Source organism: Somniosus microcephalus, chromosome 1 (assembly GCF_052327205.1).
Source record: "Somniosus microcephalus isolate GS21.2 chromosome 1, FLI_Smic_1.0, whole genome shotgun sequence".
Lineage (NCBI taxonomy): Eukaryota > Metazoa > Chordata > Chondrichthyes > Squaliformes > Somniosidae > Somniosus > Somniosus microcephalus.
In genome coordinates this window covers 259720000-259792088 of record NC_140987.1, presented here as the reverse complement: position 1 = coordinate 259792088, position 72089 = coordinate 259720000, and positions in this window count along the sequence as shown.

Sequence of the window (72089 nt, the reverse complement as noted above, 5' to 3'; positions counted from 1 at the left end):
GTCTAAAGCCACTCTCCTGCTCATTCCACATATCCTTTAACACCCCACCCTGTGTAATCCCACTCTCCTGCTCACTCCATGGACTCTTGAACATCAAACCCAGTCTAATCCCACTCTCCTGCTCTCTCCGCATAAACCTTAACATCCCACCCTGTCTAATCCCACTCTCCTGCTCACTCCGCGTACCATTTAACATTGAGCCCAGTCTAATCCCACTCTCCTGGTCAATCCAAAGACCCTTTAACATCGAACCCAGTCGAATCCCACTCGCCTGCTCACTCCTCATGCCTTTTAACTTCAAACCCAGTCTAATCCCACTTTCCTGCTCACTGCACATACCCTCTAACAACGAACCCAGTCTAACCCCAATCCACTGCTCACTCCACATACCCTTTATCATCGAACGCATTCCAATCCCACTCTCCTGCTCAATCCTCATACGCTTTATCACCGAACCCAGTCTGATCCCACTCTCCTGCTCACTCCTAATACCTTTTATCACCGAACCCAGTCTAACCCCACTCTCCTGCTCACTCCACATACTCTTTAACATCGAACCCAGTCTGATCCCACTCTCCTGCTCACTCCTAATACCTTTTATCACCGAACCCAGTCTAACCCCACTCTCATGCTCACTTCACAGACTCTTTAACATCAAACCCAGTCTAATCCCACTCTCCTGCTCACTCCACAGACTCTTTAACATCAAACCCAGTCTAATCCCACTCTCCTGCTCATTGCACATACCCTCTAACATCAGACCCAGTCTAATCCCAATCCCCTGCTCACTCCTAATACCTTTTATCACCGAACCCAGTCTGATCCCACTCTCCTGCTCACTCCTAATACCATTTGTCACCGAACCCAGTCTGATCCCACTCTCCTGCTCACTCCTAATAACTTTTATCACCGAACCCAATCTAATCCCACTCTCCCGCTCACTCCTCATACCATTTATCAATGAACCCCGTCTAATCCCACTCTCCTGCTCTCTCCTCATACCCTTTGACACTTAACCCAGTCTAAACCCACTCTCCTGCTCACTCCGCGGACTCTTTAACATCAAACCCAGTCTAATCCCACTCTCCTGCTCTCTCCGCATACAGTTTAACATCGAACCCAGTCTAATCCCACTCTCCTGCTCACTCCGCGTACCATTTAACATCGAACCCAGTCTAATCCCGCTCTCCTGGTCAATCCAAAGACCCTTTACCATCGAACCCAGTCTAATCCCACTCCCCTGCTCACTCCACATAACCTCTAACATCGAACCCAGTCTATTCCCAATCCCCTGCTCACTCCCCATACACTTTATCATCGAACCCAGTCCAATCCCACGCCCCTGCTGACTCCGCATACCCTTTAACACCGAACCCAGTCTAATCCCACTCCACTGCTCACTCCGCATACCCTTTATCAACCCACCCAGTCTAAACCCACTCTCCTGCTCACTCCACAAACCCTTCAACATCCCACCCAGTCTAATCCCACTCTCCTGCTCACTCCTCATAACCTTTAACATCGAACCCAGTCTAATCCCCCTCCCCTGCTCACTCCACATACACTTTAACATCAAACCCAGTCTAATCCCCCTCCCCTGATCACTCCACATACCCTTTAATATCGAACCCAGTCTAATCGCACTCTCCTGCTCATTCCACATACCCTTTAACATCGAATCCAGTCTAATCCCCCTCCCCTGCTCACTCCAGAAACCCTTTAACATCCCACCCAGTCTATTCCCACTCTCCTGCTCACTCTTCCTACACTTTAACACCGACCGCAGTCTAATCCCACTCTCCTGCTCACACCAAATACCCTTAACATGGCACCCAGTCTAATCCCACTCTCCTGGTCACTCCACATACTCTTTCACATTGAACCCAAACTAATCCCACTCTCCTGCTCACTCCACATACGCTTTTACATGGAACCCAATCTAATCCCATTCCCCTGCTCACTCCATATACCCTTTAACATCGAACCCAATCTAATCCCACTCTCCTGCTCACTCCTCATATCCTCTAACATTGAACCCAGTCTAATCCCACTCCCCTGCTCACTCCACATACCCTTTAACATCGAACCCAATCTAATCCCACTCTCCTGCTCACTCCTCATATTCTTTAACATCGAACCCAGTCTAATCCCACTCTCCTGCTCACTACACATACCCTCTAACATCGAACCCAGTCTATTCCCAATCCCCTGCTCACTCCCCATACGCTTTATCATCGAACCCAGTCTAATCCCACGCCCCTGCTGACTCCGCATACCCTTTAACATCAAACCCAGTCTAAGCCCACACCCCTGCTCATTCCATATACTCTTTAGTGATTTTAAGTGATTTGTCCAGTTTTGGGATATTCTTAGTATGCTCTACCGTAAAGACTGTAAAAACCGGAAATCCGACTCTCCTGCTCACACCAATTACCCTTTAGCATCGCATCCAGTCTAATCCCACTCTCCTGGTCACTCCACATACCCTTTAACATTGAACACAGTCTAATCCCACTCTCCTGCTCACTCCACATACTGTTTAACATCGAACCAAGTCTAATCCCACTCTCCTGCTCACTCCTCATATTCTTTATCATCGAACCCAGTCTATTCCCAATCTCCTGCTGACTCCGCATATCCTCTAACATTGAACCCAGTCTAATCCCACTCCCCTGCTCACTCCACATACCCTTTAACATCGAACCAAGTCTAATCCCACTCTCCTGCTCACTCCTCATATTCTTTAACATCAAACCCAGTCTAATCCCACTCTCCTGCTCACTACACATACCCTCTAACATTGAACCCAGTCTATTCCCAATCCCCTGCTAACTCCCCATATGCTTTATCATCGAAACCAGTCTAATACCACTCTCCTGCTGACTCCGCATACCCTTTAACATCGAACCCAGTCTAATCCCAGACCCCTGCTCACTCCACATACTCTTTAACACCGAACCCAGTCTAATCCCACTCCATTGCTCTCTCCGCATACACTTTAAAATCCCACCCAGTCTAATCCCATTTCACTGCTCACTCCGCATACCCTTTAACATCCCACCCAGTCTAAACCCACTCTCCTGCTCACTCCACAAACCCTTCAACATCCCACCCAGTCTAATCCCACTCTCCTGCTCACTCTTCCTACCATTTAACATAGAACCTAGTCTAATCCCACTCTCCTGCTCACTCCTCATACTCTTTAACATCGAACCCAGTTTAATAAGAGCATAAGAACATAAGAATAGGAGCAGGAGTAGGCCAATCGGCCCCTCGAGCCTGCTCCACCATTCAACAAGATCATGGCTGATCTGATCCTAACCTCAAATATACTATCACTCTCCATCCCACCCGAACCCATGTGATCTCCCGGGCGAGGCGAAAAACCAGATTTAAAAAAAACAATGGCCAATTTGGGAGAAAAAATCTGGGAAATTCCTCTCCGACCCATCTAGGCAATCGAAACTCGTCCAGGAGATCACTCTGTCCCTATATTTTCTACAGTACATACCTTCTGTAATGGCGATCTCCACCCCAGCCAGGAACAACAATAAAACCATCTCCTGAAATCTAACAGATTAGAACACAAGAAGTAGGAGCAGAACCAGGCTACACGGCCCCTGGGCCCGCTCCACTACCCACAGGGCCATGACCATTCTGAACCTAGACTCATGTCCAATTTCCTGACCGCTCCCCGTAACCCTTAATTCCTTTTACTTCTAGGAAGCTATCTATTTCTGTTTTAAATTTATTTAATGATGTAGCTTCCACAGCTTTCTGGAGCAGCAAATTCCACAAACCTACCACCCTCTGAGTGAAGAAGTTTCTCCTCATCTCAGTTTTGAAGGAGCAGCCCCTTATTCTAAGATTATGTCCCCTGGTTCTAGTTTCACCCATCATTGGGAACATCCTCACTGCATCCACCCGATCAAGCCCCTTCACAATCTTATATGTTTCAATCAGATCGCCTCTCATTCTTCTGAACTCCAATGAGTAGAGTCCCAATCTACTCAACATCTCATCATATGTCCACCCGCTCATCCCCGGAATTAACCGAGTGAACCTTCTTTGTACTGACTCGAGCGCAAGTATGTCTTTTCTTAATTATGGACACCAAAACTGTATGCAGTATTCCAGGTGCGGTCTCACCAATACCTTGTACAACTGCAGCAATATCTCCCTGTTTTTATATTCTATCCCCCGAGCAATAAAAGCCAACATTCCATTGGCCTTCTTGATCACTTGCTGCACCTGCATACTAACTTTTTGAGTTTCGTGCACCAGGACCCCCAGATCCCTTTATACTACAGTACTTTCCAGTTTCTTGCCATTAAGATAATAACTTGCTCTCTGATTATTCCTGCCAAAGTGCATAACCTCACACTTTCCAGTATTGTATTCCATCTGCCAAAACTCTGCCCACTTACTTAGCTTGTCTATGTCCCTTTGCAGGTTTTTTATGTCCTCCTCACTCACTACTTTCCCTCCCATCTTTGTATCATCTGCAAACTTTGATATGTTACACTCGGTCCCCTCCTCCAAATCGTTAATATAGATTGTAAAGAGTTGGGGACCCAGCACTGACCCCTGCGGAACACCACTAGTTACTGATTGCCAGTCTGAGAATGAACCATTTATCTCAACTTTCTGCTTTCTGTTAGAGAGCCAATCCTCCACCCATGCCAGAATATTACCCCCAATCCCTTGATTTTTTATCTTGAGCAATAATCTTTTGTGTGACACCTTGTCAAATGCCTTTTGGAAGTCTATATACACTACGTCCATTGGTTCCCCTTTATCCACCCTGTATGTTACTTCCTCAAAGAACTCAAGCAAATTTGTCAAACATGACTTCCCCTTCTTGAAACCATGCTGAGTTTGTCCTATTAAATGATGTTTATCCAAATGTCCCATTACTGTCTCCTTAATAATGGACTCTAAAATTTTACCAACCACAGATATTAGGCTAACAGGTCTATAGTTTCCAGCCTTCTGCCGACTACCCTTTTTAAACAAGGGTGTTACATTAGCAGCATTTAAATCTGCCGGGACCTTTGCTGAGTCCAGGGAGTTTTGGAAAATTATTACCAATGCATCCACAATCGCTACCGCCACTACCCGCAAGACCCTAGGATGTAAGTCATCAGGTCCAGGGGATTTATCCGCCTTGAGTCCCATTATTTTACCAAGTACCACTTCCTTAGTGATTTTAATCATATTTAGCTCCTCCCTCCCTAGAGGCCCCTGTTTGTCCAGTGTTGGGATATTCTTAGTATCCTCTACCGTAAAGACTGTAAAGACCGTAAATCCCACTCTCCTGCTCACACCAATTACCCTTTAACATCGCATTCAGTCTAATCCCACTCTCCTGGTCACTCCACATACCCTTTAACATTGAACACAGTCTAATCCCAATTTCCTGCTCACTCCACATACCCTTTAACATCAAACCCAGTCTAATCCCACTCTCCTGCTCACTCCACATACTGATTAACATCGAACCAAGTCTAATCCCACTCTCCTGCTCACTCCTCATATTCTTTATCATCGAACCCAGTCTAATCCCAATCTCCTGCTGACTCCGCATATCCTCTAACATCAAACCCAGTCTAATCCCACTCCCCTGCTCACTCCACATACTCGTTAACATCGAACCCAATCTAATCCCACTCCCCTGCTTACTCCACGTACTCTTTAACATCGAACCCAATAGAATCACACTCTCCCGCTCACTCCACATACCCTTGAACACCCCACCCTGTCTAATCCCAGTCTCCTGCTCACTCCACAGACTCTTTAACATCAAACCCAGTCTAATCCCACTCTCCTGCTCTCTCCGCATACACTTTAACATCCCACCCTGTCTAATGCCACTCTCCTGCTCACTCCGCATACCATTTAACATCGAACCCAGTTTAATCCCACTCTCCTGGTCAATCCAAAGACCCTTTAGCATGAAACCCAGTCTAATCCCACTCTCCTGCTCACGGCGCATACACTTTAACATCGAACCCAGTCTAATCCCACTCGCCTGCTCACTCCACATACACTTAATTATCGATCCCAGTCTAATCCCACTCTCCTGCTCACTCCTCATGCCCTTTAACATCGAACCCAGTCTAATCCCACTCTCCTGCTCACTCCACATACCCTTTAACATCGAATGCATTCCAATCCCACTCTCCTGCTCACTCCACATACCCTTTAACATTCCACCCAGTGTAATCCCACTCCCCTGCTCAATCCACATACAGTTTAACATCGAAACAAGTCTAATCCCACTTTCCTGCTCACTCCATATACCGTTTAACATGGAGCGAGCCTAATCCCACTCTCCTGCTCACTCCACATACCCTCTAACACCGAACCCAGTCTAATCCCAATACCCTGCTCATTCCACATACCCTTTAACACCGAATCCAGTCTAATCCCACTGTCCTGCTGACTCCAGCTACCCTTTAACATCTCACCGAGTCAAATCCCACTCTCCTGCTCACTCCACCTACCCTGTTACATCCTACCCAGTCTAATCCTACTCTCCTGCTCACTACACATACCCTTTAACATCCCACCCAGTCTAATCCCACTCTCCTGCTCACTCCACATACCCTTTAACATCGAATCCAGTCTAATCCCACTCTCCTGCTCACTCCGCATCCCGTTCAACAAACCACCCAGTCTAATCCCGCTCTCCTGCTCACTCCACATACCCTTTAATATCCAACCCAGTCTACTCCCACTCTTCTGCTCACTCCTCATATTCTTTATCATCGAACTCAGTCTAATCCCACTCTCCACTCCCCACTATCGGGCAGCACGGCGGCATAGTGGTTAGCACTGTTGCCTCACAGCGCCAGGGACCCGGGTTCAAATCTGGCCTCGGGTGACTGTCTGTGTGGAGTTTGCACATTCTCCCTGTGTTTGCGTGGGCTTCCTCCGGGTGCTCCGGTTTCCTCCCACATTCCAAAGATGTGCGGGTTAGGTTGATTGGCCATGATAAAAATTTGCCCTTAGCGTTAGGGGGGATTAAATATGTGGGGTTACGGGGTTACGGGGATAGGGCTTGGGTGGGATGGCTGTCGGTGTAGGGACCGGGTGCTAGGGTTTGGATGATCAGCCATGATCTCGTTGAATGGTGGAGCAGGCTCGAATGGCCTACTCCTGCTCCTATCTTCTATGTTTCTATGTTTCCTGCTGACTCCGCATATCCTCCAACATCGAACCCAGACTAATCCCACTCCCCTGCTCACTCCAGAAACTCTTTACCATCGAAACCAGTCTAAACCCACTCTCCTGCTCATTCCACATACCGTTTAACACCCCACCCTGTCTAATCCCACTCTCCTGCTCACTTCACAGACTCTTTAACATCAAACCCAGTCTAATACCACTCTCCTGCTCTCTCCGCGTACACATTAACATCCCACCCTGTCTAATCCCACTCTCCTGCTCACTCCGCATACCATTTAACATCAAACCCAAGCCTAATCCCATTCTCCTGGTCAATCCAAAGACCCTTTACCATCGAACCCAGTCTAATCCCGCTCCCCTGTTCACTCCACATACCATTTAACATCGAGCCCAGCCTAATCCCACTCTCGGGCTCACTCCACATACAATTTAACATTCCACCCAGTCTAATCCCACTCCCCTGCTCAGTCCACATACGGTTTAACATCGAAGCAAGCCTAATCCCACTTTCCTGCTCACTCCATATACCGTTTAAAATGGAGCGAGCCGAATCCCACTCTACTGTTCACTCCACATACCCTCTAACATCGAACACAGTCTAATCCCAATACACTGCTCATTCCACATACCCTTTATCACCGAACCCAGTCTAATCCCACTCTCCTGCTCACTCCAGCTAACCTTTAACATCTCACCGAGTCAAATCCCAATCTCCTGCTCACTCCACCTACCCTGTTACATCCCACCCAGTCTAATCCCACTCTCCTGCTCACTAAACATACCCTTTAACATCTGACCCAGTCTAATCCTGCTCCCCTGCTCACTCCACATACCCTTTAACATCGAATCCAGTCTAATCCCACTCTCCTTCTCACTCTGCACCCCGTTCAACATCCCACCCAGTCTAATCCCACTCTCCTGCACACTCCACATACTCTTTAACATCGAACCCAATCTAATCCCACTTTCCTGCTCACTCCACATACACTTTAACATCCCACCCTGTCTAATCCCACTCTCCGGGTCAATCCAAAGGCCCTTTACCATCGAACCCAGTCTAATCCCACTCTCCTGCTCACGCCGCATACCCTTCAACATCGAACCCAATCTAATCCCACTCGCCTGCTCACCCCGCACACGATTTAACATCACACCCAGTCTAATCCCACTCTCCTGCTCAATCCTCATACCCTTTAACATCGAACCCAGTCAAATCCCACTCTCCTGCTCACTCCACATACACTTCATCATCGAACCCAGTCTAATCCCACTCTCCTGCTCACTCCACACACTCCTTAACATCCCACCCAGTCTAATCCCACTCTCCTGCTCACTCCACACACATTTTAATATCCCACCCAGTCTCATCCCGCTCCCCTGCTCACTCCACATACCCTTTATCACTGAACCCAGTCGAATCCCACTCTCTTGCTCACTCCACATACCCTTTAAAATCGAACCCAGTCTATTCCCACTCTCCTGCTCACTCTACCTCTCCATTAACATTCCACCCAGTCTAATCCCACTCTCCTGTTCACAACACATACACTTTAACATCCCACCCTGTCTAATCCCACTCTCCTGCTCACTCCACAGACTCTTTAACATCGAACCCAGTCTAATCCCACTCTCCTGCTCACTCCACATACCCTTTAATATCCCACCCAGTCTAATCCCACTCTCCTGCTCACTCCTCATATTTTTATCAATGAACCCAGTCTAATCCCAATCTCCTGCTGACTCCGCATATCCTCTAACATCGAACCCAGTCTAATCCCACTCTCCTGCTCACTCCTCATATTTTTATCATTGAACCCAGTCTAATCCCAATCTCCTGCTCACTCCACATACCCTTTAACATCGAACCCAGTCTAATCCCACTCTCCTGCTCACCCCGCACACGATTTAACATCGAACCCAGTCTAATCCCACTCTCCTGCTCACTCCACCTATCCTTTAACATCCCACACAGTCTAATCCCACTATCCTGCTCACTCCACATACATTTTAACATCCCACCCGGTCTAATTCCACTCCCCTGCTCACTCCGCATACTCTTTAACATTGAACCCAATCTAATCCCACTCTCCTGCTCACTCCAGATACCGTTCATTATCGAACCCAGTCTAATCCCACTCTCCAGCTCATTCCTCATGCCGTTTAACATCAAACCCAGTCTCATCCCACTATCCTGCTCTCTCCGCATACACTTTAACATCGAACCCAGTCTAATCCCACTCTCCTGATCACTCCACATACCTTTTAACATTCCACCCAGTCTAATCCCACTCTCCTGATCACTCCACATACCCTTTAACATCGAACCCAATCTAATCCCACTCTCCTGCTGACTCCGCATATCCTCTAACATCGAACCCAGTCTAATCCCACTCTCCTGCTCACTCCACATACACTTTAAAACCGAACCCAGTCTAATCCCACTCTCCTGCTCACTCCACCAAATCTTTAACATCCCACCCAGTCTAATCCCACTATCCTGCTCACTCCATATACATTTTAACATCCCACCCAGTCTAATCCCACTCCCCTGCTCACTCCGCATACTCTTTAACATCGAACCCAGTCTAATCCCACTCTCCTGCTCACTCCACAGACTATTTAACATCCCACCCAGTCTAATCCCGCTCTCCTGCTCACTCCAGATACCATTCATTATCGAACCCAGTCTAATCCCACTCTCCTGCTCACTCCACATACACTTTATCATCGAACCCAGTCTAATCCCCCTCTCCTGCTCACTCCACATACCTTTTAACATTCCACCCAGTCTAATCCCACTCTCTTGCTCACTCCACATACCCTTTAACATCGAACCTAGTCTAATCCCTCTCTCCTGCTCACCCCGTACACGATTTAACATCGAACCCAGTCTAATCCCACTCTCCTGCTCACTCCACCAATCCTTTAACATCCCACCCAGTCTAATCCCACTATCCTGCTCACTCCATATACATTTTAACATCCCACCCAGTCTAATCCCACTCTCCTGCTCACTCCACATAATCTTTAACATCCCACCCAGTCTAATCCCACTCTCCTGCTCACTCCACATAATCTTTAACATCTCACCCAGTCTAATCCCACTCTCCTGCTCACTCCAGATACCGTTCATTATCGAGCCCAGTCTAATCCCACTCTCCTGCTCACTCCACATACACTTTATCATCGAACCCAGTCTAATCCCACTCTCCTGCTCATTCCTCATGCCGTTTAACATCAAACCCAGTCTAATCAGACTCACCCGCTCACTCCACAAACATTTTAACATCGAACCCAATCTAATCCCACTCTCCTGCTCACTCCACATACACGTTTGCATCCCATCCAGTCTAAGCCCACTTTCCTGCTCACTCCACATACATTTTAACATCGCACCCAGTCTAATCCCACTCTCCTGCTCACTCCAGATACCGTTCATTATCGAACCCAGTCTAATCCCACGCTCCTGCCCACTCCATGTACCCTTTAACATCGAAGCCAGTCTAATCCCACTCTCCTGCTCACTCCACGTACACTTTAACATCCCACCCAGTCAAATCCCACACTCCTGCTCACTCCACATACCCTTTAACATCGATCCCAGTCTAATCCCACTCTCCTGCTCACTCCACATACTCTTTAACATCCCACCCAGTCTAATCCCACACTTCTGCTCACTCCACATACCCTTTAACATCGCACCCAGTCTAATACCACTCTCCTGCGCACACCACATACCCTTTAACATTGCACCCAGTTTAATGCCACTCTCCTGCTCAATCTACATACTCTTTAACTTCAAACCCAGTCTAATCCCACTCTCCTGCTCACACCACATACCCTTTAACATCCCCCCCAGTCTAATTCCACTCTCCTGTTCGCTCCGCATACCCTTTAACATCCCACCCAGTCTAATTCCACTCTCCTGTTCGCTCCGCATACCCTTTAACATCCCACCCAGTCTAATCCCACTCTCCTGCTCACTCCACATACACTTTGACATGGAACCCAGTCTAATCCCACTCTCCTGCTCACTCCTCATACTCTTTAACATCGAACCGAGTCTAATCCCAATCTCCTGCTCACTTCGCATACCCTTTAATATTCCACCCAGTCTAATCCCACTCTCCTGCTCACTCCACATACCCTTTAACATCCCACCCCGTCTAATCCCACTCTCCTGCTCACTCCACATACCATTTAACATCGAACCCAGTCTAATCCCACTCTCCTGCTCACTCCAGATACCCTTTAACATCGAACCCAGTCTAATCCCACTCTCCTGCTCACTCCAGATACCCTTTAACATCGAACCCATTCTAATCCCACTCTCCTGCTGACTCCACATACCCTTTAGCATCAAACCCATTCTAATCCCAATCTCCTGCTGACTCCACATACTCTTCAACATCGAACCCAGTCTAATCTGACTCTCCTGCTCACTCTACAAACCGTTTAACATCGAACCCAGTCTAATCCCACTCCCCTGTCCATTCCACTGTAGAAAATACCGTTTTCTTTTTTGGTGTAATGGGGTTATTGTCTCTGGCCAGTCAGAAGTATCTGAGCTGCTCCAGAGCCCCGTGCGGTTTCGAATCGCTCCCCTTTTCTGGTTCTGACCACCGGACTTATTTCAGTCGCAATGTAGACAAAACGAGACTCGTGGTTGGGTGCAAAGTAGACCCGTATTTATTGAAAATATGAATAAATTGAATCTAATGATGAATACAGCACTCTTTTACTTAATGCAGCAAACTTTTGCTTAATACAGCACACTTTTGCTTATTACAGCACACTTTTACTTAATAGGGGAGGAGAAACGGACACATCGAGGGAGAATTGACTAAAATTACAATTTAACAAAATCTCCCTTTAATTCCCACCCGTAATACCTATCTAGGTTGCCTTGTAAAGGGCCAGAAAGTTTTATGCTCACCAGTAAATGCCTGCTCCGTGCCCCTGCGGTCTGTCTTGGATTCTTCACTGCCCTGAAGTAGACATACCCCAGTAATTCAAAAGTAACTGCTGGTATTCCACTTCTTTGGGCAGGCTGTAGAGCTGTTCCCCTTGTAGGCAGGGCACGGAGGCGAGGCGGCAGAGAGAGAGAGAATGGCTTCCTGAGGGGCTATCTTTATACTCCATTGGGAGCCATTGTCTTTGCGCCAAAATCTGGATGTATCTGGGCTATACAAAAGGGACCGAACTGTCCCCATTGACTGTAATGGGTTTGAATGTGTTACCCATTCATTTTAACTGGTTTGCGACCAGTTTGAAATGTCTCACTGAATCTTTAAGTGTTCAGTCAATAGCACTCAAGTGCTTTGTAAGCAATCCATTGTCCTGCGGTCACCGCCCAACCACAACTGATTGACAGCTTTAAGTACTTAAGCCCTTGAGTCAACATTGTCGAGGGCTTGTAAACAAACAATCCTTTGTCCTGTGAGTGAAACTTCCTAAACTGCAGTTGATTGACAGTTTCAAGTACTTCAACATATTCACACAGGCTGGTGTTTTCAAATCCTTTTGTCAGCCAGCGATGGGAGATATTCAGGCAGGCTGCCTTTGTCTTCTGCCACGAGGCCTGACAGCCATTTTGATACCCTGGGTTTTTAAGGTATATTCCACCCAGGTTTTCTTTAATCAAAAAAAATAATCTTCGGGGGCTGTAGAAATTTTCTGAAATTCTTGCGAACCTTACAGTCCCCCATCGGATACTAAAACTTGCTTGTAGTATCCTGTTTAAAGGTGAGCAATAATTTCTGACCCCCACAAAGAACCTTCCCTAATACTTATCTATATCTATCTCTGATCCCCCGACACCTCCATCTCCACTACCCAGAGAGAATCGCAGTACATGGTAGGAATCTATCGATAGAAAAACACGATTAGTTACAATAATTCAAACATGGAGGGGTTCCAATGCCCCTGCACCACTGAATATTTACAATAATTCAAGCATGGAAGGGTCCAATGCCCCTGCACCACTTGTGACATAGCTTTAACACGATACAACATCTTTAATGGGATTACCACCAAGCCAAAACATGTCTGTTAAAAATTCAAATGGAAGAAAATGAGCTTCCTTTTTTTATAATGCAATTGTCTGACACTTTAATAAATGGCAACAATCTTCAGCCATAAATGTATTTCAAACTTTCACAATCTATGGACACAACAATTCATAGGCATATGCAATTTGTTCAATTGACTCTAAACAAGTAGTACAATCTCACAGTTAGGAACTAAATTCACATATTATTTCCTTTGGAGTTGGGACCAGTACATAATACAAAACACAAAATAATTAACAAGCTTTTGTAAACTCTTGATCTTAATCTGGATTTCCAATAACAGTTTAATAACTGTGGGCATCTGCCTCCTGCAGACCCCTCCCTTCGTGGGCTAGGGGTGCTCCCTTCCCCGAGCATCCAAAGACACGATGGTCCTCTGCACCTCCTGAAACTCTGAAAAAGACTTTAAAAAAAATACATCTAGCCAGGTTCCTTGGCTCGGGGGAATGTGATCGGGTCCCGCGACCTCGGCTCACATAGACAACACTCTGGAACAGTACCATACTTAAAACTTATACTCTAATAATTAACACTACCGAATTGCAATATAAAATTAAAATTAACACATTCTAACTTAATCCTCTATACATATTACTTAAACAAAGCTATATACAAGCGCCACCCGTCTCCGGGCAGCCAGCCTAATCCCTGTTTGGACTGTTGCAGGCTACTCCCTGTGGCATGGCTGGACTGGTCCCAACTTCTGGTCCCTCGCAGCTTATAGCTGCTGGTTGGGGACTTCTGTCTTTTGGCTTCTCCCTGACTCGGGAGCCCACCCTTTTCCACTGGAAAGCTGGTGACCATACTTTCTTGGGCTGGGGTACCCGAAGAGACCTCCTAGGGATTGTCACTGGTGGGGCTACCCTGGTGAGCGGACCCTTAGCTCAGGTCACAGTCCTTGCTGGCTGGGGACCTTCTCCTTTGGGTCCCTCCCTTCCTGAACCTGGGCTGGGGACAGGCAATCCCTCGCCACCGGCTGCCGGTGGCTGAGAGTCTTCCCCTTCAGGTCAAAAACCTGGTTCAGGCTCCTCCCCGGAGTCCCATAAGAGAGGGGGAATCGCTCGGGCCAAGTGCTGGGGAACTTCTCCTCTCACACACGCGACTGCGCCTGCGTGTGCAGTCTGTGTGAGTGTACGTGCTGCAGGCTGAGGATTTCTATTCTCAGGTTCAATCCCAGCTGCCTGTTTCCTTGCCTCCGGCTTAAACAACTTGCATTGTTTAGTATAACTAGCAGCCTCCCAGTAACCCTGTTCTGAACTCTTTTCCCTTACCAGGGCGGCCTTAAAGGCGGAATCTTGGGCTTGGACCTGCTTCTGGTCCAGGGCCAAAGCTATCCCCTGTGTGCCTCCCTTGTCCCGGATTGCTGCTACCGGGCCTGCTCTACAGGGGTCCCAGAACTCTCCTTCCCTGTCCCCCTGCATGGCCACCTCTTTGGTCTTGTGGTTACCCTCCCACGTGGTATGGAGGGATCCTAAACCTATGGCCAAAGGTTTTGACCTTTCCCCAGCCTGCTCGTTCCCTGTGGATCCCATTAAGCTAAATGGGACCTTGTTAGACCGGGGTGAATTGGTCAGGTCTTCCGAATGGACCACCATGCTGGAAGCTCCAGTGTCCACTGAATATCTCCCCTGCACCGTCTTCACCCCCATCTTAACATAGGGCCTGCTCCGCTCAGCATTTTCATGGGGACACAGGTCGACAGGCTGTGCTGGTTCTAGTCATTGCTGGGAGTGGGGTGGGGCAGACGGTGTAAAAGCACCGGTGGTGGCTGCTATTCTCTCCTGGCCAGTCAGAAGAGACTGTAGGGACTGTAAAAATGACGCAATCGCAGCGGGAGGGATTTCTGGCCCTGCCTTTTGGGCTGGGGCTGTGGGATCCTTTCCCTTGTTATCCTTCCAGGGATTCTTACAGTCTTTTCTCCAGTGACCATCTTTCCCGCACCCATAACAATTTAACCTAGCCTGGGAGGGATGGTTTCCCTCCTGTTGCCACTCTTTCTTACTCTGGCTCCCAGGTTTAACCTCATGGACTTTTCCCTCGGGTTGGGGTGCCTCAATACACCTCATGTTTCTAAAGGCTACTGTGAGCTGGCGGATCACCGCTTCTTCGGTGGTCTGGGGGTTTCGGGGGTCAACCCAAGCCGCGACCTGGACTTGGATTTGGGGTAGGCTGTTTGTCATAAGACAACGGAGCCAGTGAGTCAATTGGACTGGGTGCAGTGCTGCCCCCCAGGCATTCCCGGGCATGCGCTCCGGTAGACTAGCCACAGTGTGTCTGTGAACGTCTGCGGGGACTCCCCTGGGAGCTGCACCATTCTATCTACCAGGGCAAACGGACTACCATCATTGAGTCCCATGGCCTCCAATATCTCATTCTTCAGATCCTCATAATCCTTCTGCCCCCGTTTGCACTTGCCAGATAGGGCCTGGAGGAGATCACCTCCCAGGGAAAACAGTAGCATTTATGCTTGCTCTGCGTCATCGCAGTCATTAACACAAGCTGCCTGTTCTATCTCCCTGAAGTGCAGTGAGGGGTCTCCCTTTTTAGCGAGCTTGGGATGTGGCTAACCATGTCCCTGAGCTGGTGGGGGCCATACGGCACCACAAACTGATTCTGGATGGCCCCTGGGTCATCTTAATCAATGGGCGGACCGTACCTCCGTTGTCGGAGGGGGTACACTGGTCCTGGTCCCGGTCTATCTTGCGGGGCCTGCGGTACTTCCTCTACCACCTCATCCTCCAACCCCCTTTGCTGCCAGAGCTCTTGAAAGCTCGGAGCTGTGGGTGGCGGTCGTGGGACCTCTGATTCCCTAACCAACCTTGTTTTGGGTGTTGCCTGTGGAACGGTTCTATTTGGGTTGCTGGTAAAGTCCGACTGACCTGTCTTCGGGCTGATAAGGCATATCATCCCCTTTGCCCTCTTTAAAGCCATATTCAAGCTTTCTATCTCTTCCCTACAGGGGCCATGATCGGCTTCCTCAAACCCTTGGTCGCAGGCCAGCTTATACACTGCCTTTACCTCCCTAACCTTTTCCTCCTGCTCTTTTACTTCTTGTATGAGGCGGGCATTCTCCTCCTGCACCCTCATCTCATTGCTCTTGGCCTCTGCAACTAGGCACTTCAGGTACTCTAATTCGTACCTCGTGTGGCTTTTGCCTTCACTAAGCTGGTCCACCAGGTGCTCTATCTTGGCCTGGTATTCTTCAATCTCCATTTCCCTATCCCAACTCTCTGTTCTAACTTCCCTAAGCTTGCGGGAACCTAACCACAAACAGATCAATGGGATAAAAAGAAAACCAATAACTGCTGCTGTCTCCAGACCCAGACCAGTGTCTGCTACATCGCATACTGTTGCTGACGGTCATGCCGTGGTCGCCAATTTGTAGAAAATACCAGGGGTGTTTTTGGTGTAATGGGGTTATTGTCTCTGGCCAGTCAGAAGTATCTGAGCTGCTCCAGAGCCCCGTGCGGTTTCGAATCGCTCCCCTTTTCTGGTTCTGACCGCCGGACTTATTTCAGTAGCGATGTAGACAAAACGAGACTCGTGGTTGGGTGCAAAGAAGATCAGTATTTATTGAAAATAAGAATAAATTGAAAATAATGATGAATACAGCATTCTTTTACTTAGTACAGCACACCTTTGCTTAATACAGCACACTTTTGCTTAATACAGCACACTATTACTTAATAGGGGAAGAGAAACGGACACATCGAGGGAAAATTGACTAAAATTACAATTTAACAAAATCCCCCTTTAATTCCCACCCCTAATACCTATCTAGGTTGCCTTGTAAAGGGCCAGAAAGTTTTATGCTCACCAGTAAACGCCTGCTCTGTGCCCCTGTGGTCTGTCTTGGATTCTTCACCGCCCGAAGTAGAGATACCCCAGTAATTCAAAAGTAACTGCTGGTATTCCACTTCTTTGGGCGGGCTGTTGAGCTGTTCCCCTTGTAGGCAGGGCACGGAGGCGAGGCGGCAGAGAGAGAGAGAATGGCTTCCTGAGGGGCTATCTTTATACTCCATTGGGAGCCGTTGTCTTCACGCCCAAATCTGGATGTATCCATTCATTTTAACTGGTTTGCGACCAGTTTCAAATGTCTCACTGAATCCTTAAGTGTTCAGTCAACAGCACTCAACTGCTTCATAAACAATCCCTTGTCCTACGGTCACCGCCCAACTGCAACTGATTGACAGCTTTAAGTACTTAAGCCCTTGAGTCAACATTGTAGAGGGCTTATAAATAAACAACCCTTTGTCCTGTGCATGAAACCTCCTAAACAGCAGTTGATTGACAGTTTCAAGTACTTCAACATATTCACACAGGCTGGTGTTTTCAAATCCTTTTGTCAGCCAGCGATGGGAGGTATTCAGGCAGGCTGCCTTTGTCTTCTGCCACGAAGCCTGACAGCCATTTTGATACCCTGGGTTTTTAAGGTATATTCCACCCAGGTTTTCTTTAATCAAAAAAAATAATCTTCGGGGGCTGTAGAAATTTTCCGAAATTCTTGCGCACCTTACATCACATACCCTTTAACAACGAACCCAGTCTAATCCCACTCTCCTGCTAATGCCACATACCCTTTAACAACAAACCCAGTCTAATCCCACTCCCCTGCTCACTCCACATAACATTTAACATCGAACCCAGTCTAATCCCACATTCCTGCTCACTCCACATACACTTTGACATCGGACCCAGTCTAATCCCACTCCCCTGCTTACTCCACATACCGTTTAACATCAAATCCAGTCTAATTCCACTCTCCTGCTCACTCCACATACACTTTAACATCCCACCCAGTCTAATCACATTCTCCTGCTCACTCCTCATGCCCTTTAATATCGAACCCAGTCTAATCCGACTCTCCTACTCAGTCCACATACCATTTAACATCAAACCCAGTCTAATCCCACTCTCCTGCTAATGCCACATACCCTTTAACATCGAACCCAGTCTAATCCCACTCCCCTGCTCACTCCACATACACTTTGACATCGAACCCAGTCTAATCCCACTCTCCTGCTGGCTCCTCATACCCTTTAACATCGAACCCAGTCTAATCCGACACCCCTGAGCACTCCACATACACTTTAACTTCGAACCCAGTCTAACCCCACTCCCCTGCTTACTCCGCATGCCCTTTAACATCCCACCCAGTCTAATTCCTCTCCCCTGCACACTCCACATACCCTTTAACATCGGGCCCAGTCTAATCGCACTCTCCTGCTCACTCCACATACACTTTAATATCGAAGCCAGTCTAATTCCACTCTCCTGATCACTCCACACACCGTTCAACATCCCACCTAATCTAATCCCACGCTCCTGCTCACTCCTCATACTATTTAACTTCCCACCCAGTCTAATCCCACTCTCCTGGTCACTCTGCATACCATTTAACTTCCCACCCAGTCTAATCCCATTCTCCTGCTCACTCCACATACCCTTTAACGTCAAACCAAGTCTAATCCCACTCCCCTGCTCACTCCACATACCCTTTAACATCCCACCCAGTCTAATCTCACTCTCCTGCTCACTCTACATACTCTATAACATCAAACCCAGTCTAATCCCATTCCCCTGCTCATTCCACATACCATTTAAAATCATACGCAGTCTAATCCCACTCTCCTGCGAACACCACATACCATTTAACATCGAACCCAGTCTAATCCCAATCTCCTACTCACTCCGCATACCCTTTCACATCCCACCCAGTCTAATCCAACTCTCCTGCTCACTCCACGTACACTTTAACATCGAACCCAGTCTAATCCAACTCTCCTGCTCACTCCACGTACACTTTAACATCGAACCCAGTCTAATCTCACTCTCCTGCTTACTCTACATACTCTATAACATCAAACCCAGTCTAATCCCACTCCCCTGCTCATTCCACATACCATTTAAAATCATATGCAGTCTAATCCCACTCTCCTGCGAACACCACATACTATTTAACATCGAACCCAGTCTAATCCCACTCTCCTGGTCACTCCTCATACCCTTTTACATCCCACCCAGCCTAAGCCAACACTCCTGCTCACTCCACATACCGTATAACAACGAATTCAGTCTAATCCCAATTTCCTGCTCACTCCTCATACACTTTAACACCAAACCCAGTTTAATCCCACTCCCCTGCTGGCTCCTCATACCCTTTAACATCGAACCCAGTCTAATCCCACTCCCCTGCTTACTCCGCATGCCCTTTAACATCGAACTCAGTCTAATTCCATTCTCCTGCTCACTCCTCATACACTTTAACATCGAAACCAGTCTAATCCCACTCTCTTGACCACTCAACATACCTTTTAACATCCCACCCAGTCTAATCCCACTCCCCTGCTGACTCCACATACTGTTTAATATCGAACCCAGTCTAATCCAACTCCCCTGCTCACTCCACATACCCTTTAACATTGAACCCAGTCTACTCCCACTCTCCTGCTCGCTCCACATATCGTTTAACATCGAAGCCAGTCTGATCCCACTCTCCTGCTTGTTCCACATATCGTTTAACGTCGAACCCAGTCTAATCCCACTCTCCTGCTCAGTCCACATATCATTTAACATCGAACCCAGTCTAATCCCACTCTACTGCTCACTCCACATACCGTTTAACATCGAACCCAGTCTAATCCCACTCTCCTGCTCAGTCCAGATGCTCTTTAACATCGAAACCAGTCAGTCCCACTCTCCTGCTCACTCCACATACTCTTTAACATCGAACCCAGTCTAATCCCACTCCCCTGCTCAGTCCACATACCGTTTAAAATCAGACCCATTCTAATCCCCCTCTCCTGCTAACACCACATACCCTGTAAAATCGGACTCAGTCTAATCGCAATCTCCTGCTCTCTCTGCATACCATTTAACATCGCACCCAGTCTAATCCCACTCTCCTGCTCAGTCCTCATACAATTTTACGTCCCATCCAGTCTAATCCCACTCTCCTGCTCACTCCATATACACTTTAATATCGAACCCAGTCTAATCCCACTCTCCTGCTCACTCCATATACACTTTAATATCGAACCCAGTCTAATCTCACTCCACATACTCTTTAACATCCCACCCAGTCCAATCCCACTCTCCTGCTCAGTCCACATACCCTAAAACATCGAACCCAATCTAATCCCATTCTCCTGCTCACTCCTCATAGCATTTAACATCGAACCCAGTCTAATCCCACTCCCCTGCTCACTCCACATACATTTTAACATCGAACTCAGTCTAATCCCACTCTCCTGCTCACTCCACATACCCTTTAACATCAAACCCAGTCTAATCCCACTCTCCTGCTCACTCCACATACCCTTTAACTTCGAACCCAGTCTAATCCCACTATCCTGCTCCCTCCACATACCTTTTGACATCGAACCAATTTAATCCCACTCTCCTGCTCTCTCCACATACTCTTCAACATCGAACCCAGCCTAATCCCACTCTCCTGCACACTCCACATACCCTTTAACAGCGAACCCAGTCCAATCCCACTCTCCTGCTGACTCCTCATACATTTTAACATCGAACCCAGTCTAATCCCACTCTCCTGCTCACTCCACATGCACTTTAACATCGAACCCAGTCTAATCTCACTCTCCTGTGTAATCCACATACAGTTTAACATCAGACCCAGTCTAATCCCACTATCCTGCTTACTCCACATAACCTTTAACATCCCACCCGGTCTAATCCCACTCTCCTGCTAACTCCACATACCCTTTAACATCCCACTCAATCTAATCCCACTCTCCTGCTCACTCCTCATACCCTTTAACATCCCACCCAGTCTAAACCCATTCTCCTGCTCACTCCTCATACCCTTTAACATCGAACTCAGTCTAATCCCACTCTCCTGCTCGCTCCGCATACCGTTTAACATCCCACCCAGTCAAATCTCACTCTCCTGCTCACTCCACATACCCTTTAACATTCCACCCAGTCTAATCCCACTCTCCTGATCACTCCACATACCCTTTAACATTCCACCCAGTCTAGTCCCACTCTCCTGCTCGCTCCGCATACCGTTTAACATTCCACCCAGTCTAATCCCACTATCCTGATCACTCCACATACCCTTTAACATCGAACTCAGTCTAATCCCACTTTCCTGCTCGCTCCGCATACCGTTTAACATCCCACCCAGTCAAATCTCACTCTCCTGCTCACACCACATACTCTTTAACATCCACCCAGTCTAATCCCACTCTCCTGGTTGTTAGATCCGTGATTCTGAGAGTATGCTGTTTTTCAATAACCACACGGATGCTGTAACGTAACAATAAACAGGTATTTACTGGGGGAGGGTATTCTCAAGACTGGGGGCACAGAGGCATGCGCAAGGCTTATAGACAGGTGTGGTCACTGCCAGTACTACAGGATACAGGAGCTGTAAAAGCAGTTCTGTCTTAAAGATTAGTAGTACCCCTAATATTCAAATAACAATTAACACTTTAACATGTACATTAAACAACAATAGTCCATTTATAGATTCAGTCTTTGGGGCGGCTTCCTGACCCTTTCGGGATAGCGCCTTTCCTGATGCTCTTGTTCTTGGTGCAGAGGTGATTCTGACCCATTTTCATCGGGTAGTTCATCGGGTTCCACTGCTGCTGGTTCTGAGGTAGATGCTACCGATATGTCGGGTTCATCCCCAGGTACTCGAGACATGGGGTTGAAGCGTTCCTGTGATGCTAAGAGCTGATCGACGTGGCGTCTCACAATGTTCTCCCCGACATCCACTGTGTAAATTAATGGCCCCTGCCTTGTGCATATCATTCCGGGTTGCCATTTCTCTGCTCGATAGTCACGGGCCAAGACTGGTTGTCCTACATTGAAGCTCCTTGTCGGCTTCTCATTGATGTGCTGGAATTGTTTGTCCTCAACATTTCTTCACACATTTGGTCTGAGCAAGTCCAGACAAGATCTCAACCTTCGGTTAAAGAACATCATGGCCGGGGTCTGGTTGGTAACTGCATGTGTTGCGTTTCGGTAGGCTAATAAGAAATTGTCCATCTTATGCTGTAGTGGAATTTCATCGTCGCACATGGCCTTTATCGCCTTCTTAAAGGTTTGTACGAACCTCTCAGCCAATCCATTTGTGGCTGGATGATACGGGGCGGATGTGTAATGCCTTACCCCATTCCTTCTCATAAATTTTTGAAACTCTTCGGACACAAACTGTGGTCCATTATCAGAGCAAATCTGCTCTGGCAAACCGTTTCAGGCAAATATGGTCCGTAGAACTGCAATCGTTTTCTCTGTAGTGGTTGAGGACATTTTTATCACCTCAGGCCACTTCAAATGAGCATCCACTGCTATTAAGAACATTGAGTCCATGAATGAACCAGCGAAATCAATATGCACCCGTTGCCATGGAGAGGAGGGCCACTCCCATGGGTGTAGAGGGGCATGTGGTGGTGCATTTTGGACCTTCTGGCATCCTAAGCAGCTCCTAGTTAGGTCTTCGAATTGTTGATCGATTCCCGGCCACCACACATATGCCCTAGCAAGGCTTTTAATTTTCACTCCCCCCAGATGACCTTCATGTAGCTCATTTAGCACTCTCTCCCTTAACTTGGGTGGAATCACCACTCTGGATCCACACATCACTGTCCCCTGGCATACTGACAGCTGTTCTCTTCTGGATGAGAATGCTGGCAACAGTGAGTCGCCATGTGTTGGCCATCCCCTCACCGTCAAATCATATACCCGAGACAGCGTCGGATCATTGCGGGTCTCCTTCTCTATATCCGCGTTCGTTACTGGCAATCGTTCAATTATTGACGAATAAAATATCTCGATAGGGTCCACTGCTGGTGCTTCCTCCACAGTAGGCACTGGCAGGTGCGATAGCCCATCAGCGTTCCCATGCTGTTTCGTGCCTTTATATTCTATTTCATATTGATTCACCCCTAGAAACAGGGACCATCTTTGTAACCGTTGTGCAGTCATCACTGGAACGCCCTTCTTAGGATTAAAGATGGAGACAAGTGGTTGGTGGTCAGTCAGCATGGTGAACTTCTGCCCATGCAGAGAGTGGTTGAATTTTTTTACTCCCCATACTAGGCTGAGGGCCTCCCTGTCAATCTGGGCATAGTTGCGCTCGGCTGAGGTTAGTGACCGAGTTGCAAAGGCTACTAGCCTCTCCAACCCGTCTGGGAATTTGTGTGACAGCACCGCTCCAATACCATAGGGTGATGCATAACATGCCAAACGAATTGGTAGTGCTGGGTTGAAATGGGCCAACACCTCTTTTGATGAGATCAATTCTTTACACTTCTGGAAAGCTCATCTACGTTCGTCATCCCACTTCCATGGTACCCCTGTTTGCAGTAGGGTGTTCAGTGGGTGTAATACCGTGGACAAATTTGGTAAGAACTTGAGGTAGTAGTTTACCAGCCTGAGGAACGACCTCAGTTGTGACACATTTTCCGGTGCTGGAGCCTTGACTACTGCCTCAAGGCTCCAGCCTTGAGGCAGTAGTCAAGGCTCCAGCACCCACTCGGAGCAGCGGGAGCAGTGAGGAGGAGCCGGGTACAAATACCGGAGAGAGGCAAGGCCCGAGACCACTCGGAGCAGCGGGAGCAGCGAGGAGGAGCCGGGTACAAATACCGGAGAGAGGCGAGGCGTACCAACTCAGCAGCGGGGAGAGAGGTAAAAAGAAATCAGTGTGTGACGTCATCAGGGAGCAGGTAAGTGATTGGTTGGTGAGTATTTCTCTTTTTTCAACTTAAACTCTGTAGTTTATAGTTACTAGGGTCTTTTCTGGTGTAGCAGGGACTGTTGGTAGACTATACAAGCGCCTTAGAGATATCTTTAATTGGTGATAGTAAATTAATTTAAATTAATTAAAGGGTAAGTCATGCCAGGAGAGCCCGGCCCCGTGATGTGCTCCTCCTGCTCCATGTGGGAATTCAGGGACACTGCCCCTGATGACCACGTGTGCAGGAAATGCATCCATCTGCAGCTACTAGCAGACCGCATTGAGGCGCTGGAGCTGCGGGTGGATGGGTTGTGGAGCATTCACGTTGCTGAGAAGTTCGTGGATAGCACGTTTAGTGAGTTGGTCACACCGCAGGGAAGGGTTGCACAGGAAGAAAGGAAAGGGGTGACCATCAGGCGGAGCAATAGAAGTAGGCAGCTAGTGCAGAAAACCCCTGTGAACATTCCCCTTTCAAACAGGTATACCGATTTGGATACTGTTGAGGGGGATGACTCACCAGGGGAAGGCAGCAGCAGCCAGCTTCCTGGCACTGGGGGTGCTCCTGCTGCCCAGGAAGGGAGGAAAAAGAGTGGGAGAGCAATAGTGGTAAGGGATTCTATAGTAAGGGGAACAGATAGGCGTTTCTGTGGCCGTAGACGTGAATCCAGGATGGTTTGTTGCCTCCCTGGTGCCAGGGTCAAGGATGTCACTGAGCGGCTGCAGGGCATTCTGGAGGGGGAGGGTGAACAGCCAGAGGTCGTGGTCCACATTGGTACCAACGACATAGGTAAAAAGAGGGATGAGGTCCTGCAGCAAGAATTTAGGGAGCTAGGGGCAAGATTAAGGAGCAGGGCCTCAAAGGTTGTAATCTCTGGATTACTCCCGGTGCCATGTGCTAGTGAGTGTAGGAATAGGAGGATAGAACAGATGAATGCGTGGCTAAAGGGATGGTGCAGGAGGGAGGGCTTTAGTTTCCTGGATCACTGGGTCTGCTTCTGGGAAAGGTGGGACTTGTACAAGTCGGACGGTTTACACCTGAACCAGAGGGGAACCAATATCCTTGCGGGGAGGTTTGCTAGCACTGCTGGGGGGGGTTTAAACTAACTCGGCAGGGGGATGGGATACAGAGTGGAGCTATAGTAGGGGGTGATGTACAGCCAAATACAGAGGAAAAAACAAGTCAGCAGGGAAGGCAGAGCAAATATGTGAAGGCAAAAGGGAATATGGCAGGGCTGGAAGGCATTTATTTTAATGCAAGGAGTCTTGCAAATAAGGTGGATGAACTGAAGTTGTTGCTGAACACATGGGAGTACGATATTGTTGCTATCACAGAGACATGGTTGAGGGAGGGTCAGGACTGGCAGCTGAATATTCCGGGGTATAGAATCTTCAGGCGAGACAGAGGGGGGTGTAAAAGGGGGGGGGTGTTGCAATATTAATTAAGGAGTCAATTACTGCTGTAAGGAGGGATGATATATTAGCGGGTTCCTCTAATGAGGCCATATGGGTAGAACTTAAAAACAAAAAGGGGGCAAGCACTTTGCTGGGAGTGTACTATAGGCCCCCAAACAGTCAGGGGGAGATAGAGGAACAGATATAGAAACATAGAAACATAGAGATAGGAACAGGAGTAGGCCATTCGGCCCTTCGAGCCTGCTCCGCCATTCAATGAGATCATGGCTGATCTTCGTCTGAGATCATAGCTGATCTTACCAGTTCAGTACCCCGTCCCCGCCTTTTCTCCGTAACCCTTAATCCCCTTAGCCTTCAGAAATATATCCAATTCTCTCTTGAAAATATTTATTGAATTAGCCTTCACAGCCCTCTGTGGCAGGGAATTCCACAGGCTCACCACTCTTTGAGTGAAGAAATTCTTCCTCATCTCTGTTTTAAATGATTTGCCCGCTATTTTTAGACTGTGGCCCCTGGTTCTGTGCTCCCCGGCCATTGGAAACATTCTCTCTGAATTCAGCCTGTCCAGGCCTGCCATAATTCTATATGTTTCGATGAGATCCCCTCTCAATCTTCTAAACTCCAGTGAGTACAAGCCCAAACTATTTAATCTCTCTTCGTAGGTCATTCCCGCCATTCCAGGTATCAGCCTGGTGAATCGCCGTTGCACTCTTTCCATGGCAAGAACATCCTTCCGCAGATGGGGCGACCAAAACTGTACACAATACTCCAGATGCGGTCTCACCAGCACCTTGTACAGCTGTAGTAAGGTATCCCTATTCCTATACTCGAACCCCTTTGATATGAAGGCCAACATACCATTTGCCTTCTTAATCGCCTGTTGCACCTGCATGCTCTCCTTCAGTGACTGGTGCACAAGAACACCCAGGTCCCTCTGCACTTCCCCATCTCCCAATCTATTGCCATTTAGATAATAATCTACCCTCCTGTTTTTACCCCCAAAGTGGATAACCTCGCATTTATCCACATTATAGTGCATCTGCCACGTATCCGCCCATTCCCCCAACCTGTCCAAATCGCACTGTAGCCTCCTGACATCCTCATCAGAGCCCACCCCTCCTCCTAGTTTAGTGTCGTCAGCGAATTTGGAAATATTGCATCCAATTCCCTGATCCAGATCATTTATATATATTGTGAACAGCTGGGGTCCCAGGACAGATCCTTGCGGCACCCCGCTGGTCACTGCCTGCCACTCCGAAAACGAGCCGTTTATTCCAACTCTCTGTTTTCTATCCGCCAGCCAGTTCTCTATCCACGTTAATACTTTGCCCCCAATCCCATGAGCCTTAATTTTGCATGATAATCTTTTGTGTGGAACCTTATCGAAGGCTTTCTGGAAGTCAAGGTACACCACATCCACTGGCTCTCCCCCATCTATTTTACCAGTTACTTCCTCAAAAAATTCCAGCAGATTAGTCAAACACGATTTACCCTTTGTAAATCCATGTTGACTCTGTCCGATCCTTTCCCCATTTGTCAAGTGCTCCGCTATTTTATCCTTAATAATGGACTTTAGCATTTTGCCCACAACCGATGTAAGGCTTACTGGTCTATAATTCCCTGCTTTCTCTCTACCCCCCTTTTTAAATATTGGGGTAACATTAGCTACCCTCCAATCCACGGGTACTGTTCCCGAGTCAATGGAGTTCCGGAAGATGATCCTTAGAGCATCTGCTATCTCCAGGGCCACCTCCTTAAGTACCCTAGGATGTAGTTTATCAGGCCCCGGGGATTTGTCGGCCTTCAGTCCCCTCAACTTACCCAACACCATATCCCTAGAGATACTAATTTCTGTCAGCTCCTCCCTCTCATTAGTCCCTATGTTTGCCGATATTCCTGGGAGGTTATTTGTGTCCTCCTTTGTGAATACAGAGCCAAAGTATGAGTTTAATTGGTCTGCCATTTCCTTATTCTCCATTATATATTCTCCCGAATCGGACTGCAAGGGACCGACTTGGGATTTTACCAGTCTTTTCCTCCTGATATACCGATAAAAGCTTTTGCAGTCTGTCTTTATGTTTGCTGCAAGTTTACTTTCGTATTCTATTTTCCCCCTCCTGATTAATCCCTTTGTCCTCTTTTGCTGTATCCTGTACTGCCCCCAATCTTCCGGTCTGGTGCTTTTTTTTGCCAGTTGATATGCCCTTTTTTTTGATTTTATGCTGTCCCTAATTTCCCTCGTTATCCACGGTTGAGTCACCTTTTTAGGTTTATTTTTATGCCAAACCGGTATAAACATGTTCTGGAATTCTTCCATTCTATCTTTGAATGCTTGCCATTGTCTATCCACTGTCAATCCCCCCAGAAACACCACCCAATCAATCTTACCCAAGTCCCGTCTCATACCCTCGTAATTCCCTTTATTTAAGTTCTGGACCTTAGTCTCTGATTCAATTTCCTCACTCTCCATCTCGACTGAGAGCTCGATCATATTATGATCGCTCTGACCCAAGGGGCCTCGTACAAGAAGATTGCTGATAAGTCCCTTCTCATTGCACAATACCCAGTCTAAAATGGCCTGATCTCGAGTCGGCTCCTCGACATATTGGTCCAGATAACCGTCCCGAAAACATTCCAGGAATTCCTCCTCCTCAGAATTTTTACTAATTTGGGTAGTCCAATCAATATGTAAATTAAAGTCACCCATGATGACAGCTGTAGGCATGTAGATATGTAGGCAAATCTCAGAAAAGTGTGAAAATAATAGGGTACTAATAGTGGGGGATTTCAACTTCCCCAATATAAATTGGGATAGTCAGAGTGTGAAAGGCTTAGAGGGTGCAGAATTCTTAAAGTGCATCCAGGAGAGCTTTTTGAGCCAATATGTAGAAAGTCCTACAAGAGAGGGGGCGGTACTGGACCTAATTCTAGGGAATGTAGCCGGGCAGGTGGTGGAAGTGGCTGTAGGAGAGCATTTTGGTGATAGTGACCATAATTCGGTGAGATTTAAGGTGGTCATGGAAAAAGACAAAGACGGCCCGGAAATAAGGGTTCTAAATTGGGGGAAGGCCGATTTTAATAAGATAAGGCAGGATCTGGCCAAAGTGGACTGGGAGCAGCTACTTATAGGAAAATCCACATCAAAACAGTGGGAGGCTTTCAGAAGGGAAATAGAGAGAGTACAACACCAACATGTTCCTGTAAAGGTCAAGGGTGGGACCAACAAGCAAAGGGAACCTTGGATGACAAGGGATATACAAAAATGCATTAGGAAAAAAAGGGGGGCTTTTGGCAGTTACAAAAGACAAAAGACGGAGGAAGACCTAGAGGAGTATAAAAGGTGCAGGGGCATACTTAAAAAGGAAATTAGGAGGGCGAGGAGGGGCCATGAAATAACACTGGCGAGCAAAATAAAGGAAAATCCTAAGATGTTTTATAAGTATATTAAGGGCAAGAGGATAACCAGGTAAAGGGTAGGGCCCATTAGGGACCAAAGTGGCAATCTGTGTGTAGAGCCAGATGAAGTAGGTGGGGTTTTAAATGAATTTTTTGCCTCTGTGTTCACTATGGAGAAAGACGATGTAGACATAGAAGTCGGGCAAGGGGACTGTGACATACTTGAACATATTAGCATCGAGAGGGAGGAGGTACTAGCGGTTTTAGCAGGCCAAAAAGTGGATAAATCCCCAGGCCCGGACGAGATGTATCCCAGGCTGTTGTGTGAGGCAAAGGAGGAGATTGCAGGGGCTCTGACACAAATTTTCAGAACCTCTCTGGCCACAGGGGATGTACCAGAGGACTGGAGAACAGCTAACGCAGTACCATTATTTAAGAAGGGTAGCAGGGATAAACCAGGGAATTACAGGCCAGTGAGCCTAACATCTGTGGTAGGGAAATTATTGGAAAAAATTCTGAGGGACAAAATTAGTCTCCACTTGGAGAAGCAAGGATTAATCGGGGATAGTCAGCATGGCTTTGTCAAGGGTAAATCATGTCTGACCAATCTGATTGAATTTTTCGAGGGGGTGACTAGGTGTGTGGATGAGGGAAATGCTGTGGATGTGGTTTACATGGACTTCAGTAAAGCTTTTGACAAAGTCCCGCATAGGAGACTGGTCAAGAAGGTAAGAGCCCATGGGATCCAGGGGGCCTTGGCGCGTTGGATCCTAAACTGGCTGAGTGGCAGGAGGCAGAGGGTGATGGTCGAAGGTTGCTTTTGTGACTGGAAGCCTGTGTCCAGTGGGGTACCTCAGGGATCGGTGCTGGGTCCCTTGCTGTTTGTGATCTACATTAATGATATGGATGAGAATGTAAAAGGTATGATCAGTAAGTTCGCGGATGACACGAAAATTGGTGGGGTGGTAAATTGCGAGGAGGAAAGCCTCAGGCTACAGGACGATATTAACGGGTTGGTCAGTTGGGCGGAAAAGTGGCAAATGGAATTTAACCCGGAAAAGTGCGAGGTGATGCATTTTGGACGGACAAATAAGGCAAGGGAATACACAATGAGTGGTAGGACCCTAGGAAGTACAGAGGGTCAGAGGGACCTTGGTGTACATGTACATAGATCCCTGAAGGCAGCGGAACAGGTAGATAAGGTGGTTAAAAAGGCATATGGGATACTTGCCTTCATTAGCAGAGGCATAGAATGTAAGAGCAGGGAGGTTATGATGGAGCTGTACAAAACGCTGGTGAGGCCACAGCTGGAGTACTGTGTGCAGTTCTGGTTGCCTCACTATAGGAAGAATGTGATTGCTTTGGAGAGGGTGCACAGAAGATTCACCAGGATGTTACCTGGGATGGAGCGCCTCAGCTATGAAGAAAGATTAAACAGGCTGGGGTTGTTTTCCTTGGAGCAAAGGAGGCTGAGGGGGGACCTGATTGAGGTGTACAAAATGATGAGGGGCATAGATAGGGTAGATAAAGAGGAACTTTTCCCCTTAGTAGGGGGGTCAATAACAAGGGGGCATAGATTCAGGGTAAGGGGCAGGAGATTTAGAGGGGATTTGAGGAGGAACTTTTTCACCCAGAGGGTGGTTGGAAGCTGGAACTCACTGCCTGAAAGGGTGGTAGAGGCAGGAACCCTCACAACATTCAAGAAGCATTTGGATGGGCACTTGAAATGCCATTGCATACAAGGCTATGGACCAAATGCTGGAAAATGGGATTAGACTGGACAGGGATTGATGGACGGCGCAGACACGATGGGCCGAAGGGCCTCCTTCTGCGCTGTAAAACTCTATGACTCTATGACTCAATCTTTTCAGGGGACTTATGTAACCCCTCTTCATCGATGACGTGGCCACAAAATGAGATCTGTTTCTGGAAATACTCGCACTTGTGGTGATTAGCTCGTAGCCCATACTCCTTTAATCTGGTGAGCACCTTCTCCAAGTTGGCGAGGTGATCACTGTCATTTTCGCCCGTGAACCAAGATGTCGTCCAAATAACACTGGGTCCCTGGAATACCTTGCAGGACTTGATCCATTGCCCTTTGCCAGATAGCCGGAGCCGAGGCTACCCCGAACACCAGCCGGTTGTATTGATAGAGACCTTTATGAGTGTTAATCATAAGGTATTGTTTCGAAGCCTCTTCTACCTCCATTTGCAAGTACGCCTGGGCTAGATCAATTTTGGTGAAGCGTTTACCTCCAGATAGTGAGGCGAAAATATCCTCAATTCGTGGAAGCGGATATTGTACCATGTGAAGGACTGGGTTCACTGTCACCTTAAAATCCCCACAGATGCGGACCTTCTTTGGTTCCCCAGGCGTATTACTCAACAACCTCTTCATTACAGGAACGATGGGTGTAGCCCACTCGCTCCAGTCCACTTTGGACAGTACTCCTGAACGTTCCAACCCTTCCAGCTCTGCTTCGACAGCTGGTCTGATCGCATAAGGCACTGGTCTGGCCTTAAGAAACTTTGGGCTTGCATTTTCCTCTATTTTAATCGTTGCTGTTATGCCTTTTGGTGTTCCTAGTCCCTCCTGGAACACTTCTTTTGCATCAGTTAGCATTTTTGACAGTCGTCCAGGTGTGACGTCGTCATCCTTTTTGGCCTCAACCTTCAGTGCCTGTATGGAATGCCAATCTAATTGTATCTTCTGGATCCATTCACGTCCTAGCAGTGGTGGTCCTCCATCTGGCAATACATATATATCCATTTTAGGTATTTCCTGGCCTTTATATATCACTTTCACCCTTATTTTTCCTTTGGGGTAGACTTTTTGCCCCGTAAACGTCTTCAAGGCAATCTCTGTAGCTTTCAAGGGTATATAGAGTCATAGAGTCATAGAGTAATACAGCACGGATAGAGGCCCTTCGGCCCATCGTGTCCGCGCCGGCCATCAAGCCCTGTCTAATCTAATCCCATATTCCAGCATTTGGCCCGTAGCCTTGTATGCTATGGCATTTCAAGTGCACATCCAAATGCTTCTTAAATGTTGTGAGGGTTTCTGCCTCCACAACCCTTTCAGGCAGTGAGTTCCAGACTCCAACCACCCTCTGGGTGAAAAAGTTCTTTCTCAAATCCCCTCTAAACCTCCCGCCCTTTACCTTGAATCTATGCCCCCTAGTTATCGACCCCTCTACTAAGGGAAAAAGCTCCTCAGCATCCATCCTATCTATGCCCCTCATAATTTTGTACACCTCAATCATGTCCCCCCTCAGCCTCCTCAGCTCCAAGGAAAACAAACCCAACCTGCCCAGTCTCTCTTCATAGCTGAAGCGCTCCAGCCCTGGTAACATCCTGGTGAACCTCCTCTGCACCCTCTCTAACGCGATCACATCCTTCCTGTAGTGTGGCGACCAGAACTGCACACAATATTCCAGCTGTGGCCTAACCAGTGTTTTATACAGCTCCATCATAACCTCCTTGCTCTTATATTCAATGCCTCGGCTAATGAAGGCAAGTATCCCATATGCCTTTTTTACCACCTTATCCACCTGTTCCGCCGCCTTCAGGGATCTGTGTACTTGCACACCCAGATCCCTCTGACCCTCCGTCTTGCCTAGGGTCTTTCCATTCATTGTGTATTCCTTTGCCTTGTTAGTCCCCCCAAAGTGCATCACCTCGCACTTTTCCGGGTTAAATTCCATTTGCCACTGTTCCGCCCATCTGACCAACCCATCTATATCGTCCTGCAGACTGAGGCTACCCTCCTCGCTATTTACCACCCTACCAATTTTTGTATCATCCGCGAACTTACTGATCATACCCTTTACATTCATATCCAAGTCATTAATGTAGACCACAAACAGCAAGGGACCCAGCACCGATCCCTGTGGTACCCCACTGGCCACAGGCTTCCAGTCACAAAAACAACCTTCGACCATCACCCTCTGCCTTCTGCCACTAAGCCAGTTTTGTATCCAATGTGCCAAGGCACCCTGGATTCCATGGGCTCTTACCTTCTTGACCAGTCTCCTGTGCGGGACTTTATCGAAGGCCTTACTGAAATCCATGTATACCACATCCACTGCGTTACCCTCATCCACACACCTAGTCACCCCCTCAAAAAATTCAATCAAATTAGTCAGACATGATCTTCCCTTGACAAAGCCATGTTGACTATCCCTGATTAATCCTTGCCTCTCCAAGTGGAGACACATTTTGTCCCTCAGGATTTTTTCCAATAATTTTCCTACCACTGATGTTAGGCTCACTGGCCTGTAGTTCCCCGGTTTTTCCCTACTACCCTTCTTGAATAATGGTACTACATTAGCGGTTCTCCAGTCCTCTGGCACATCCCCTGTGGCCAGAGAGGTCCTGAATATATGTGTTAGAGCCCCCGCAATCTCCTCCTTTGCCTCACACAGCAGCCTGGGATACATTTCATCCGGGCCTGGGAATTTATCCATTTTTAGGCCAGCTAAAACCGCCAATACCTCCCCCCGCTCGATGTTAATATGTTCGAGCATATCACAGTCCCCCCGCCCTATTTCTAAGTCTACATCGTCCTTCTCCATAGTGAAAACAGACGCAAAAAATTCATTCAGAACCCCTCCTACATCTTCCGGCTCCACACACAGATTGCCACTTTTGTCCCTAATGGGCCCTATTTTTTCCCTAGTTATCCTCTTACCCTTAATATACTTATAAAACATCTTCGGATTTTCCTTTATTTTGCTTGCCAGTGTTATTTCATGGCCCCTCCTTGATCTCCTAATTTCTTTTTTAAGTATCCCCCTGCACTTTTTGTACTCCTCTAGGGCTTCCTCCGTCTTTAGCCTTTTGTATCTACCAAAAGCCCTCCTTTTTTTCCTAATCCATTCCCGTATATCCCCTGACATCCAAGGTTCCCTGTGGTTTTTGGAACCACCCTTGACCTTTACGGGAACATGTTGCCATTGTATGTTCTCAATCTCCCTTCTGAAAGCCTCCCATTGCTCCGATGCGGATTTTCCTACAAGTAGCTGATCCCAGTCCATTTTGGCCAGATCCTGCCTTATCCTATTAAAATCGGCCTTCCCCCAATTTAGAACCTTTATTTCCGGCCCATCCCTGTCCTTTTCCATGGCCACCTTAAATCTTACCATATTATGGTCACTATCACCAAAGTGCTCACCTACTAGCACTTTTTCCACTTGGCCGGCCACATTCCCGAGAATTAGGTCCAGTACCGCCCCCTCTCTTGTAGGACTTTCTACATGCTGGCTCAAAAAGCTCTCCTGGATGCACTTTAAGAATTCTACACCCTCTGAGCCTTTCACACTCTGACTATCCCAGTTAATATTGGGGAAGTTGAAATCCCCCATTATTATTACCCTATTATTTGCACATTTCTCTGAGATTTGCCTACATATCTGTTCCTCTATCTCCCCCTGACTGTTTGGAGGCCTATAGTACACTCCCAGCAAAGTGCTTGCCCCCTTTTTGTTTTTAAGCTTCACCCATATGGCCTCATTAGAGGACCCTGCTAATATATCATCCCTCCTTACTGCAGTAATTGACTCCTTAATTAATATTGCGACACCCCCTCCTCTTATACCTCCCCCTCTGTCTCGCCTGAAGATTCTGTACCCCGGAATATTGAGCTGCCAGTCTTGCCCTTCCCTCAACCATGTCTCCGTGATAGCAACAATATCATACTCCCATGTGTTTATCAACACCTTCAGTTCATCCACCTTATTCGCAAGACTCCTTGCATTAAAATAGATGCCATCCAGCCTTGCCCTTATATATTTGCCCTGTCTACCAAGCTGACTTGTTTTTTTCTCTATAATTGGCAGCACATCCCCCCCTATTTCAGCTCCCCTCTGTATCCCATCCCCCTGCCAAGTTAGTTTAAACCCCCCCCAACAGTGCTAGCAAACCTCCCCGCAAGGATATTTGTCCCGCTCTGGTTCAGGTGCAACCCGTCCGACTTGTACAAGTCCCACCTTTCCCAGAAGCAGGCCCAGTGATCCAGGAAAGTAAAACCCTCCCCCCTACACCAACACCAATATGTGGAAATAGCCGCTTGTAGTCCCTTTGGTTTATGACTGTTAGGGCTGATCCTGTGTCCAATTCCATTATCACTTGGACTCCGTCTATCTTGAGTGTAACACAGATAGTCTGGTGATCCTCCATTTTGGTTACCTTATGTAGTTTCAGACAACCCAGCTCCTTGCTTCCGGAGTCTGTGTCACTTTTCTGTTCGTCTGAACCACTGTCCATCACCTGGTGTACCTTTTTGTACTTCTCCTGTGGAGATTTCTTACTGTTGGTTTTCTTCCCAGACCTGCAGACTCTTGCTATGTGTCCTGCTTTTCCACACTGTCTACACACTTGGTCCTTGAACCAACAATCCTTCTGGTCATTTGTTGTTCTGCCGCAGCAATAGCACTTCCCTGTTCCATAGGACATTTCATTGGTGCCATATTCTTGCGGTCTCCGTTGTATCTCTGCAGCGCCCCTTGCGGCTGCTTCGTGTGATACTGCCATACTGAAAGCCTTGTCCAGCGTAAGATCCTTTCTGATAGAGGCCGTTTCTGGGTTCCTTCACTTTGTAGCCCACACACAAACTTGTCCCTTAACGTATCTGCTAGTCCCGCTCCAAACTGGCAGTGTTTCGATAGCTTGCGCAGTTCCATTAGGTACTCAGCATTGCTTTCGTCTTTGTGTTGGTTCCTTTTATGGAACTTAAATCGTTCTGCTATCAGCAGCGGTGTGGGGTTTAAGTGGTCCTGTAGGATTTCTACTATGCTTTCGAAGTTCTTGTTCACCGGCTTCTCTGGGGTTATTAGATTTCGCAGTAACCCATAAGTTTTTGCACCCATGGAATTTAACAAAACCAGTGCTTTACTAACATCTGGCACTTCATTCGCCCTGCAGTACACCTCAATACGTTCCACATATGTCGCCTAATCTTCGACTTCATTGTCGAACGTAGAGATACTGCCACTCTTCGGCACCCGTGGGTGTGATTTAACTGTCAAAAACGGCATCTCCCGTGCTTCCCCTTCTTCTCCGCTGGCACAAAATGGCGCCTCCCGCGCTTTCCTTCCTTCCCGCGCTCACCCTTCTTCTCCGCTGCGGCTTCTAAAAATGGCGTCTCCCGCGCTCTTCCTTCTTCTCTGTGGCTCAATGGCGTCTCCCGCGCTCTCCCTTCTTCTCCCCGCGGACACTGTTCAGCCCTTGAGCCGTGCCTGTGCTCTGCGCGTCCTTTTTCTTTTTTCTCGATGTCGCTCGGTCCTGAACCCAGCTGTTGCTTTACCCTCTCTGTCTCCGGTTTGTTTGTTTTTTTTTCTCTCGACGCCGCTCGGTTTTCAACCCCCGGCTGCGCCCTGTGCGCTTCACCCTCTGTCTTACCCCGTCGCCGCTGCTCGGCTTTCTCTCCGCCGTCGGTCGGCTCCAGCCGCCGCTGTCCGGGAAGGGTCTGCGCTGGACCTGTCGTCAGTCTCTTACTGATCGTCGTGGCTGGGGAACCAAGCCCGGCTCTCCACAGCCTCCCCTGCGATGTTCCCTCTCTGCCGGACGACTGGGCGGCTGCTCGTGGTTGACGCCCGTGTTCCTGGCCTCGACTTTTTTTTTTTTTTTGTTACACCGCCCTCCCGGAGAGAATCACAGAATCACAGAATCACAGAAACCCCACAGTGCAGATAGAGGCCATTTTGGCCCATCGAGCCTGCACCGACACATATCCCACCCGATCCCTGTAACCCCTACACCAACACATATCCCACCCTATCCCCGTAACCCCACATATTTAATCCCCCTAACACTAAGGGTCAATTTATCATAGCCAATCATCCTAACCCACACATCTTTGGACCGCGAAGGGAAATGCAGAGTTGCAGCTAGATTCGAATCGACACTTGTCGCCACTGTTAGATCCGTGATTCTGAGAGTATGCTGTTTTTCAATAACCACACGGATGCTGTATCTTAACAATAAACAGGTATTTACTGGAGGAGGGTAGTCTCAAGACTGGGGGTGCAGAGGCATGCGCAATGCTTATATACAGGTGTGGTCACTGCCAGTACTACAGTGTACAGGAGCTGTAAAAGTAGTTCTGTCTTAAAGGCACATACACTACACTGATCACTCCACATACTAGTTAACATCTCCCCCAGTCTAATCCCACTTTCCTGCTCACTCCTCATACACTTTAACATCTCAACCAGTCTAATCCCACTCTCCTGCTCACTGCTCATACACTTTAACATCCCACCCAGTCTAATCCCACTCTCCTGATCACTCCACATACTATTTAACATTCCACCCAGTCTAATCCAACTTTCCTGCACACTCCACATACCCTTTAACATCAAACCCAGTCTAATCCCACTCTCCTGCTCACTCTGAATACCCTTTAATATCCCACCCAGTCTAATCCCACTCTCCTGCTCACTCCACATACCCTTTAACATCGAACCCAGTCTAATCCTACTATCCTGCTTACTCCACACACCTTTTGACATCGAACCAATTTAATCCCACTCCACATACACTTTGACATCAAGCCCAGTCTAATCCCACTCTCCTGCTGACTCCTCATACCCTTTAACATCGAACCTGTTAAGTCTGTGTGTCCCAGTTAAGCTTATTGTAAATCACTGGACACAGACCACAAGAATAACTTTAACAGGTCTTTACTATTCGGAGGTCAGGGTTGAACTGCCCAGCAAATCCCTACACAACACTTATATACCGGTGTGGTCACCACCGGTATTACAGTATACAGCAGCCAAGAGAAAGTAGTACATCTCTTAAGGTAGTTCTCTTAAGGTGGAACAGGTTACATACACCACAATCCTCCCTTTTTAGCTTAACAGTTATATCCCCATTTAACATAACATAATAACATACATTGTGGTGTATGTAACCTGTTCCACCTTAAGAGAACTACCTTATGAGATGTACTACTTTCTCTTGGCTGCTGTATACTGTAATACCGGTGGTGACCACACCAGTATTTAGGTGTTGTGTAGGGATTTGCTGGGCAGTTCAGCCCTGACCTCCGAATAGTAAAGACCTGTTAAAGTTATTCTTGTGGTCTGTGTCCAGTGATTTATAATAAGCTTAACTGGGACACACAGACTTAACAGTGGCGACGAGTCCGATCTTACCCTGCGGCAGTTCTACATCCAAGGCAGCTTCGTCCTCAGAACGGGCGTCGAGAAGAGGCATCCGCCCTCATCATCCTGCTGAGCACCATCGCACGGGAGGCATCGAGAACCCGGGTTAAAAAGAAAAATTCTGACCACGAAGCCCTCCATCAGCGACAGGCAGTGATCATCCCTTCTACCACGGTGGTGGGTAAGCCGATCAGCGACACGAGCAGAAAGTCGGCCGCATTGACTGTGGAGTGGGGGAGGGAAAACGGAGGAAAAAGGGCGGAGAACTCGACCACGGCCGGTAAAAAGGGCCGGGCTGCAATCGAGGCCGAGAGGCGCAGCGACTGGGGCAGCTTAAGGCACGAGAGCCGCGGAGAACTCAAACGCAGCCGGTGTAAAGGACCGGGCTGCAAGCGGGGCTGCGAGGCAAAGCAGCGTCGGGGAATTGAGAACCGCTGGGGAGGCGAGAACGGCAGCAGCACGGCAATCGCCATTGCAGCCAGCGGGGGAAGAAGGCAAACGCGGGAATCCGCCATTGTAGTCGGCGGGGGAAGAAGATGAGCGCGGGAAAGACCGCCAAGCGCGGGAAGCCACCATTTTGAGAAAAAGAAAAATTTAAAAAAAACTTGCAAGGATGCCTAAACATGGGAACATTAATACCTTTGATAGCGATATCGAAGATTGGACCACGTATGTAGAATGCATGGAAGTTTATTGTAAAGCAAATAAGGTACCAGATGATGAGAAAGCACTAACCTTATTAAGCTCAATGGGTGTGAAGACATACGGGCTATTGAAGCACCTTCTATCACCAAATAAACCGGCGGATCAGACTTTCGCGAATATTGTTACTGTCCTGAAAAATCATTTAAACCCCATGCCACTGATGATAGCGGAACGATTTAAATTTTACAGAAGAACGCAGCGGAAAGACGAAAGCAACGCTGAATTTTTAATTGAACTGCGTAAGCTATCAAAGCACTGTCAGTTTGGAACAGGACTAGCAGATGCGCTGAGAGATAAATTTGTGTGTGGAATGTTAAAAGAAGGAACACAAAAGCGACTGCTTGAGGAGAATGATCTTACGCTTGATAAAGCTGTCACTATTGCAGCATCGCACGAAGCCGCAGCGAGAGGCATGGCGGAAATGCAGCTACGGTCACCGGAACTCAGCACCAATCAAATGGTCTTGGGTACAGTAAAATGTTATCGTTGTGGAAAGACAACGCACGATCAGAACCAGTGCTGGTTCAAAAATCAGGAATGCAGAAAATGTGGCAGGCTTGGTCACATAGCTAAAGTATGCCGGTCAGGAAAGAAGACCAGCAACAAAAAGTCACCGCAGGAAAAGTACAGAAAGGTACACAAGGTGACAGAGAACAGTTCGAATGAACAGAGGTCAGATTCAGACTCCAGCAGTAATGAACTGGGTAGTCTAAGAGTACACAATGTTGGGAAGGAAGCAGACCTCCAAACAATTTGGGTCACACTTCAGATAGCAGGAGTCCAAGTGAAGATGGAATTGGACACTGGATCGGCATTGACGGTCATGAATAAGCAAGATTACAAAAGGTTATTCCCACATATTCCCCTACGGGATACGGAGATTGTATTGAAAACATACACGGGGCAAAGAGTATACCCCATCGGGAAGATAGAGGTAAAGGTGGTCCACAAGGGCAAAGAAAGCCGAGGAATGGACTTATATGTGCTACCTGAGGGAGGTCCACCACTACTGGGACGGGAGTGGATTAGGAAAATAAATATGGACTGGCATTCCTTAAAAGCACTAACGGTAGATTCCGGTAAAAAAGATGTCAAACCTAAACGATTGTCCAGAATATTGGACGATGCTAAAGAGGTGTTCCAACAGGGACTGGGAACACTGAGAGGAATTACGGCAAACATCAAGGTTGAAGAACATGCAAACCCGAAATTTTTCAAAGCCAGACCGGTACCTTATGCGATACGACCTGCTGTGGAAGCTGAGCTGGAAGGGCTAGAACGTTCAGGAGTACTGTCTAAGGTAGACTGGAGTGAGTGGGCCACGCCCATTGTTCCTGTCATGAAGCGTTCATCGAGCAACAAGCCGGGGGAACCGGGGAAGGTTCGCATCTGTGGAGATTTCAAGATCACTGTTAATCCGGTGCTTCACACGGTGCAGTATCCGATTCCACGGATTGAGGATATCTTCGCTTCGTTGTCTGGCGGGAAACACTTCACCAAGATAGACCTGGCGCAGGCGTACTTACAGATGGAAGTTGAGGAAGAGTCACGCCAGTATCTCACGATCAACACGCATAGAGGCTTGTACCGGTATAATAGACTGGTTTTTGGAGTGGCATCGGCTCCAGCAATTTGGCAGAGGGCCATGGAGCAGGTATTACAGGGAATTCCAGGCACACAATGTTACCTGGACGATATTCTGATTACAGGAGATGATGACGAGGAACACCTTGCAAATTTGGAACTGGTGCTCACCAGATTGAAAGAATATGGACTTCGAGTTAATCGCCAGAAATGTGAGTTCTTTCAGAAGCGGATCTCGTACTGTGGTCATGTCATTGACCAGGAGGGGCTTCATAAGTCTCCTGACAAGATCGAAGCTGTTGTGAAGGCTCCCGCTCCGGATAATGTATCCCAGTTGAGGTCGTTCCTAGGGTTGATTAACTATTACCATAAGTTTCTGCCAAATTTATCCACGGTGCTGCACCCGCTGAACGCTCTTTTGCAGAAGGGAGCACCATGGAAGTGGAGCGAGGACTGTAAGAGGGCCTTTCGCGAAAGCAAGGCATTGATCACCTCAGAGGAAGTGTTGGCTCACTTCAACCCAACGCTGCCTATTCGTTTGGCTTGTGATGCTTCTCCATATGGTATTGGGGCAGTACTCTCACACAAGTTGCCAAATGGCCTGGAGAGGCCAGTCGCGTTCGCATCCAGATCATTGACCTCCGCTGAGCGCAACTATGCTCAGATAGATAGGGAGGCTCTCAGCCTTGTGTGGGGAGTAAAGAAGTTTAATCATTACCTGCAGGGCCAAAAGTTTACGCTTCTGACAGACCACCAGCCGTTGTTATCCATTTTTAACCCTAAGAAGGGTGTTTCGGTGATGACAGCACAGAGACTCCAGAGATGGTTCCTTTTCCTAGGGGCACATCAATATCAGATTGAATTCAAAGGTACAAAGCAGCATGGTAATGCTGATGGGCTGTCGCGCCTGCCACTACCTACAGAGGAGGAGGCACCGACGGTTGACCCTGTTGAGTTATTTCACTTGACCATCATCGAATGTTTACCAGTCACCAATGCAAGTATTGAAAGAGAAACCAGGAACGACCCGACACTGTCCCGGGTCTACGAAGTGACAGTGAAGGGATGGCCAGCACATGGTGATCCACTGTTCCCGGCAGTCTCAGCAAGACGAGACCAGCTGTCCGTCTGTCAAGGAACATTGATGTATGGAACAAGGGTGATTATTCCTCCTAAGTTAAGAGAGAGAGTTCTAAAGGAACTGCATGAAGGTCATCTGGGGGGAGTCAAGATGAAAAGCCTTACTAGGGCTTATGTGTGGTGGCCGGGTATCGACCAACAGATAGAGGATCTGACGAAAAGCTGCTCAGGGTGCCAAAAAGTGCAAAATGCACCTCCGATTGCACCGCTGCATCCATGGGAATGGCCTTCAACCCCATGGCAACGTGTACATATTGACTTTGCTGGTCCATTCATGGGCTCCATGTTTTTAATTGCGGTGGACGCACATTCTAAATGGCCAGAAGTGATTAAGATGACTACCACTACCTCGGAAAAGACGATCGCGGTGCTAAGAACGATATTTGCAAGAAATGGATTGCCAGAACAAATATGTTCAGACAACGGACCGCAGTTCGTGTCAGAAGAATTCCAGAAATTCATGAAGAAGAATGGGGTGAAACATCATACCTCTGCCCCATATCATCCGGCTACAAACGGGTTGGCCGAGAGATTTGTACAAACGTTCAAAAAAGCAATAAAGGCCATGAGCGAAGATCAGATCCCACTACAACACAAGGTGGAACAGGTTACATACACCACAGAACCCAGTCTAATCCCACTCTCCTGCTCACTCCACATGCACTTTAACATCGAACCCAGTCTAATCTCACTCTCCTGCTCACTCCACATACAGTTTAACATCAAACCCAGTCTAATCTCACCCTCCTGCTCACTCCTCATACGCTTTAACATCGAACCCAGTCTAATCTCACTCTCCTGCTCACTCCACATGCACTTTAACATCGAACCCAGTCTAATCCCAATCTCCTGCTCACTCCACATAGAGTTTAACATCAAACCCAGTCTAATCCCACTAACCTGCTTACTCCACATACCCTTTAACAAGGAACCCAGTCCAATCCCACTAACCTGCTTACTCCACATACCCTTTAACATCCCACCCACTCTAATCCCACTATCCTGCTCACTCCTCATACTCCTTAGCTTCCCACCTAGCCTAATCCCATTCTCCTGATCACGCCACCTACCATTTAACATCCCACCCAGTTTAATCCCATTCTCCTGCTCACTCCACATACCCTTTAACATCGAACCCAGTCTAATCCCACTCTCCTGCTCACTCCTCATACACTTTAACACCGAACCCAGTCTAATCCCACTCTCCTGCACACTCCGCATACTCTTTAACATCCAATCCAGCCTAATCCCACTCTCCTGCTCGCTCCACATACACTTTAACATCGATTCCTGTCTAATCCCACTCTCCTGCTCACTCTGAATACCCTTTAATATCCCACCCAGTCTAATCCCACTCTCCTGCTCACTCCACATAAACTTTAACATCGAACCCAGTCTAATCCCACTTTCCTGCTCACTCCACATATCCTTTAACATCGAACCCAGTTTAATCCCACTTTCCTGCTCACTCCACATACCTTTTGACATCCAACCAATTTAATCCCACTCTCCTACTCACTCCACATACTCTTCAACTTCGAACCCAGTCTAATCCCAATCTCCTGCTCACTCCACATACCCTTTAACATCGAACCCAGTCTAATCCTAATCTCCTGCTCACTCCACATAGCCTTTAACATCGAACCCAGTCTAATCCCAATCCCCGGCTCACTCCACATACCGTTTAACTTCGAACCCAGTCTAATCCCACTCTCCTGCTCACTCCACATAGCCTTTAACATCGAACCCAGTCTAATCCCAATCTCCTGCTCACTCCACATGAACTTTAACATCGAACCCAGTCTAATCCCACTCTCCTGATCACTCCACATACCCTTTAACATCGAACCCAGTCTAACCCCACTATCCTGCTCCCTCCACATAACGTTTGACATCGAACCAATTTAATCCCACTCTCCTGCTCACTCCACATACTCTCCAACATCGAACCCAGCCTAATCCCAATCCTCTGCTCACTCCACATACCGTTTAACTTCGAACCCAGTCTAATCCCACCCTCCTGCACACTCCACATACCCTTTAACATCAAACCCAGTCTAATCCCCTATCCTGCTCACTCCACATGCACTTTAACATCGAACCCAGTCTAATCCCACTCCCCTGCTTACTCCACATACAGTTGAACATCAAACCCAATCTAATCCCACTAACCTGCTTACTCCACATACCCTTTAATACCGAACCCAGTCTGATCCCACTCTCCTGCTTACTCCACATACCCTTTAACATCGAACCCAGTCTAATTCCACTCCCCTGATTACTCCACACACAGTTTAACATCGAACCCAGTCTAATCCCACTCCCCTGATTACTCCACACACAGTTTAACATCTAACCCAATCTAATCCCACTAATCTGCTTACTCCACATACCCTTTAACACTGAACCCAGTCTAATCCCACTTTGCTGATCGCTCCACAAAGATTTTAACATCGAACCCAGTCTAATCCCACTCTCCTGCTCATTCCACATACACTTTTTATATCCCACCCAGTCTAATCCCATTCTCCTGCTCACTCTACATACCCTTTAACATCGAAACCAGTCTAATCCCACTCTCCTGCTCAATCCTCATACACTTTAACATCGAACTCATGCTAATCCCAATCTCCACTCACTCCACATACGCTTTTACATCCAACATAGTCTAATCCCACTCTTCTTCTCACTCCTCATACATTTTAACTTCGAACCCCATCTAATCGGACTCTAATGTTCACTCCACATACCATTTAACATCATTCCCAGTCTAATCCCACTCTCCTGCTCACTCCTCATACTCTTTAACATCCCACCCAGTCTAATCCCATTCCCCTGATCACTCCACATACTATGTAACATCCCACCCAGTCTAATCCCACTTTCCTGCTCACTCTACATACCCTTTAACTTCGTACCCAGTCTAATCCCACTCTCCTGCTCACTCCGAATAGCCTTTAATATCCCACCCAGTCGAATCCCACTCTCCCGCTCACTCCAGATACCATTTAACCTCGAACCCAGCCTAATCCCACTCTCCTGCTCACTCCACATAGCCTTTAACATCGAACCCAGTCTAATCCCAATCTCCTGCTCACTCCACATGAACTTTAACATCGATTCCTGTCTAATCCCACTCTCCTGCTCACTCTGAATACCCTTTAATATCCCACCCAGTCTAATCCCACTCTCCTGCTCACTCCACATAAACTTTAACATCGAACCCAGTCTAATCCCACTTTCCTGCTCACTCCACATATCCTTTAACATCGAACCCAGTTTAATCCCACTTTCATGCTCACTCCACATACCTTTTGACATCCAACCAATTTAATCCCACTCTCCTACTCACTCCACATACTCTTCAACTTCGAACCCAGTCTAATCCCAATCTCCTGCTCACTCCACATACCCTTTAACATCGAACCCAGTCTAATCCTAATCTCCTGCTCACTCCACATAGCCTTTAACATCGAACCCAGTCTAATCCCAATCCCCTGCTCACTCCACATACCGTTTAACTTCGAACCCAGTCTAATCCCACTCTCCTGCTCACTCCACATAGCCTTTAACATCGAACCCAGTCTAATCCCAATCTCCTGCTCACTCCACATGAACTTTAACATCGAACCCAGTCTAATCCCACTCTCCTGATCACTCCACATACCCTTTAACATCGAACCCAGTCTAACCCCACTATCCTGCTCCCTCCACATAACGTTTGACATCGAACCAATTTAATCCCACTCTCCTGCTCACTCCACATACTCTCCAACATCGAACCCAGCCTAATCCCAATCCTCTGCTCACTCCACATACCGTTTAACTTCGAACCCAGTCTAATCCCACCCTCCTGCACACTCCACATACCCTTTAACATCAAACCCAGTCTAATCCCCTATCCTGCTCACTCCACATGCACTTTAACATCGAACCCAGTCTAATCCCACTCCCCTGCTTACTCCACATACAGTTGAACATCAAACCCAATCTAATCCCACTAACCTGCTTACTCCACATACCCTTTAATACCGAACCCAGTCTGATCCCACTCTCCTGCTTACTCCACATACCCTTTAACATCGAACCCAGTCTAATTCCACTCCCCTGATTACTCCACACACAGTTTAACATCGAACCCAGTCTAATCCCACTCCCCTGATTACTCCACACACAGTTTAACATCTAACCCAATCTAATCCCACTAATCTGCTTACTCCACATACCCTTTAACACTGAACCCAGTCTAATCCCACTTTGCTGATCGCTCCACAAAGATTTTAACATCGAACCCAGTCTAATCCCACTCTCCTGCTCATTCCACATACACTTTTTATATCCCACCCAGTCTAATCCCATTCTCCTGCTCACTCTACATACCCTTTAACATCGAAACCAGTCTAATCCCACTCTCCTGCTCAATCCTCATACACTTTAACATCGAACTCATGCTAATCCCAATCTCCACTCACTCCACATACGCTTTTACATCCAACATAGTCTAATCCCACTCTTCTTCTCACTCCTCATACATTTTAACTTCGAACCCCATCTAATCGGACTCTAATGTTCACTCCACATACCATTTAACATCATTCCCAGTCTAATCCCACTCTCCTGCTCACTCCTCATACTCTTTAACATCCCACCCAGTCTAATCCCATTCCCCTGATCACTCCACATACTATGTAACATCCCACCCAGTCTAATCCCACTTTCCTGCTCACTCTACATACCCTTTAACTTCGTACCCAGTCTAATCCCACTCTCCTGCTCACTCCGAATAGCCTTTAATATCCCACCCAGTCGAATCCCACTCTCCCGCTCACTCCAGATACCATTTAACCTCGAACCCAGCCTAATCCCACTCTCCTGCTCACTCCAAATGCATTTTAACATCGAACCCAGTCTAATCCCACTCCCCTGCTTAATCCACATACGGTTTAACATCAAACCCACTCTAATCCCACTCCCCTGATTACTCCACATACCCTTTAACATCGAACCCAGTCTAATCGCACTCTCCTGCTCACTCCACATAATCTTTAACGTCCCACCCAGTCTAATCCCACTCTCCTGCTCACTCCACCTACAATTTAACATCCCACCCAGTCTAATCCCACTCTCCTGCTCACTCCGAATAGCCTTTAATATCCCAGCCAGTCTAATCCAACTCTCCTGCTCACTCCACATACTGTTTAACTTCGAACCGAGCCTATTCCCACTCTCCTACTCATACCACATACAATTTAACATCGAACCCTGTCCAATCCCACTCTCCTGCTCACTCCGCATTCCCTTTAACATCCCACCCAGTCTAATCCAACTCTCCTGCTCAGTCCACATACCCTTTAATGTCGAACCCAGTCTAATCCCACTATCCTGCTCAGTCCTCATACACTTTAACATCCCACTGAGTCTAATCCCACTCTCCTGCTCACTCCACATACCCTTTAACATCGAACCCAGTCTAATCCCACACTCCCGCTCGGTCCGCATACACTTCAACATCGAATCCAGTCTAATCCCACTCTCCTGATCACACCAAATACAATTTAACATCGATCCCAGTCTAATCCCACTCTCCTGCTCACTCCTCATACACTTTACCATCGAACCCAGTCTAATCCCACTCTCCTGCTCACTCCACATCCCATTTGACATCGAACCAATTTAATCCCAATCCCCTGCTCACTCCACATACCGTTTAACTTCGAACCCAGTCTAATCCCACCCTCCTGCTCACTCCACATACCCTTTAACATCGAACCCAGTCCAATCCCACTATCCTCCTCACTCCACATGCACTTTAACATCGAACCCAGTCTAACCCTACTCTCCTGCTCACCCCTCATGCCATTTAACATCGAACCCAGTCTAACCCCACTCCCCTGCTTACTCCACATAAACTTTAACATCAAACCCAATCTAATCCCACTAACCTGCTTACTCCACATACCCTTTAACACCGACCCCAGTCGAATCCCACTTTGCTGATTACTCCGCATACATTTTAACATCCCACCCAGTCTAATCCCACTCTCCTGCTCACTCCACATACCCTTTAACATCGAACCCATTCTAATCCCACTCTCCTGCTCACTCCACATACACTTTAACATCGAAACCAGTCTAATCCCACTCTCCTGCTCGCTCCGCATACCATTTAACATCCCACCCAGTCAAATATCACACTCCTTCTCACTCCACATACCCGTTAACATAACATCCAGTCTAATCCCACTCTCCACTCACTCCACATACGCTTTAACATACAACATAGTCTAATCCCACTCTTCTTCTCACTCCTCATACCTTTTAACTTCGAACCCCATCTAATCCCACTCTCCTGTTCACTCCACATACCCTTTAACATCGTCCCCAGCCTAATCCCAATCCCCTGCTCACTCCACATACCGTTTAACTTCGAATCCAGTCTAAACCCACTCTCCTGCTCACTCCTCATACTCTTTAACATCCCACCCAGTCTAATCCCACACTCCTGATCACTCCACATACAATGTAACATCCCACCAAGTCTAATCCCACTCTCCTGCTCACTCCACATACCATTTAACATCGAACCCAGTCTAATCCCACTCTCCTGCTCACCCCGAATAGCCTTCAATATCCCACCCAGTCTAATCCCACTCTCCTGCTCACTCCAATTACCAATTAACATCGAACCCAGTCTAATCCCACTCTCCTGCTCACTCTACATACCATTTAACATCGTACCCAGTCTAATCCCACTCTCCTGCTCACCCCAAATAGCCTTCAATATCCCACCCAGTCTAATCCCACTCTCCTGCTCACTCCAATTACCAATTAACATCGAACCCAGTCTAATCCCACTCTCCTGCTCATTCCACATACCATTTAGCATTGAACCCAGTCCAATCCCACTCTCCTGCTCACTCCACATACCCTTTAACTTCGAACCCAGTCTAATCCCACTCTCCTGCTCACTCCGCATACATTTTAACATCCCACCCAGTCTAATCCCACTCTCCTGATCACGCCACCTACAATTTAACATCCCACCCAGTCTAATCCCACTCTCCTGCTCACTCCACATACACTTTAACATCGATCCCAGTCTAATCCCACTCTCCTGCTCACTACACATACTATTTAACATCCGACCCAGTCTAATCCCACTTTCCTGCTCACTCCACATACCCTTTAACATCAATCCCAGTCTAATCCCACTATCCTGCTCACACCACATACCATTTAACATCGAACCCAGTCCAATCCCACTCTCCTGCTCACTCCGCATTCCCTTTAACATCCCACCCAGTCTAATCCCACTCTCCTACTCACACCTCATACACTTTAACATCGAACCCAGTCTAATCTCACGCTCCTGATCACTCCACCTACAATTTAACATCCCACCCAGTCTAATCCCACTCTCCTGCTCAATCCGAATAGCCTTTAATATCCCACCCAGTCGAATCCCACTCTCCTGCTCACTCCGCATACACTTTAACATCGATCCCAGTCTAATCCCACTCTCCTGCTCACTCCTCATACTCTTTAACATCCCACCCAGTCTAATCCCACTCTCCTGCTCACTCCGAATAGCCTTTAATATCCCACCCAGTCTAATCCCACTCTCCTGCTCACTCCGAATAGCCTTTATTATCCCACCCAGTCTATTCCCACCATCCTGCTCCCGCCACATACCATTTACCATCGAACCCAGTCTAATCCCACTCTCCTGCTCACTCCTCATGCCGTTTAACATCAAACCCAGTCTAATCCCACTCTGCTGATCACTCCACATACATTTTAACATCGCACCCAGCCTAATCCCTCTCTCCTGATCACTCCACCTACGATTTAACATCCCACCTAGTCTAACCCCACTCTCCTGCTCACTCCACATACACTTTAACATCGATCCCAGTCTAATCCCACTGTCCTGCTCACTCCACATACACTTTAACATCAATCCCAGTCTAATCCCCTTCTCCTGCTCACTCCACAAACACTTTACCATCGAACCCAGTCTAATCCCCTTCTCCTGCTCACTCCACATACAATTTAACATTGAAACCAGTCTAATCCCACTCTCCTGCTCACTCCACATACACTTTAACATTCCACCCAGTCTAATCCCACTCTCCTGCTCACTCCACACACAATTTAACATCGAACCCTGTCTAATCCCACTCTCCTGCTCTCTCGTATACTCTTTAGCATCGATCCCAGTCTAATCCCACTCTCCTGCTCTCTCGCATACTCTTTACCATCGACCCCAGTCTAATCCCACTCTCCTGCTTACTCCACAAACCCGTTAACATCCCACCCAGTCTAATCCGACTCTCCTGCTCACTCCACATACATTTTACATCGACACCAGTCTAATCCCACTTTCCTGCTCACTCCACATACCCGTTAACATCCCACCCAGTCTAGTCCCAGCGTCCTGCTCACTCCACATACCCTTTAACATCCCACCCAGTCTAATCCCACTTCCCTGCTCACTCCACATGCCCTTTAACATCGTACCCAGTCTAATCCCATGCTCCTGCTGACTCCGAATAGCCTTTAATATCCCACCCAGTCTAATCCCACTCACCTGCTAACGCCACATAGCATTTAACATCGAACCCAGTTTAATCCCACTCTCCTGCTCACTCCACATACAGTTTAACTTCGAACCCAGTCTAATCCCACTCTCCTGCTCACTCCACATGCACTTCAACATCGAACTCAGCCTAATCCCAATCCCCTGTTCACTCCACATACAGTTTAACTTCGAACCCAGTCTAATCCCACTCTCCTGCTCATTCCACATACCATTTAACATCGAACCCTGTCTAATCCCACTCTCCTGCTCATTCCACATACCCTTTAACATCCCACCCAGTCTAATCCCACTCCCCTGCTCACTCCACATAACGTTCAACATCGAACCCAGTCTAAACCCTCTCTCCTGCTCACTCCGCGTACCGTTTAACATCGAACCCAGACTAATCCCACTCTCCGGCTCTCTCCGCATACTCTTTAACATCGAACCCAGTCTAATCCCACTCTCCTGCTCACACCACGTACCCTTTAACTTCGAACCCAGACTAATCCCACTCTCCTGCTCAGTTCACATACACTTTATCATCGAACCCAGTCTAATCCCACCCTCCTGCTTACTCCGCATACCCTTTAACATCGATCCCAGTCTAATCTGTAGGGGGTTTCTCTTGCTTGCTCTGGTCTCCTGCCAGGCTTCTTGCAATAATTACCCGTGAGTGGTTCGACCCACTCGCCCCTACGGTTCTAGACCTTGGACTTAGGTGCAGGGAGCTGTAGTGCAGAGAAAACTCAATAGACCAGGTCGAATAGCACAAAATGGATGCCTTTATTGAACAGTTTGCAGCATTATAAAATACATGTCATATGCACAGATTAAAGCAACTACAAGCATGCACACATCTATAAACTTAACTCTACAGAAATGGGGAACACACGGCACATCGTGAAAGGGGTAACACATTACAATTACCCTTAACCCCCTCCCCTAAACCTAACTAAGTTTCGATTTGAGGGACTCGGGATCATGCTCACCACTTTAAGAATTGCGAAAAAGGCTTTGCAGCCTTTTGACACAGCTTTCCGTCGCCACGTGGGTTTGGAAGCTTCTGGCGCAGCTTGTTTTCCTCTTGGTTCTCCTTGGATGGAGGCAGCCGATACAGCCTTGGTGAGCGCTCGCCACGGATGGCCCGTTACCGATGTGATTTTTAAGAACTGGATGCACACGGATGAATCCGTTACCGATGTGATGTTGAAGAACTGGATCCTGGGCTCCGGGACCTGAGTGTCTTCTTCTCCGGCCTGGGTCGTCGATGATCTCCCGACAAAAGTACCCGGGCCTCCCTCGTCGTCTTCCCGTTGTGGCCGGGCCTTGCCTGGCCGAGCTGGCTTCCAAGCCGAATTCTTCTCGTCGTCTTCTCGTCGTGGCCGGGCCTTGCCTGGCTGAACACCGAACACGTTCTGAACCGAAATTGTTCCGAAGGTCCGAACCGAAGTGCTGTCTAACCGAAGAGTCTGTCCCGAAGCGTTTTTTTTTAATGGACTTTACTCAATCCAGTTATACCTTTTTGGAACATTCTTATCTCCCGCCAAATCATAGTCCTGTCTTTGTAATAATTTTGGTGGGCAGAACTCTCTGCAGGGGTGTTTTGTCTTCATAACGGGAGTCGGTGATAGCTTAACTGGCCTTCCTGGGCCGATAATGTCTTTGCTTTGTTACCGTAACTTGGTTTGTATATTGATCGGTCTGGAGATTGCCCTGGATGGCTGTTAAGCGGCTTCTCTTTGTACAGTGTAATGGACTAAAGCTTTCGTTCAATTGTCCGCCCATTTCTTGATGGGTCTCATCCTGCCACCCAAATCTGTCCTGTACTTATAATCTAATCAATATGTATGCTCAGTTCCATGAGTTTCGGCTTCCCGAAACTGGTTTCCGCGGGCTTTTAATGTCCTCAATCCACAAGCCTGTCTGGCTTGCAGTAACAGAAATTCAAATGGTCCCAGAAGCTGGTCACGAGGTCTAGCGGCCATTTTGTGTGCCCTTTTATCAAAGGTTTCTCTGTATAAGCTTCTTTTGGTCAATAAAGCTGTTTTATTAACCCTACTTTCCTACGTGATTATTTAATGAAAATTTCGCGAATCTTACAAATCCCACTCTCCTGCTCACTGGACAAACCCTTTAACATCCCACCCAGTCTAATCCAATTCTCCTGCTCACTCCGCATACCCTTTAACATCGAACCCAGTCTAATTCCTCTCTCCTGCTCACTGGACAAACCCTTTAACATCCCAGCCAGCCAAATCCCACTCTCCTGCTCACTCCACATACCCTTTAACATCGAACCCAGTCTAATCCCACTCTCCTGCTCATTCCACATACCATTTAACATCGAACCCAGTCTAATCCCACTCTCCTGCTCATTCCACATACCATTTAACATCGAACCCAGTCCAATCCCACTCTCCTGCTCACTCCACATGCACTTTAACATCGAACCCAGTCTAAGCCCACTCTCCTGCTCACTCCACATACACTTTAACATCGAACCCAGTCTAAGCCCACTCTCCTGCTCACTCCACATACACTTTAACATCGAACCCAGTCCAATCCCACTCTCCTGCTCACTCCACATGCACTTTAACATCGAACCCAGTCTAATCCCACTCTCCTGCTCACTCCACATACACTTTAACATCGAACCCAGTCCAATCCCACTCTCCTGCTCACTCCACATACACTTTAACATTGAACCCAGTCTAATCTCACTCTCCTGCTCACTCCACATGCACTTTAACATCGAACCCAGTCTAAGCCCACTCTCCTGCTCACTCCACATACACTTTAACATCGAACCCAGTCTAAGCCCACTCTCCTGCTCACTCCACATACACTTTAACATCGAACCCAGTCCAATCCCACTCTCCTGCTCACTCCACATGCACTTTAACATCGAACCCAGTCTAATCCCACTCTCCTGCTCACTCCACATACACTTTAACATCGAACCCAGTCCAATCCCACTCTCCTGCTCACTCCACATACACTTTAACATCGAACCCAGTCTAATCTCACTCTCCTGATCACTCCACCTACAATTTAACATCCCACCCAGTCTAATCCCACTCTCCTGATCACTCCACCTACAATTTAACATCCCACCCAGTCTAATCCCACTCTCCTGCTCACTTCACATACCCTTTAACATCGAACCCAGTCGAATCCCATTCTCCAGCTCACTCCACATACCGTTTAACATCGAACCCAGTCTAATCCCACTCTCCTGCTAACACCACATACCCTTTAACATCCCACCCAGTCTAATCCCACTCTCCTCCCCACTCCACATACCCTTTAACATCCCACCCAGCCGAATCCCACTCTCCTGCTAACACCACATACCCTTTAACATCAAACCCAGTATAATCCCAATCTTCTGCTCAGTCCACATACCGTTTAACATTGTGAATCCAGTCTAATCCCACGCTCCTGCTCACTCCTCATACCCTTTTACTTTCCACCCAGTCTAATCCCACTCTCCTACTTACTCCTCATACACTTTAACATCCCACCCAGCCTAATCCCAGTCTCCTGCTCACTCCACATTCCCTTTAACATAAGAACATAACATAAGAAACAGGAGCAGGAGTAGGCCAATCAGCCCCTCGAGCCTGCTCCGCCATTCAATAAGATCATGGCTGATCTGATCCTAACCGCCAATCTACTATCACAGAACCATCTCCTGAATCTAACAGGATTAGACGCAAGAAATAGGAGCAGGATCAGGCTACACGGCCCCTGGGCCCGCTCCGCTACCCACAGGGCCATGACCGATCTGAACCTAGACTCATGTCCAAACTCCTGCCCTCTCCCCATAACCCGTAATTCCCTTTACTTCTAGGAAACTGTCTATTTCTGTTTTTAATTTACGTAATGACGTAGCTTCTACAGCTTTTTGGGGCAGCATATTCCATGGACCGACCACCCTCTGAGTGAAGTAGTTCCTCCTCATCTCAGTTTTGAAAGAGCAGCCCCTTTTTCTAAGACTATGCCCCCTAGTTCTAGTTTGACCCATCATCGGGAACATCCTCCCCGCATCCACCCGATCCAACCCCTTCACAATCTTATATGTTTCAATAAGATCGCCTCTCATTCTTCTGAACTCCAATGAGTAGAGTCCCAATCTACTCAACCTCTCCTCATATGTCCATCCCCGGGATTAACCGTGTGAACCTTCTTTGTACTGACTCGAGAGCAAGTATGTCTTTTCTTAAGTATGGACACCAAAACTGTATGCAGTATTCCAGGTGTAGTCTCACCAATACCTTGTACAACTGAAGCAATACCTCCCTATTTTTATATTCTATCCCCCTAGCAATGAAAGCCAACATTCCATTGGCCTTCTTAATCACTTGCTGCACCTGCATACTAACCTTTTGAGTTTTGTGCACCAGGACCCCCAGATCCCTTTGTACTTTAGTGCTTTCCAGTTTCTTGCCATTAAGATAATAACTTGCTCTACGATTTTTCCTGCCAAAGTGCATAACCTCACACTTTCCAGTATTGTATTCCATCTGCCAAATCTCTGCCCACTTACTTAGCCTGTCGATGTCCCCTTGCAGGTTTTTTATGTCCTCCTCACTCACTACTTTCCCTCCCATCTTAGTATCATCTGCAAACTTTGATATGTTACACACGGTCCCCTCCTCCAAATCGTTAATATAGATTGTAAAGAGTTGGGGACCCAGCACTGACCCCTGTGGAACGCCACTAGTTACTGATTGCCAGTCTGAGAATTAACCATTTATCCCAACTCTCTGCCTTCTGTTAGATAGCCAATCCTCTATCCATGCCAGAATATTACCCCAATCCCGTGATTTTTTATCTTAAACAATAATCTTTTGTGTGGCACCTTGTCAAATGCCTTTTGGAAGTCTAAATACACTACGTCCACCGGTTCCTTTATCCACCCTATATGTTACTTCCTCAAAGAACTCCAGCAAATTTGTCAAACATGACTTCCCCTTCATAAAACCATGCTGACTTTGTCCTATTAAATTATGATTATCCAAATGTCCTGTTACTGTCTCCTTAATAATGGACTCCAATATTTTACCTACCACAGATGTTAGGCTAACCGGTCTATAGTTTCCAGCCTTCTGTCTACTGCCCTTTTTGAATAAGGGCAAGACATTAGCAGTTTTCCAGTCTGCCGGGACCTTTGCTGAGTCCAGGGAGTTTTGGAAAATTATTACCAATGCATCCACAATCCCTACCGCCACTTCCCTCAAGACCCTAGGATGTAAGCCATCAGGTCCAGGTGATTTATCCGCCTTGAGTCCCATTATTTTACCGAGTACCACTTCCTTAGTGATTTTGATCGTGTTTAGCTCCTCCCCCCCTATAGCCCCCTGTTTGTCCAGTGTTGGGATATTCTTAGTGTCTTCTAATGTGAAGACTGCTACAAAATATTCATTCAGTGTTTTTGCCATCTCCATATTTCCCACCATTAATTTCCAGGTCTCATCCTCTAAGGGACCAACATTTACTTTAGCCACCCTTTTTCTTTTTATATAACTATAAAAACGCTTACTATCTGTTTTTATATTTTTTGCTAATTTACTTTCATAATCTATCTTCCCTTTCTTAATCAATCTTTTTGTTATTTTTTGCTGTCTTTTAAAGTTTTCCCAATCCTCTATCCTCCCACTAGATTTGGCTACCTTATATGCCCTTGTTTTTAGTCGAATACTATCCTTAATTTCTTTACTTAGCCACAGATGGCTGTCTTTTCTTTTACACCCTTTTCTTCTCAGTGGAATATATATTTTTTGGAAGTTGTAAAATAACTCCTTAAATGTACACCACTGATCATGTATCATCTTACCCTTTAATCTATTTTCCCAATCCACTCTACTCAATTCCGCTCTCATGCCTTCATAGTCTCCTTTATTCAAGCTTAGCACGCTTGTTTGAGATCCAACCTTCTCACCCTCTAATTGAATATGGAATTCAACCATGTTATGGTCACTCATTCCAAGGGGATCCTTTACTAGGACATTTTTAATTAATCCTGTCTCGTTACACAGGACCAGATCTAAGGTTGCTTGCCCCCTGGTCGGTTCAGCTACATACTGCTCAAGAAACCCATCCCTAATACACTCAATGAACTCATCCTCAAGCCAGCCCTGCCCAATTTGAGTTGTCCAATTAATATGATAGTTAAAATCCCCCATAATTATAGATGCTCCCTTATTACAAGCCTCAACTATTTTCTGATTGATACTCCATCCAACAGAGTTGCAACTGTTCGGAGGCCTATAGACTACGCCCACTAGTGTTTTTTTCCCCTTATTATTCCTTACCTCCACCCAAACTGTTTCATTATCCTGATCTTTTGACCCAATATCATTTCTCTGTATTACAGTGATTCCTTCCGTTATTAACATAGCCACCCCACCTCCCTTTCCTTCCTGCCTGTCCTTCCTGATCATTAAATAACCTGGTATGTTTAATTCCCAGGCATTGTCAACCTGCAGCCATGTTTCTGTAATGGCCACAAGATCATACCCATATGTAGTTATTTGTGCCATTAACTCGTCTATTTTGTTACAAATGCTACGTGCATTCAGATAGAGAACTTTCAAATATGTTTTGTGACACTTAGTTCCTGCTTTTGCCCTTTTTATTACTTTACCTTTTACTCCATACCTTCTGCCCCTTCCTGACACGCTCTGGTTTTTAATTTCCCCACTGCTCCTAAGTCTGACCTTCTATGTTGTCATTTTTATTATTTGCTCTCTAGGAACCTCCCCCCCACTAGTTAGCTTAAAGCCCTCTCTACAGCCCTAGTTATATGATCCGCCAGGACTCTAGTCCCAGCACTGGCCAAGTGAAGCCCATCCCAACGGAACAGCTCCCTCCTGCCCCAGTACTGGTGCCAGTGTCCCAGGAAGCAAAACCCATTTCTCCCACACCAGTCTTTGAGCCACGCATTTAACTCGCTAATTTTATATGTCCTAGCCAAATTCGCTCGTGGCTCCCCATCCCACCCAGTCTAATCCCACTCTCCTGCTCACTCCACATACCCTTTAACATCCTACCCAGTCTAATCGCACACTGCTCCCCACTCCACATACCCTTTAACATCAAACTCAGTGTAATCCCAATCTCCTGCTCACTCCGCACACCATTTAACATCCCACCCAGTCTAATCCCACTCTCCTGCTTGCTCAGCATATCCTTTTGCATCCCACCCAGTCTAATCCCACTCTCCTGCTCACTCCACATACGCTTTAACATCCAACCCAGTCTAATCCCACTCTCCTGCTCACACCTCATGCTCTTTAACATCGAACCCAGTCTAATCCCACTCTCCTGCTCACTCCACATACCCGCTAACATCCCACCCAGTCTAATCCCACTCTCCTGCTCATTCCACATACGCCTTAACATCCAACCCGGTCTAATCCCACTCTCCTGCTCACTCCTCATGCTCTTTAACATCCAACCCGTTCTAATCCCACTCTCCTGCTCACTCCTCATACTCTTTAACATCCCACCCAGTCTAATCCCACTCTCCTGATCACTCCGATTAGCCTTTAATATGCCACCCAGTCTAATCCCACTCTCCTGCTCACTCCACATACCCTTTAACATCGAACCCAGTCTAATCCCACTATCCGGCTCACTCCACATGCACTTCAACATCGAACCCAGCCTAATCCCAATCCCCTGCTCACTCCACATACATTTTAACTTCGAACCCAGTCTAATCCCACTCTCCTGCTCATTCCACATACCATTTAACATCGAACCCAGTCCAATCTCACTCCCCAGCTCACTCCACATACTCTTTAACATCCCACCCAGTCTACTCCCACTCTGCTGATCACTCCACATACATTTTAACATCCCACCCAGCCTAATCCCACTCTCCTGATCACTCCACCTACAATTTAACATCCCATCCAGTCTAATCCCACTCTCCTGCTCACTCCACATACACTTTAACATCAAACCCAGTCTAATCCCACTCTCCTGCTCACTCCACATACCCTTTAACATCCCACGCAGTCTAATGCCATTCTCCTGCTCACTCCACATACCCTTTAACATTCTACCCAGTCTAATCCCAATCTCCTGCTAACTCCACATACCCTTTAACATCCCACCCAGTCTAATCCCACTCTCCTGCTCACTCCACATAACCTTTAACATCCCACCCAGTCTAATCCCACTTGCCTGCTCACTCATCATACACTTTAACATCCCACCCAGTCTGATCCCACTCTCTTGCTCACTCCGCATACCGTTTAACATCGAACCCAGCCTAATCCCACTCTCCCGCTCACGCCACGTTCCTTTTAATATCCAACCCAGTCTAATCGCACAACCCTCCCCACTCCACATACCCTTTAACATCCCACCCAGTCTAATCCCACTCACCTGCTCACTCCGCATACCCTTTAACATCATACCCAGTCGAATCCCACTCTCCTGCTAACACCACATACCCTTTAACATCGAACCCAGTCTAATCACATTCTCCTGCTTACCCCACATACACTTTAACATCGATCAAAGTCTAATCCCACTGTCTTGCTCACTCCACATACACTTTAACATCGAACCCAGTCTAATCCCACTCTCCTGCTCACTCCGCATACCATTTAACATCGAACCCAGCCTAATCCCACTCTCCCGCTCACGCCACATACCTTTTAACATCCAACCCAGTCTAATCCCATTCTCCTGCTCACCCCACATACACTTTAACATCGATCAAAGTCTAATCCACTCTCTTGCTCACTCCACATACACTTTAACATCGAACCCAGTCTAATCCCACTCACCTGCTCACTCCGCATACCCTTTAACATCATACCCAGTCGAATCCCACTCTCCTGCTAACACCACATACCCTTTAACATCGAACCCAGTCTAATCCCAACCTCCTGCTCACTCCGCATACCCTTTAACATCCCACCCAGTCTAATCCCACTCACCTGCTCACTCGTCATACATTTTAACATCCCACCCAGTGTAATCCCACTCTCCTGCTCACTCCACATTCCCTTTAACATCAAACACAGTGTAATCCCAATCTCCTGCTCACTCCGCATGCCATTTAACATCCACCCAGTCTAATCCCACTCTCCTGCTTGCTCCGCATACCCTTTACCATCCCACCCAGTCAAATCTCACTCTCCTGCTCACTCCACATACCCTTTAACATCCCACCCAGTCTAATCCCACTCTCCTGCTCACTCCACATACCCATTACCATCCCACCCAGTCTAATCCCACTCTCCTGCTCACTCCACATACACTTTAACATCCAACCCGGTCTAATCCCACTCTCCTGCTCACTGCTCATGCTCTATAACATCGAACCCAGACTAAACCCACTCTCGTGCTCAATCCTCATTCTATTTAACATCCCACCCAGTCTAATCCCACTTTCCTGCTCACTCCACATACCCTTTAACATCGTACCCTGTCTAATCCCACTCTCCTGCTCACTCCACGTACCCTTTAACATCGAACCCAGCCTAGTCCCACTAACCTGCTCACGCCACATACCATTTAACATCGACCCCAGTTTAATCCCACTCTCCTGCTCGCTCCACATGCACTTCAACATCGAACTCAGCCTAATCCCAATCCCCTGCTCACTCCACATACAGTTTAACTTCGAACCCAGTCTAATCCCACTCTCCTGCTCATTCCACATACCATTTAACATCCCACCCAGTCTAATCTTACTCTCCTGCTCACTCCACATACTCTTTAACATCCCACCCAGTCTACTCCCACTCTGCTGATCACTCCACATACATTTTAACATCCCCCCCAGCTTAATCCCACTCTCCTGATCACTCCATCTACAATTTAACATCGAACCCAGTCTAATCCCACTCTCCTGCTCACTCCATATACCCTTTAACATCCCACCCAGTCTAATCCCACTCTCCTGCTCACTTCACGTACCCTTTAACATCTTACCCAGTCTAATCGCACACTGCTCCCCACTCCACATACCCTTTAACATCGTACCCAGTCGAATCCCACTCTCCTGCTAACACCACATATCCTTTAACATCGAACCCAGTCTAATCCCAATCTCCTGCTCACTCCGCATACCCTATAACATCCCACCCAGTCTAATCCAACTCTCCTGCTCACTCCACATACCCTTTAACATCGAACCCAGTCTAATTGCACTCCCCTGCTCAGTCCACATACCCTTTAACATCCAACCAGTCTAATACAACTCTCCTGCTCACTGCACATATCATGTAACATCGAACCCAGTCTAATCCAACTCTCCTGCTCACTCCACATACCGTTTAACATCGCACCCAGTCTAATCCAACTCTCCTGCTCACTCCACATACCGTTTAACGTCGCACCCAGTCTAATCCCACTCTCCTGCTCACTTCTCATACTCTCTAACGTCGAACCCAGTCTAATCCCACTCTCCTGCTCACTCCACATACCCTTTAACATCGAACCCAGTCTAATCGCACTCTCCTGCTCGCTCCGCATAGAAACATAGTAGATAAGATCAGGAGTAGGCTATTCGGCCCCTCGAGCCTGCTCTGCCATTCAATGTGATCATGGCTGATCATCCAAATTCAGTACCCTGTCCCTGCTTTCTCCCCATATCTCTTGATCCCTTTAGCCTTAAGAAATATATCCGACTCCTTCTTGAATATATTTGGTGAATTGGCCTCTGCTGCCTTCTGTGGTAGAGAATTCCACAGGTTCACCACTCTCTGGGTGAAGATATTCCTCCTCATCTCTGCCCTAAATGGCTTACCCCTTATCCTTGGACTGTGACCCCTCGTTCTGGATGCCCCGACCATCGGGAACGTCCTTCCTGCATCTAGCCTGTCCAGTCCTGTTAGAATTTTATACGTTTCAATGAGATCCCCTCTCATTCTTCTAAACTCCAGCGAGTATAAGCCCAATCGACCCTGTTATAAATCTCATCATTCAGCAAGAAACTACTCGTGAAATAGCGCTGGACGGCCAGCTGGTGGCGCCGTCGAAGGAGTATAAATACTCGGGCGTCGGCCCCAGCTTTCCAGGGACATTTTGTAAGACAAGGAACTAGTGAAGTACAACTAGACCTCCATGTTCTGAAACAAGTTGATTAAAGCCTTGCTTTATGCTCAAACGAAGTACGTAGTGAGTTTTATTATGTCAGACCCAATCTCTCCTCATAAGTCATTCCTGCCATCCCAGGTATCAGCCTGGTGAATCTTTGCTGAACTCCCTCCATGGCAAGAACATCCTTCCTCAGATAAGGTGACCAAAACTGCACACAATACTCAAGGTGTGGTCTCACCAAGGCCCTGTACAACTGCAGCAAGACATCCTTGTTCCTGTACTCAAACCCTCTCGCTATGAAGGCCAACATACCATTTGCCTTCTTAACCGCCTGCTGCACCTGCATGCTTACCTTCAGCGACTGGTGCACAAGGATGCCCAGGTCTTGTTGCAGTTCCCCTTCTCCCAATCTATTGCCGTTCAGATAATAATCTGCCTTCCTGTTTTTGACACCAAAGTGGGTAACCTCGCATTTATCCACGTTATATTGCATCTGCCATGCTTCTGCCCAATCACCCAACCTGCCCAAATCATCCTGGAGTTTCTCGGCACCCTCCTCACAGCACACACGCCCACCCAGCTTTGTGTCGTCTGCAAACTTGGAGATATTACATCTAGTTCCCTTGTCTAGATCATTAATATATATTGTGAATAGCTGGGGTCCAAGGACCCACCCATGTGGTACCCCACTAGCCACTGCCTGCCACTCGGAATAAGACGCGCTTATTCCAACTCTTTGCTTTCTGTCTGCCAACCAGTTCTCTATCCAAGTCAATACCTTGCCCCCAACATGTGCCTTAACTTTACACGCTAATCTCTTATGCGGGACCTTATCGAAAGCCTTTTGAAAGTCCAAATACATCACATCCACTGGTTCTCCCTTATCTATTTTACCAGTTACATCCTCAAAAAATTCCAGTAGATTAGTCAAGCACGATTTACCTTTTGTAAATCCATGTTGACTTTGTCCGATCCTGTCACTGTTTTCCAAGTTCTCTGCTATTACATCTTTTATAATGGACTCTAGCAGTTTGCCCACTACCGATGTCAGGCTTACCGGCCTGTAATTCCCCGTTTTCTCTCTGCCACCTTTTTTGAATAGTGGGGTAACATTAGCTACCCTCCAAACCATGGGTACTGTTCCAGATTCCATTGAATGTTGGAAGATGATCAGCAATGCATCTACTATTTCTAGGGCCACTTCCTTAAGTACCCTAGGATGTAGATTATCAGGCCCTGGGGATTTATTGGTCTTCAATCCCGTCAATTTCCCTAACACCATTTCCCTACAAATACTGATTTCTTTCAGTTCCTCCCTTTCATCAGACCCTATGTTCCCCGACATCTCTGGGAGGTTATTTGTGTCCTCCTTTGTGAAGACTGAACCAAAATATGTATTTAATTGGTCTGCCATTTCTTTGTTCCCCATTATAAATTCCCCTGATTCTGACTGCAAGGGACCTACGCTTGGCTTCACCAATCTTTTTCTCTTCACAATATCTATAAAAGCTTTTACAGTCAGTTTTTATGTGCCCTGCAAGCTTACTGTCATATTCTATTTTCCCCTTCTTAATTAATCCCTTTGTCCTCCTTTGTTGAATCCTAAACTGCTCCCAATCCTCAGCTTTACTGCTTTTTCTGGCCAACTTACATGTCCTCTAATTGGATCTTATGCTATCCCTAATTTCCCTTGTTAGCCACGGTTGAGTCACCTTTTTGGTTTGATTTTTATGCCAAACTGGGATGAACAAATTCTGTACTTCATCCATGCGGTCGTTGAATGTTTGCCATTGCCTAGCCACCGTCAACACTTTGAGTGACATTCCCCAATCAATCTTACCCAACTCGCGCCTCATACCATCGTAGTTTCCTTTATTTAAATTCAGGACCCTAGTCTCTGAGTCAACTACTTCACTCACCATCTTAATGAAGAATTCGATCATATAATGATCGCTCCGACCCAAGGGGCCTCGTACAACAAGGTTGCTAATTAATCCTTTCTCATTACATAATACCCAGTCTAAGATGGTCTGATCTCCAGTTGGTTCCTCGACATATTGGTCTAGGAAATCATCCCGTAAACAGACCAGGAATTCCTCCTCCACAGTATTGTTACTAATTTGACATCACACCCAGTCAAATCTCACTCTCCTGCTCACTCCACAGACCGTTTAACATCAAACCCAGTCTAACCCCACTCTCCTGCTCACTCCACATGCTGTTCAACATCGAACCCAATCGAATCCCACTCCCCTGCTCACTCCACATACCGTTTAACATCGAACCCAGTCTAATCCCATTCTCCTGCTCACTCCACATACCACTTAACATCCCACCCAGTCTAATTCCACTCTCCTGCTCACTCCACATACCCTTTAACATCCCACCCAGTCTAATTCCATTCTCCTTCTCACTCCGCATACCGTTTAACATCCCAGCCAGTCTAATCCCACTCTCCTGCTCACTCCACATACCCTTTAACAACCCAGCCAGTCTAATTCCATTCTCCTTCTCACTCCGCATACCGTTTAACATCCCAGCCAATCTAATCCCACTCTCCTGCTCACTCCGCATCCAGATCAACATCCCACCCAGTCTAATCCCATGTTCCTGCTCACTCCACATACACTTTAACATCCCACCCAGTCTAATCCCACTCTCCTGCTCACCCCACATACCGTTTAACATCGAACCCAGTCTAATCCCAGGCCCCTGCTCACTCCTCATACCGTTTAACATGGAACCCAGTCTAATCCCATTCTCCTGCTCACTCCACATACCACTTAACATCCCACCCAGTCTAATCCCACTCTCCTGCTCACTCCACATACCCTTTAACATCGAACACAGTCTAATCCCATTCTCCTTCTCACTCCACATACCTTTTAACATCGAAGCTAATCCCACTCTCCTGCTCACTCCGCATACCCTTTAACATCCCAGCCAATCTAATCCCACTCTCCTGCTCACTCTGCATCCAGATCAACATCCCACCCAGTCTAATCCCACTCTCCTGCTGACTCCTCCTACATTTTAACATCCAACCCAGTTTATTCCCACTCTCCTGCTCACTCCACATACCATTTAACATCACACCCACTCTAATCCCACTCTCCTGCTCACTCCACATACCCTTTTACACCGAACCCAGTCTAATCCCACTCACCTGCTCACTCCACAAACTCTTTAACATCGAACCCAGACTAGTCCCACTCTCCTGATCACTCCACAACCACTTTAACATCGAACCCAGTCTAATCCCACTCTCCTGCTCACTCAGATACACTTTAACATCGAACCCAGTCTAATCCCACTCTCCTGCTCACTCCACATACCCTTTAACACCGAATCCATTCTAATCCCACTATCCTGCGCACTCGCATACTCTTTAACATCGAACCCAGACTAATCCCACTCTCCTGCTCACTCCACGTACTCTTTAACATCGAACCCAGACTAATCCCACTCTCCTGCTCACTCGCATACACTTTAACATCGAACCCAGTCTAATCCCACTCTCCTGCTCACTCCACATATCCTTAAACATCGAACCCAGACTAATCCCACTCTCCTGCTCACTCGCATACAATTTAGCATCGATCCAAGTCTAATCCCACTCTCCCGCTCACTCCACATACCCTTTAACATCAAACCCAGTATAATCCCACTCTCCTGCTCACTCCACATACCCTTTAACATCGAACCCAGTCTAATCCCACACTCCTGCTCACTCCACAACCACTTTAAGACGAAACCCAGACTAATCCCACTCGCCTGCTCACTCCACATACAATTTTACATCGAACCCAGTCTAATCCCACTCTCCTGCTCACCCGCATACTCTTTAGCTTCGATCCCAGTCTAATCCCACTCTCCCGCTCACTCAACATAGCCTTTACCATCGAACCCAGTCTAATCCCATTCGCCTGTTCACTCTACATACCCTTTAACATCGAACCCAGTCTAATCCCATTCTCCTGCTCACTCTACATACCCTTTAACATTGAACCCAGTCTAATCCCATTATCCTGCTCACTCCACATACCCTTTAACATCGAATCCAGTCTAATCCCATTCTCCTGCTCACTCTACATACCCTTTAACATCGAACCCAGTCTAATCCCATTCTCCTGCTCACTCGACATACCCTTTAACATCGAACCCCGTCTAATCCCATTCTCCTGCTCACACGACATACCCTTTAACATCGAACCCAGTCTAATCCCATTCTCCTGCTCACTCCACATACACTTTAACATCGAACCTAGTCTAATCCCACGCTCCTGCTCACTCCACAACCACTTTAACATCGAACCCAGTCTAATCCCACTCTCCTGCTCACTCCACATACAATTTAACATCGAACCCAGTCTAATCCCACTCTCCTGCTCACTCGCATACTCTTTAGCTTCGATCCCAGTCTAATCCCACTCTCCCGCTCACTCCAAATAGTCTTTAACATCGAACCCAGTCTAATCCCACGCTCCTGCTCACTCCACATACCCTTTACCATCGAACCCAGTCTAATCCCATTCTCCTGCTCACTCTACAAACCCTTTAACATCGAACCCAGTCTAATCCCATTTTCCTGCTCACTCCACATATCATTTAGCTTCGAACTGAGTCTAATCCCACTCTCCTGCTCACTCCGCATATCCTTTAACATCAAACCCAGTCTAATCCCACTCTCCTGCTCACGCCACATACTCTTTAAAATCGAACCCAGACTAATCCCTCTCTCCTGCACACTCGCATACTCTTTAACGTCGATCCCAGACTAATCCCACTCTCCCGCTCACTCCACATAATGTTCAACATCGATCCCAGGCTAATCCCACTCTCCTGCTCACTCCGCATACACTTTAACATCGATCCCAGTCTAATCCCATTCTCCTGCTCACACCACATACCCTTTAACATCCCAGCCAGTCAAATCCCACTCTACTGCTCACTCTGCATACCCTTTAATGTCAATCCCAGTCTAATCCCACTCTCCCGCTCACTCCACATACCCTTCAACATCGAACCCAGTCTGACCCCACTCTCCTGCTCACTCCACATATTCTTTAACATCGAATCCAGTCTAACCCCTCTCTCCCGCTCACTCCACGTACCCTTTAACGTCGAACCCCGTCTAATCCCACTCTCCTGCACACTCCACGTAACCTTTAACATCGAACCCAGTCTAATCCCACTCTCCTGCTCACTCCACATACACTTTAACATTGAACCCAGACTAATCCCACTCTCCTGCTCACTCCACATACACTTTAACATTGAACCCAGACTAATCCCACTCTCCTGCTCACTCCACATACCCTTTAACATTGAACCCAGACTAATCCCACTCTCCTGCTCACTCCACATACACTTTAACATTGAACCCAGACTAATCCCACTCTCCTGCTCACTCCACATACACTTTAACATTGAACCCAGACTAATCCCACTCTCCTGCTCACTCCACATACACTTTAACATTGAACCCAGACTAATCCCACTCTCCTGCTCACTCCACATACACTTTAACATTGAACCCAGACTAATCCCACTCTCCTGCTCACTCCACAGACTCTTTAACATTGAACCCAGCCTAATCCCACTCTCCTGCTCACTCCACATAACGTTCAACATCTAACCCAGTCTAATCCCACTCTCCTTCTCACTCCGCGTACCGTTTAACATTCCACCCAGTCTAATCCCACTCTCCGGCTCTCTCTGCATACACTTTAACATCGATCCCAGTCTAATCCCACTCTCCTGCACACTCGCATAGTCTTTAACATCCCACCCAGTCTAATCCCACTCTCCTGCTCACTCCGCGTACCGTTTAACATCGAACCCAGTCTAATCCCACTCGCCGGCTCTCGCCGCATACACTTTAACATCGATCCCAGTCTAATCCCACTCTCCTGCTCACTCCACATATCCTTTAACATCGAACTCAGTCTAACCCCACTCTCCTGCTCACACCACATACCCATTGATGCGCCATCAATTACTCAAAAGACTGAGGTTAAGCGAGTAACAACCAGGCTTTTATTAACTAAAGAATGAAGGTCTAGTCTCGAGTGGTCGACCCGTCCAGAATACTAAGGGACTGGGAGGTAGTCACTTATATACCTGGAATAGTGGGAGGAGTCAGCCGAGGCATGTCCAGACCTGTACCTAGTGGAATACACATACACATACAGACAGGTATAACAGTGGTTTACCACATTCACCCCTTGTTTAAAAATGAGTCCGCGGGGTGAAGTGTATTTAAAAGTTCGTGTATTGGAGCCTCTCCGGAGGTCTTGTCTGCCGCTGTGATCGACGTGGCGACGGCAGGGGTGGTGGAGCTTCCGGCGTCGCGTCCCGTGTAGGCTGGGGCACTGGAGTGTAGTCCTCGTGGGTGACGGTCCACGGCGAGCCGGCTGCTGGGGTTGGATATCGGGTCGTGGGGGGGGGTGGTAATGGGTAGTGGGTTACAGCGGTCCCCGAGGGTGTCGTCGGGGGGGTGGTAATGGGTAGTGGGTTACAGCGGTCCCCGAGGGTGCGAGGTCTCGTATGGAGACTGTGTCCTCCCGCCGGTCCGGGTACACAATGTAAGTGTACTGGGGGTTGGCGTGGAGGAGGTCGACCCTCTCGACCAGGGGGTCCGTTTTATTGGTCCTCACGTGTCTTCTCAGTAGTACCGGCCCTGGGGACGTCAGCCATGGCGGTAACGCTGTCCCCGATGTGGACTTCCTTGGGAAGACAAACATTTTCTCGTGAGGGGTGGCATTGGTGGCAGTGCAGAGCAGTGACCGAATCGAGTGGAGCGCATCAGGGAGCAACTCCTGCCAGCGGGAGGTCGGAAGGCCCCTAGACTTTAAGGCTAGTAGGGCGGCCTTCCAAACTGTTGCATTCTCTCTTTCCACCTGTCCGTTCCCCCGGGGGTTGTAACTGGTGGTCCTGCTTGTGGCTATACCCCTAGCGAGCAGGTACTGGCGGAGTTCGTCGCTCATAAACGATGAGCCCCGGTCGCTATGGATATAGCTGGGGAAACCGAACAGGGTGAAGAGGCTGTTCAGACATTTAATGACCGTGGCACTGGTCATGTCCGGGCAGGGGATAGCGAACGGGAAACGGGAGTACTCGTCAATGATGTTGAGGAAGTACACATTGCGGTCGGAGGAGGGGAGAGGCCCTTTAAAATCGACGCTCAGGCGTTCGAAAGGGCGAGTGGCTTTTATCAGGTGGGCCCTGTCTGGTCTATAAAAGTGCGGTTTGCACTCAGCGCAGACTTGGCAGTTCTTGGTCATGGTCCTGACCTCCTCAATGGAGTAAGGCAGGTTGCGGGTCTTAATGAAGTGGAAGAACCTGGTGACCCCCGGGTGGCAGAGGTCATTGTGGAGGGCCCTCAGCCTATCGATCTGCGCGCTGGCACAGGTGCCACGCGATAGGGCATCTGGGGGTTCATTGAGCTTCCCAGGCCGGTACAAGATCTCGTAATTGTAGGTGGAAAGTTCGATTCTCCACCTCAAGATCTTGTCATTTTTGATTTTGCCTCTCTGCTTGTTGTTGAACATAAAAGCTACTGAACGCTGGTCAGTGAGCAGGGTAAATCGTTTTCCGGCCAGGTAGTGCCTCCAATGACGCACAGCCTCCACAATGGCCTGGGCCTCCTTCTCGACCGCGGAGTGTCTGGTCTCCGGGCCCTGGAGGGTTCGTGAGAAGAATGCCACAGGTCTCCCCACCTGATTAAGGGTGGCGGCCAGAGCGAAGTCGGACGCATCGCTTTCCACCTGGAAGGGGATGGATTCGTCCACTGCGTGCATGGTAGCTTTGGCAATGTCCTCCTTGATACGGTGGAAGGCCGAGCGGGCCTCTGCCATCAGGGGAAAAGAGGTGGATTTGATCAGCGGACGGGCTTTGTCTGCATAGTAGGGGACCCACTGGGCGTAGTAGGAAAAAAACCCTAGGCACCTCTTCAGAGCTTTTAGGCAGTGGGGCAGTGGGAGTTCCATAAGGGGACGCATCCGGTCCGGGTCAGGACCGATGACCCCGTGTTCCACAACACAGCCAAGGATGGCGAGGCGGTCTGTGCGGAATATGCACTTCTCCTTGTTATATGTCAGGTTCAGGAGTTGGGCGGTGCGGAGGAATTTCTCGAGGTTTGCGTCATGGTCCTGCAAGTCATGGCCGCAGATGGTCACATTGTCTAGGTAAGGGAAAGTGGCCTGCAGCGCGTTTTGATCGACCATCCGGTCCATCTCCCTTTGGAAGACGGAGACCCCGTTGGTAACGCCAAAGGGAACCCTAAGGAAGTGATAGAGGCGGCCGTTTGCCTCAAAAGCAGTATACTGGCGGTCTTCGGGGCGGATGGGGAGCTGGTGGTACGCTGATTTCAGGTCAATGGTCGAAAAGACGCGGTACTGCGCGATCTGGTTGACCATGTCAGCTATGCGGGGGAGTGGGTTGGCGTCCAGCAGGGTGTAGCGGTTTATTGTTTGGCTGTAGTCGATGACCAGGCGTTGTTTCTCGCCGGTCTTAACAACCACAACCTGGGCTCGCCAGGGGCTGGAGCTGCCCTCAATAATCCCCTCCTTCAGGAGCCGCTCCACTTCGGTTTTGATGAAAACCCTGTCCCCGGCACTGTATCGCCTGCTCTTTGTGGCGATGGGCTTACAGTCGGGGGTGAGGTTAGCAAACAGTGGGGGGGGTGGGACTCTGAGTGTGGAGAGGTTGCATCTGGTGTGCGGCGGGCAATTTGGAGGCTGCTGGCTGCGGACTGTGAGTGGGGGGAGGGGGCCACCGTACGCCATCGTAACGCTTTTGAGGTGGCACTGGAAATCCAACCCCAGTAGAACGGCAGCGCAAAGTTGGGGCAGGACCAGGAGTTTAAAATTATTGAACACAGTCCCGTCTACTACTAGTGTCACCATGCAGTAGCCGCCAATGTCCGCTGACTGGGACTCGGCGGCCATAGAAATCCGCTGGTGCGCAGGCAGGACTGGGAGATAGCAACGCCGCACCGTGTCGGGGTGGATGAAGCTCTCTGTGCTCCCGGAGTCAAAAAGGCAGTTTATTGCATGGCCGTTTACCTTAACGTCCATTTTGGACCGAGCTAGTTGGTGCGGTCTCGTTTGGTCCAGCGTAACAGAGGCCAGCGTAGGGGTCGGTGTGTCGCTGCGGGTATCAGATGGGGGGGTGTTGGCGGCCTGCTGCATCCCGGCTGGTGTCCAAGATGGCGGCGTCCATGATTCCCATGTGGCTGGAGTCGTCCAAGATGGCTGCTGCTGCGGTGGTTCGCACATGGCTGGGGAGGCCCAAGATGGCGGCCCGCACGGCCCACACGCGGCGCTGTTGGGGGCCCAAGATGGCGGCTCGCACGGCCCACACGTGGCGCTGCTGGCGTTCGGGGTGCCTTTGGCCTTGCAGACGCTAGCGTAGTGTCCCTTTTTCCCGCAGCCCGAGCAGGTCGCATTCTTCGCCGGGCAGCGCGCTCTGGGGTGTTTGGCCTGGCCACAGAAGTAGCATTTCTGGCCTTGGGATACTGCTGTCTGGCTTTGGGACACTGCTGCGGTGGTTGGGCCGTTGTTGGGCTGTGGCTGGGGTGGCACAGTGCTATGGGGCTGTCCTACCGTGTCCCAGGTTGTCGTTCCCCGCGGCGTCCACGGTGCAGAGGAGTAGGCATCCATGCCCCGGTAGGCTGCGTCCAGCGTTAGTGCGATTTCGGAGGCTTTGTCGAGGGTGAGGTCACTCTGCTCCAGCAGTCGCTGTCGGGTGTAGTTGGACCTGTGGCCCGCTACGAAGGCATCCCGGATCAGTTCCTCCGTGTACTTAGTGGACGTTACCGCCTTACACCCACAGGCCCGGCCAAGCACGGACAGTGCTTGGAGGTATTCCTCAGTCGATTCCCCAGGTTGTTGCTTGCGACTCCCCAGGAGGTGCCTGGCGTAAACTTCGTTCACAGGGCGCGTGTACTGGGTCTTGAGGAGCTGGAGGGCGGCTGTATACGAGGTCGCGTCCCGGATGACTGAGTACACTCGGTGGTTCACCTTGGAGATCAGGACAGACAGTTTGTTCGCATCCGTTACGACCGCAGTGGAGGCAGTCAGGAATGTCTCGAAGCACAAGAGCCAGTGAGCAAACTTGGTGGAAGCGTCCGCTTCCCGACTGTCCAGGCCCAGGCATGCTGGTGTGAGGATCTTCTCCATTATAAAAATTTAGTTAATAAAATTGATGCGCCATCAATTACTCAAAAGACTGAGGTTAAGCGAGTAACAACCAGGCTTTTATTAACTAAAGAATGAAGGTCTAGTCTCGAGTGGTCGACCCGTCCAGAATACTAAGGGGCTGGGAGGTAGTCACTTATATACCTGGAATAGTGGGAGGAGTCAGCCGAGGCATGTCCAGACCTGTACCTAGTGGAATACACATACACATACAGACAGGTATAACAGTGGTTTACCAGACCCTTTAACATCGAACCCAGACTAATCCCACTCTCCTGCTCACTCCACATACACTTTATCATCGAACCCAGTCTAATCCCACTCTCCTGCTCACTCCACATACCCTTTAACATCCCACCCAGTCTAATCCCACTCTACTGCTCACTCTGCATACCCTTTAATATCAATCCCAGTCTAGTCCCACTCCCCTGCTCACTCCACAATCACTTTAACATTGACCCCAGTCAAATCCCACCCTCCCGCTCACTCCACATACCCTTTAACATCGAACCCAGTCTAATCCCACACTCCTGCTCACACCACATACACTTTATCATCGAATCCAGTCTGATCCCACTCTCCTGCTCATTCCACATATCCTTTAACATCGAACCCAGGCTAATCCCTCTCTCCCGCTCACTGCACATATCTTTTAACATCGAACCCAGTCTAAACCCTCTCTCCTGCTCACTCCACATACACTTTAACATCGAACCCAGTCTAATCCCACTCTCCAGCTCACTCCATGTATCCTTTAACATCGAACCCAGTCTAATCCCACTCTCCAGCTCACTCCATGTATCCTTTAACATCGAACCCAGACTAATCCAACTCTCCTGCTCACTCCACATATTC